The sequence below is a fragment of the Delphinus delphis genome, chromosome 19 (assembly GCF_949987515.2).
Source record: "Delphinus delphis chromosome 19, mDelDel1.2, whole genome shotgun sequence".
Classification (NCBI taxonomy): Eukaryota; Metazoa; Chordata; class Mammalia; order Artiodactyla; family Delphinidae; genus Delphinus; species Delphinus delphis.
In genome coordinates this window covers 3,441,102-3,513,190 of record NC_082701.1, presented here as the reverse complement: position 1 = coordinate 3,513,190, position 72,089 = coordinate 3,441,102, and positions in this window count along the sequence as shown.

The following is a 72,089-nucleotide window of genomic DNA, read 5'->3' as shown; positions in this document are numbered from 1 at the left end:
GATCCCACATGCTGCGGAGCAACTAAGCCCGTGCGCCACAACTACTGAGCCTGCGCTCTAGAGCCCGTGAGCCACAGCTACTGAAGCCCGCGCGCCTAGAGCCGGTGCTCGGCAATAAGAGAAGCCACCGTGATGAGAAGTCGGCGCACCACAACGAAGAGTAGCCCCCGCTCGCCGCATCTAGAGAAAGCTCGCCCGCAGCGACAAAGACCCATCGCAGCCAAAAATAAATAAATAAATAATTTTTTTAAAGATGGCTACTTGATATAGTAGAAACAGCATTAAACCAGAAGTAGATCGTGAAATTCCTTAAAGACTTTGAAGTGCTAGACAAGTGCAGTCTGATCTTTAGAATAACCTTGGGATGTAAGTGGGGCGCTGTCGTATCGTTGCCATTTTTCAGATCAGGAGGCAAAGACTCAAAGAATTTAAGAGAGTTGTAAATTAAGTCTTCAAGCCTCAAACTCAGGTCTTCAGATTTGAAAGTCTATCCATTTTCTATCCCTCCACACTGACCCTGTACATTTCTACATTCAATGAGGAAATGAAAAAAGGAATGTAGCATATGTCTTTTACATAGAAAATGGTCAGCAATGTTAGATGAAACTGATATTGTTACTGTAGGAAAAACCTCAGAAAGAAGCAAGATACGTGTGAAGGATTGATCAGTTTTAGTTCATTTATTACTTAATGAGGGATCTTAATCAAATATGTCTTTTGTCAGACATTCTTGATAAAAATCATCGAAAATGCATTAGTCTATTTTATTAAAATGTACAATATGATATGCATAATATTTATTTTATTATATTTATTAGTTATGATATAATTTCATTTTTAAATTTTCAGAGTAGGATAGACCATTATGGAAAAGTATGAGATGGTTTTATGAAGCTATTCTGACCCAGAGTTCTTCCTGAAATAAGCCATTTTGATTTAAGAAAATCAGCAAATACCCTGCAGGTACTTTGTAGTCAATGAGATTTGGGGAGATTAAATTTTACCTTAATAGGAATATACTGAGAACTTATTTTGTGCCCGGCCCTATGTAGGCAACAGAAGCTGTATAACGAAAGTAATACTTGAGGAAGTAGAATGTGGAGCAAGGAGAATATGTATGGGAGGAAGAGATAAGGAGAATTCATTACGAGGCCTTGTGTAACACGGGTTTGATAATATGATCATAATTAACATTTTATTGACGACGGAATTTTTTTTATGGACAGCACAGAGTTGAGTCACATTTAAAACTCGTTCTGACAATTTCTGTCTTTAATTGGTGTATTTAGATATTTATATTCAATGCAATTGTTGATATCCTCAGAATTAGGTCTACCATTTAAATTTTTGCTTGTTTGTTTTTTCCCTGTTTCCTTATCTCCTCTTGTTTGCTTTTTCTTATCTTCTACTAGCTTATTTGAACCATCCCCTTGTTTTGTATTCCTTTTTAATGCAGCTATTGAGATTTTGATTATGCCTTTTTGTAGAGTTATTTTAGTGATTATTCTTGGGAATTACAATATACATCCTTAACTTTTGTCAGTCTACTTATAATCAAAATATTGCCACTTCACATTGAAAATAGAAACTTTACTCTTTTCTTCACTAAGTTCTTTTTATCCTCCACCCTTTGTGCTACAGTTGTCATATATTAACCCTCCCTATACTTGAAAAACCCCATCAGGTAGTGTTACAATTTTGCTTTCAACTGGTTTAAAGAATTCAAGAAGATAAAACTCGTTCATTATTTCTACCTAAATATTTGCTATTTCCTTTGCTCTTCCTTGGTTCTCCATGTTTCAAATTTCTGTCTGGTATCATTTCCCTTCTGTCTAAAAAATTTAATTTAGCAATTATTGTATTTCAGATCTGTTGGCAAAAAAATCTATTCGTTAACCTTCACCTGAGAATGTCTTTGTTTTGCCTTCACTATTGAAGAATATTTTTACTAAATATGGATTCCTGGTTGACAATTATTTTCTTTCAGCATTTAAAAAATGTGATGCTATTTCTTTTTGATCTTTACGGTATCTGATGAGAAATCTGCAAGAATGTAATCATTATTCCCTATTGACAATGCATTGTTTCGCTCTAGATTCTTTCAGTATTTTGTTTTAGCCTTTAGTTTTCAGCAGCTGGATTATGATGGCTCTGGGTATAAGTTTCTTTAAATTTATTCTTTCGGAGAGTCACTCAGTTTCTTGAAGCCGCAAACATTCTTTTGCCAAATTGGGGAGTTTTCAGCTATTATATCTTCAAATCATATGTTGATAAGAAAAAAAACCAAATACCGTAGATGTATTAGAAGTAGAATTCTCATTTGGCTTAAAAGAACCCCAGATTTCATTCTAAACCTATAACAACCTGGTTACAAAGTAGCACCGTGTTCCGGAGAGTCTGAAGATTTAGGAGTCAGACACCTCATTTAGTTGTATGTCCTTGGTCATGTTATTTCAGTTCTCTGGGATTTATCTTACTCATTTGTAAATCCAGGGTGTTGGATTCGAACAGAATTCCCTAGTCTTTGGCTAATGGATTCCGAGTGGATTTATGTGTGGATTTCTATTAGTGAACTGCTGATATTACTGGGTATGTGAGTGTCTGTGACTATCAGTGGTTGATAACCACTAAAATGACTAAGCACCTTAACATCCATTACTATGTAAGTCTAAGATGAAAAATAGATTATTTCACAAAGTCATCCAAAAACAAGAATTAGGGCAGAATATTATTGATAAAACTGCACCTAAGGAATAAGATTGTAGGAAAAGAACAAGCCAAGAGGGATGCAAAAAGGAAAAATATCATGTGAAGGTTGTAAAATATCTTCTTCTGAGAATTTGTTTTGGTTTATTTAAGATGGTTTTGCAGAAAGATCCTGCAAAGCATGGTTTAGTTTATAAGTGACTCAGCCACAGACAAGAGAATCTTTCCACAGATACCTAATTTTTTTATTTTTGCTAATGAGTGAAGAGTAAGTAAAACTGTTGAAATGATCACATCTGCTAAATATTCTAGGTGCAAGCACAGAAAATAAGAGTGAATGTAATTGTGGGAGTTGTCAAGCAATCCACAGGAAGAGGACAACTAGATCAATGGCCCAAGAAGGGAACAGATGTGTCAGGTTTGAGAGAGAAGGAAGGTCATGTGACTGGTCATGGTAGGCAGTGTGAAAATTCATATAAAATGGGGTCAGAGACAGATGAATGGATAAAGAAGATGTGGTACATATGCACAGTGGAATACTACTCAGCCATGAAAAAGAATGAATTAATGTCATTTGCAGCCACATGGATGCAACTAGAGATTATCATACTAAGTGAAATAAGTCAGAAAGAGAAAGACAAATACTGTATGATATCGCTTATATGTGGCACAAATGAACATAGATCTACGAAACAGAAACAGACTCACGGACATAGAGAACAGACTTGTGGTTGCCAAGGGGGAGGGGGTTGGGGAGGGAATGGAGTGGGAGTTTGGAATTAGCAGATGCAAACTATTACATATAGGATGGATAAACAACAAGGTCCTACTATGTAGCACAGGGAACTGTATATTCTATATCCTGAGATAAGCCATAATGGAAAAGAATATGAAAAAGGATGTACATATGTGTATAACTGAGTCACTTTGCTGTACAGCAGAGATTAACACAACATTGTAATTCAACTATATGTCAATAAAAAAATAAAATTAAAATAAATGGGGTCAGAGATGTAGGCAGGAACTGGGTCAGGTAGGACTTTGTAAATTCAAGATTTTATTCCAATTCTCACTGGGGAACATCTGGACTATTTGAAGGCAAAAATTGAAATGATAAGATGTTGAAAAGCTCATGCTGACACTGTCGGAATACAAGTGGATTATATTTCTATTTTTATTCAATTTTCATTAATTGAGTACCTACTTTATGTCAGACATTGTGTTAGGGGCTTGCAATACAAAGATGAAGTAACAGTCTCAGAACCGAAGGGGCAAAGCAGATATATGATCACATAACTACAATTTAGGATGATAAGGACTTTTTAAAGCATGTAAATAATTACCCCCCCAAATAAATCCCTTCTTCAGTGATTTGCGTGCGTGTCACCCATATCCCTAACATGAGAATCTCCTTTACTTTAACAAATACTCCACGCCAGAACCTTGGTTGGGATTTGGTCGGGGCTGGGGGGGGAGATTAAAAAAAAGGAGAAATGAAGGTCTCACATTCATTCACTCTTTTTTCTTCCCTCTGAAGTGTAAGCATGGAAGTTTAAGAATTCATTACTCTTTGCTGGAATAGTTGCATCAATAGTAGCAAGAGAAGCAGAAGTAGTAATAGTGACCGTAATAACATGGATCTCTTGTTCATTTGTATTGTACTGTGTAGTCCGTACAATGTTTTAGACGTATCTTTTATTTGTTACCCTTCTTGTTCTCAATACCTCGTGGTGGAATAATAAAAACTGACATTTTACCTTCTCTATTTCACTGCTGAAAAAACAAACAGTAAAAGGAGTTATGTCAGGGACTTCCAACCTTTTTAAATGACAACCCAAGGTAAGAATTGTCTTTTGCTTTTAACATGGTAAGCGCATTTATAACTACATATTGTATAGTACATCCAAAATAAAATTGCATGACACAAGACTTAACCTTATTATATACAAAGCACTCTCCTATTCTGTATGTATTCTATATTAACAATATTCTATTCCATTTTTTTAAATGCTGATCACAACCAAGTAAATTGACGGGTTGCACCCTACAGTTTGAAAAACGTTTAAGTGTTTGCTCAAAATCACACAGCTGATAAACTGAGGGTTTGGTGTTTAAACTCAGGTCTCTGCGCTCAGTTTAATGTTCTTTCCACATAACTAACATCTCTGGTCCTTCTTTTGGTCCGTTTCAATCCAACCCACTAACTTAAACTTCAGTAAGAGTCTTCAGTAAGAGAACTGGGTTTTGAAGTGGAATGGACCCCGTATTCTTCCCTGGTGTCCATACATCCCCAGCAGGTGTGTGAATGAGGTTCCTGGTGTCAGTGACCCTCCCTCATGAATTTCATGCCTTCTCTCAAATCTCCCTCATACCTACCCTATGCTTTACGTAAAACATGCTTTTGCCATTCCCCGAAGACACCAAACATGTCCTGACCTTGGACACATTATTTGTAATGTTCCTATTGCTGGAAATATCCCATCATGACAAACCATCAATCACCCTTAGACTAGTAATTATCTACCTCTTAGTCTTCTCTGTGAAGTGGAAATTACTTAGGTTTGAAGTTAGAATTAACATGAGTTTCAGAACATGAAATTACACTGGGACAATGGTATCAGGTAAGTGTGACTACCTAAACAAAGTAATTAAATGAGTTTTAGTTGATCAGAGTTGGAAAAAAAAAAAAAAAAGGTAGTTTTGTCTTTAAATGCCTGGTTGTTCCAGAATGTGAAAAATAATAGTGAGTCGGGCATCCCTGGTGGCGCAGTGGTTGGGAGTCCGCCTGCCGATGCAGGGGACGCGGGTTCGTGCCCTGGTCTGGGAGGATCCCACATGCTGCGGAGCGGCTGGGCCCGTGAGCCATGACCGCTGAGCCTGCGCGTCCGGAGCCTGTGCTCCGCGACGGGAGAGGCCACAGCGGTGAGAGGCCCGCGTACTGCAAAAAAAAAAATAATAATAATAATAATAATAATAATAATAATAGTGAGAGACGAAGCATGAATGGATATGGGAAGTTGTAAAAGGTTTGCAGAAAAGGGATTTTTCTTTACTTTGGTTTATAATACCTTCAAATACATGAGCCTGAAAAGAAGTAATAAAATGTGTTAAAATTTTGCCAAAATTGTCTCAAGTTAATTGGTTTATTTAAAAGGAAAAAAAACCACTGGTGAATCATTTACTGCCAAGTATTATATTAAAGCAAAATTCGAACTGACTCAGTTAAGATGATAAATTATTCTTAGAGCTCTTACAAGGGGTTGTAATAAGTTGTTTTAAAATTGTCTGTGTAATCTGTCCAGGTAGCAAAGTTTCCATATCTTATCATAGAATTGTCTGTGGTTTGTGTTCACTTTATCATACCTTTGATTATAAAAAAAAGAAAAAAGAAAAACCTTACTTGTGATAAAGTTCCTTACAATCGTGTTTCCTTACTATGTTAATTTTAAAATAGTTTAATATCACTTTATTTGGATGAAATAGGTACCCAATGATTGTTTCTCAGGCATCCATCAGCCTATTGTAATCAAGTGTCAAAATCTTCTGTGTTACCACATTTAATTTTGTCTTCCCAAGATCAAGCCTTAAAACTGGGGGATAAAATCAGGACACACTAAAACTACAGGATTTCTTAGAGGGCCCCTGGCAACTCACAGCGATCGAGTCTTTCATCGTATAAAAAGAGAGATGCTAGAAGTAATTTGATGGTTTCGTATGTGCCATGCTTCTTAATTAGCTCAACTTTATTATAAAATCTGCATGGGAAAAACTGTCGGATCAGAAAGAATGTTCAGCCTTTTCTAGATTAAGTCAGTGTAGGTAAAATGTGACTATTATGGGTCGTTTTTTTTCAGATATTGTACACTTTACGGAAAGCCCTAGAGATTTCGCAATGCTTTCTCTGTTCATAATATATTCTTATCCTCAAGGGAAATAGTGATTTCTCTCTATGAAATGGTTTGTACGAAATTCCAATAGACTTTTACTCCCACCCTTATAGTTTTGGTTACTATAATAAGTTAACCACAGACTGTCATTCTTATTATTCAACGTGTCTCCATTTTCCTGTGACACTTACCTACAAAGCAAGCTATTGCAAGCTGATGGTGTTTCTACTACAAGCTACAGGCTGGAACTTGCGTCTTTAACACAGAAGAGTCTCTGAGTCCTGTGAAAAAATTATGTGAACTTTTGATCCGTCCAAGAACAGGCTCTGGGTACAGGATTCTGAGCTAACATTGCTTAGACGATTTCAGACTGCTTGAGTGAGCTGAGTCGGGGTTTCCAGGACTCTTTTGAGCCCAGAGGCAGACATACTTCATGAAAGCAGACCACTCACCCTCAACACCCAGCAGAACGTGAATATATTATATAGAACATAATGAACTACTACTATGGTTACTTGTTTTAACAAAATAAAGCTAGCACTGTTTTGTTACTGTTCGGGGATACAGGAAGAGCTCTCTCCTCCGACTAAGTATCAATTTAGTAGGCTATGCACTTGAAAACTAAAATGAAACATTTTAAAGTGGTGTTAACATCTTCCTGTCTCTCAGAATTCAGAAACAATTACTTCTCCTGAGCAGGATAAGACTCGGTCCCCCTTTGTGCCAGGACGCAATTAGACAAATGAATTCTGCAGGACGCAATTAGACAAATGAATTCTGCAACCAAGATCTGCACGGGAGTGTCATGTTTGAGAATGACTCTCATTTAATCGGGAATGACAAGCCCAGTAGTAAGGAATAAGGATTGAATTTATGCGTGGAACCAATGCCTATAACATGCTTCCAAAGAACTTGAACCTGGGCTTGGCTCACAGGTAGTATTGGAGCCACTTCCTGGAAGATCAGGGACTTTACAAGAATTTGTAAACTTCAAGATGAGAGAAATTCACCCAAATTCATAAATACTGTGAGTGAAATCTGGTGGAGGCTATGCCTTGGACTTGGCTTTCTAGCCTCAGGGCAGAAAAGTAAACGAGAGAGGCTTTTTTAAAGTCCAGTTGAGATTCCTTGTGACATTTCCAAACAGAAGTCAATTCTTTCGCAATACTGTTTACTCAGTGCTATAAGGTTCTAGTTTTTCCAGAGTAAATTCAAGGAGGATTATATGATTAGTGTACACTGTTGCCACAGGTCAAATGTCACAAGACCAACCTTTCTTGATCAGAAGAACAGGCTTTGAAAATTGTTTATGATCACAGGAGCTAAGTGGGCAATGGCGGGATGCTACAAAAATAATCCCAATAATCGAAAAGAATCCAAAACTTCAAAATAGGGAGAAGAGATTACTGGGAGTTCTTTGAGCAAAGAGCTGGCCTTAAATTTCTGTTGTCTTCCTATTTTACAGTTTTACAAGGGGCAGAGGGGTAGATTTTTGTCCAGCAAAGATGGAAATGGTTTCTGACCAGTGAAACAGTAACACCAAAGGTATATTGCCCTGTGTAGTATTAGCCAATTTTGTATCTGATTCAGCAATTTTAATTTTCTTTTCTTAAATTTTATATATTTCTATATAGGCACAGGCACATGTGTGTCTGTGCTTTAAATTGGTCATAACATCCTGTTTATGTTATCCATTAGTTAATCATGAATAAATTCATTAATAATGAGTTGATGTTAAGTAAAATCTTTGATATGTGTTTGTATTTGGTCCTTGTTTGGTGAATGAGGAATGATTGCCTATCTACAGGATTAGCTCACTTTTTTTATACATGAGCTTGACTTTTTGTTGCCTATAGAATAAAAGCTTTATGACATTGATGAGGGGGTGAAGATAGTGTCGATTACTAATCACAGGAAACAAGCGCATACTAATTCAAATTCAATACAAAGTGAAGATTTTTGTTTGTTTGTTTTTTAAAGAGAGTGGGTGTGTTGATTGACACGTTGGTTGACCAGGTTGAAAGAGCTAGTGAAGATCTGAAGACAAGAGTGAGAGAAGAAAATTGTTGTAGACATGTATAGAAGTAAGATAGGGTAAAAAGCTTTGGGATAAGATTTGAATGGGAGACTGAAATTGCATGGAAAAGGTATGCAGGAAAACTGATGTATAATATGCAAAAGGAATCATGAAGGGTGGTAATACTGAGAAAATGAAATTGCGGCAATCGGTTTGATGGTAGATTTTCTCCTGTAGCCCAAATACCACTCAAGTTGAAAAATAATAAAATGAAGCGTTGTTTCTTTGCACTGATAAACTGGAAAATTTTATAGGACCTCATGGGGCCAGAGGTCACACTGAATTTAAAGATCAGATGTAGTGAGAATGAGAGAATGCAAAGTTGAAGAGCTAGGAACTGAAATGTTAGTGTTGGATACCTTAGTATGGCAAATCTCGAGGTCATGCACAGGAGTGAGAAAGTTGCTGAAAGAGTAAAGTTAAAATTCTAAGTTATAAGGAAATGCAAGACAGCCATGTTGGATATGACATTTACATTGATACAGACATCATCTACTAAAGTTGGGTGGCGATTATAAGTCATCAGTGATATAAAAATATATATATATATAAAGCGAGTGACTTTATATATATATATATATATATATATATAAGCGAGTGACTTTAAAAAATATATATATATATATATATAAAGCGAGTGACTTTATTAGTAAAGAAATTGATAAATATTCATAAGGGGTGGAGAGAAGTACAGATGAATAATTCAACCTATAAAAGAAAAGAGGGTTTTTTGTTTCGCTTTTGTTTGTTTGTTTCCAAAAATACCTAAGAATAGATTGAGAGTTGCAGAATAAGAGAAAACTTACCCTAACTTTGGTCCATGTCTGTCACATGTTGCATGAATGTTTAAAAACCAAGCACTGGGGCTTCCCTGGTGGCGCAGTGGTTGAGAGTCCGCCTGCCGATGCAGGGGACGCAGGTTCGTGCCCCGGTCCGGGAGGATCCCACATGCCGCGGAGCGGCTGGGCCCGTGAGCCATGGCCGCTGAGCCTGCGCAGCCGGAGCCTGTGCTCCGCAAAGGGAGAGGCCACAACAGTGAGAGGCCCGCGTACTGCAAAAAAAAAAAAAAAAAAAAAAAACAAAACCAAGCACTGGATGGGACCCAATAAAAACCGGGGTTCACAAGAGACACCCAGGATTTAATTAGATTTGAAAAGAGCATGGAGCAGCTTGTGAAGGAGTAGATATTATGAAGTAGTTTCTTTATAATGAAACAAGGGCTTTAGAGTTTAGGTGGTCCTACAAATTACACGGTTTAAATCTTTCTCTTCACTTGCCAGCCAGTGACAATTATTTTACCCCTGAGCCTTGTTTATCTATTCAAGAAAAAAAGGGATGATAATAACCTTCACTCCATGTTGAATGCTTAGCCAGTTCTTGACATGTAATTAGTCCTTCGGAATTGTTAGGTGGTATTTATATTCTGCAGAAGAGATCGGTAGTGGGCCAAGTAACCAGTGAGAAATGCAGAGCCAAGTTGGGGAAAGAACATAAAAGGGAATTGGTGGACGAAGTGTTCTGCATTGTGGGATGGAGGGATACTTTAAGAAACAGATAACATGGGCCAGAATTGAGCAATGCCAGGGAGAATGTGGTCAAATGGGAGGTTGGAAGAAATATTTTGGAGACAGAAGCAATAGGACCCAGTAAATAGTTGCAGGTAGTTATGGGAGAGAGAGGGGATGAAGGAAGATATCCAGGCTGTGAGCCTTTGTGATTAGAATGGTGATTCCATTGACAAAAGTAAGAAATTTAAGAAGTTCAATCTGGGAAAGGGGTATGGAGATCCAGGGATTCCTTTTGTTTAAAATAGAGTGACCTGGTGGATGTGGAGAACAAACGTATGGTTACCAGGGGGGAAGGGTGGGGGAGGGATAAATTGGGAGATTGGGATTGACATATACACACTACTATACATAAAACAGATAACTATGGGCTTCCCTGGTGGCGCAGTGGTTGAGCGTCCGCCTGCCGATGCGGGGGGCGCGGGTTCGTGCCCCGGTCCAGGAGGACCCCACATGCCGGGAGCGGCTGGGCCTGTGAGCCATGGCCACTGAGCCTGCGCGTCCGGAGCCTGTGCTCCGCAGTGGGAGAGGCCACAACGGTGAGGGGCTGCGTACCGCAAAAAAAATATATTCCTGGTCCTGAACTAGACCTGCTGGTTTGGATGCTCTGGTGAAAAGCCCCTGAAATGTTATTTTTAACAAGCAGCCTAGGTGATTCTGAAGTGAACCAACCACCTGTCTAGGAAAATAATGGAAGTCATTAACTGGAGTAAATTGTCAAGACAGAGGGAGGGAGAAAGTAGGGGTGGGGATGGGGGTTAAGGGCCAAGATAAGGAACTTGGAGAAAACCTTCATTTATGCAATGAAAGGAGAAAAATATGCTAAAGACAATGTAAAAAAATATAAAAGAAAGCAATAAGGAAAGTGGAAGACAAAACACGAGAACATTTCAAGCACTTGTGGGTGGTCCACAGTGCCAAATATTTTACAGCAGTGCTTCTTAAACTTTAATGCACAAACGAATCACAAGAATTATCTTGTTAAACTATAGATTCTAATGCAGTAGGTCTGAAAGGAGACCAGAGCTTCTGCACTTCTATCAGGCACCCAGGTGGTGCTGATGCCAAAGATACACAGACCACACTTTAAGTAGCAGGACTTTAGAGAAATTGATACAGCTTAATAAAGAATGAGCCATTGGATTCTTTAACTAGGATGTCAATGGTGACTTTTAACAGAGAGGTTTTTAAGATGGTAAAGAAGAAAGCCAGCTGGCATGGATTTAAGGAGTGTGTGGGTAATAATGAAACAGAGGCATTTATTTTGGACTACATTTGAAAATTGAGGCTACAGAGAAGAGAAGCAAAAAGCAGACAAGGATAGCAGGGTTCTGAACTGGAAAATTATTTAATTTAAAGAACACGGTGGGCTGAGATAAAGTAGGACTTGCTGATAAAAAGTAAATAAAATATATGGGCTTCCCTGGTGGCACAGTGGTTGAGAGTCCGCCTGCCGATGCAGGGGACACGGGTTCGTGCCCCGGTCCGGGAAGATCCCACATGCCGTGGAGCGGCTGGGCCCGTGAGCCATGGCCGCCGAGCCTGCGCGTCCGGAGCCTGTGCTCCGCAATGGGAGAGGCCACAGCAGTGAGAGGCCCGCGTACCGAAAAAAAAAAAAAAAGTAAATAAAATATATTATACACTTACCATCTACTGCTTAGGAAGATATAGGTCCAAAATTACTTTCCTTAACGAACTAAAAAGTCAATCGATAGCACTGCCCCCGTATTAGGAAGACCTTAAAATATTTAACTATCTGTATCTTATTCCCATCTTACATATCATTGTTTTCCAGTATTTTATTTCCACACTGCTTTCTTATTAAATTGGTTGCTATTGTTTTTGTTGTTTTATGTGAACACTTGTCTAGATTTACCCACATGTTTACCCATATTATTTCTCACTATGCCTTCTTTTTTTTTTTTCCTCAAGCAAAGAAAGCATAACAATACCAAATTTATTTCACACAGAATCATTGCAACGTTCACCATACCTTCCTGATAATTAAATTCTTACCATGCGGGTGCAGTAAGTGTTGTTCTTCCTGAGTGGTCTTGCTACTCAAAATGTAATTGGATCAACAGCATGGGTGTCACTTGGGAGCTTAGTAGAAATGGAGACCCTCAGGACCCAGATGTAATGAAGCAGAATCTCTACAAGGTCCCTAGGTGACTTACAGACACATTAAAGCTTGAGAAGTTCTAAATGGGACCTGCAATGCTACATTTCTGGCACCTTCCAGGTAATGCTCACGCTGCTGTTTCTGGTCCAAGACATACACTTTGCAGCAAAGTTTGAGGTTCATTTAGTATCATTTACTGGTAATAATCATAGGTTTTGATGTTTGAAAACGTCTTTATTTTTGCTCATCTTGGAGTTATTGTTGAGGATGACATGAAATTTGACATCGAGATTTATTTTTTCTTTCATTTGAGAGATAATCCTCTGTTTTCTCATTTTAATTGTTTCTTTTGGAGAAATTTTCTACTCGTATCATTTTCCTTCCTCTATAGGTAACCTGTTTTTTTCTCTCTCGATGTTTTAAAAATGTTCTCTTTGTCTTTCTGTAGTTTCTTTACTAATGATTTAATTGTAAAATTCTTTTTTCTTTGAAATACTGCTTCGAGTCTACTGTGATTCCAGAATCTAAGGGTTTGAGTCTTTAAAAATGTTAGAGTGTTCTTAGCTATTTTCTCTGTGAATATTACCTACCCCACGTTTTCCCTATTCATTCCTCTGGAATGTTTTTAAAAACATTTGGTGGACCTTCTCCATTTTTCTTAACCTCTCTTTTTTATTTTATAGATTTTTGCTTGTCTGTATTGCATTCTGTATAATTTCTTGAGCTCTACCATCCAATTCATGAATTCTCTCTACAGCTGTGCTTTCTTTATCTTCTGTTTAACATCTACATTGAGTTTCATTCCAATGACTATATGACCATATTTTCCACTGATATATCTCTTCCTAGTTTTCTTTCAATACCATAATATTTTGTTTCATATGTTTGGCTCCATCGTTTCTCTACTAAATCAATCCAAATGCATTATGTTTGCATCCAAAAATTCCTCTATCAAATATTTCTGGAAGTCTACTATGTTCTTTGTGCAGGATATTGCTTATGGTGGCTTGTTTCTCGAGTAGTACTTCTCAGACTTCAACACATACTTGAATCATCTGTGCCTCTTGTAAAATTACATGTTTCAATTCACTCAGTCTAGGGCAAGGCTTGAGGTTCTTCATTCCTAACAAGCTCCCAGGGATTCTGATGCTGTTGGGCCACATGCCAGTCTCTGAGTAGCAAGTCCTAGGGTATTTTATTATTTTCCATTATTCACTTATGTTTGAGGGGGATTTATGTGGAGGAATTTTAGGTGAACTGGATTGAAAATCCCTCTGGAAATTGTTTTAATTTCTGTCGGGAACAGTAAGCTGGGACTATTTCATGTGTATGCATGTGTGCATGCTGAGTTCTTTCACTTGTGCTTTTCAGGATCTTTCAAGTGGTGTGACTTCGTATGCCAAATGTGCTTTAGGGCTAGATTGTTATGAGCTCTCAGAGGAGAGTTTTTCTCCCTCCCTTCCCCTCTAATCCAGAGCCAGAATAAGAAAGCCAACATTCTGTGTCATATCTCTTTGCTGGTGGGTGGACATTTTCTATTTTACTCCATCATTAAAGGTGTAATCCTTCAAAAATCTTGATTTTATGTGATGGTGTCAGGTCCAACTTCCCACCTAGTATGAGCCAAAGACTTTCTCTTCTCTTCCAGCTTATTCATTAAACTCAAGTCCTCACGACAGCCAAGCGGTAAGTGACAGCTCACTCTATGGTTCCAGCCTTCTCTTCATTTTTTAACCTCTTGGCGTGTTTCTTATACTTTATCTGGTATTTCTAGATGTTTCACATTGGAGTATATTTCAAGTTATCTAGTATACAGTGTTATTGGAGTATAAATCTGCTAAACATTTAGGAGGATTTCTAAACAAGATGGTTAGAGGGTTTTTTTTTTTTAATACCTAATGTTAATAGTTAAAATCCTAAGAATCTGGAAGGTCTGAATTCTAAAAGACTTCCAAACAGGTGGAATTTTACTTTATTGAGAATTTTGTCAATTAACTCCACCATTATTACCCTGAATTTTTCCCTTTTTTACCATATGTGTTGGTGTCGTATAGACACAGCCTGAATCATCATGAGGGTTAGAAATGGGGTTTGAATCTATAAAAAGCTTAAAAAAATAAGATGTGATGCCATGGAGACCGATGGTTTTTTTCTCTCTCTCCTGGGGAAAGATTCAGAACCAAAGTTTTAAGCACATGTAATTTCAGATGACTAAACCCAAGTACAGGTACGTCAACTGGGGGCATTTGCAAATGTGTCTGGCTCTGATAACTAAGACACTGTTGAAGAGATTATTCCACCAGTGCTTTATTCCCGTTTCTTGACAACGAACTGGCTAAGAACATAGTAATGTAGACACTTTATCTCTCAGATTCTTTAATTCTTTACCTGGTTCCATAAAAAATAAAATAAAACACAATCTAAGCAGCCAAGTGCCCCTCCCCCCCAAACTTGAACTATTTGGGGCAATCATGAGTGTATAATATGCTGATACCCAAGGACCATAGAGAAGAGAGAATAGTGGACCCAAGTGGCTTAGAGTCTTGGGAGAATAAAAAGGCTCCAGAACTCCATCCCTCAGGTTGCTTCCAGAATATCTAGTGTTCTGCTCCAAAGAGGCTTTAGAACCCAAGGATGATGCAAGCAATCCTGGGTAAGAAAACAGCATAGAGAAGTATAGGAAGCTACTCTCTAGTAGGGAAAAATAATGGGAGGAGAGCCAAACTATGAGTGATAATCTTAATTGTAGCAAGCAGTAATATAGAGTCAAGGAATTGTGTATTCCAGGGATGAGCAGGTGGGAAACGAGATAATATAGAGAAGTCGTCCAATATGCAGGCTCTGGAGACAGTGGAACTAGCGCCAAATTCCACCTTTACCACTTACTAATGTAGGATCTTGCACCATTTATTTAACTTTGCAAAGCCTCAGTTTCCTCATCTATAAAAGCAAAGTACCAAACCTCACAAGGTTGTTGAAACCATCACGTTGAACCATAACGTAAAGTGCTTAGCATAGTAGCTGGCATCTGCTGTGTGCCCCCAAATAGTCAAGATGATGAAGATGATGATAATGGTGGTGGCGTTAGATTTAGCTAATAGGGTCTGGACCAGAAGGCTGAGGATCCAATAAAGCCTGTTCGTTTGATTGTTCATTCATCCACTTAATGATGCATCAGACATTCTGTACACACCAGATATCATTCTAGGTATCTGGAATTCCAGGCTGGAATGTTAAGCAGGGAACAAAGACTAATGCACAGACTGACCAAAGCTAAGAACATACTACAGGGCTTCCCTGGTGGCGCAGTGGTTGAGAGTCCGCCTGCCAGTGCAGGGGACACGGGTTCGTGCCCCGGTCCGGGAGGATCCCACGTGCCGCAGAGTGGCTGGGCCCGTGAGCCATGGCCGCTGAGCCTGCGCGTCTGGAGCCTGTGCTCCGCAACGGGAGAGGCCACAACAGTGAGAGGCCCGTGTACCGCAAAAAAAGAAAAAAAAAAGAACATACTACAAATGAGAGGTTCCATAAACAACCACAGCTCATCACTGGCATAACCTACGTAATCCACCAACAATAAGACCACTTCTGGATGATACCAGGTGTTAAGACTGAATCCACTGATGTGTCTCCTCACCTGTCACTGCTGACTTGGCTGGTTATGAAGACAAAGCTGGCAGTGATGGTAGCCATATATGGCAATAAGAAGTATTACTGAAATGTGATAGACTATAGTTAATTCTGAATCACTCACTCTTCTGCCAGGAGCTTGACTCTTCCTAAGGGTTATTCTGGTTCAATAGAAGGTGCTCCAAAATGCCTTGGAGTCTGATGCTTATGTCTGAGTGTTGATTTGGCCACACCCTAGTTGTAGAAACCTTAGCATATGAATTCTCCTTTCTCATCTTCAGTTTCTTTTTTTTTAATGACATATAATTGGTTTATAATGTTTTGTTAGTTTCTGGTGTAGAGCGAAGTGACTCAGATATCTATATCTATATAGATATTCTTTCTCAGATTCTTTTCCATTATAGCTTATTACAAGATATTGAAAATAGTTCCCTGTGCTAAACAGTAGGACCTCATGGTTTATCTGTTTTATATATGGTAGTTTTTATGTGCTAATCATAAACTCCTAATTTATTCCTCCCCTGCCTTTCCCCTTTGGTAACCATGTTATGATGGTAACATTGTTTCCTATGTCTGTGAGACTGTTTCTGCTTTGTAAACAAGTTCATTTAAATCATTTTTTAGATTCCACATATAAGTGATATCATATGATATTTGTCTTTCTCTGTCTGACTTACTTCACTTAGTTTCATAATCTCTAGGTCCATCCATGTTGCTGCAAATGGCATGATTTCATTCTTTTTTATGGCTGAGTAGTATTCCATTGTAGAAATATACCACATCTTCATTATCCATTCATCTGTCAATGGGCATTTAGGTTGCTTCCATGTCTTGGCTATTGTAAATAGTGCTACTATGAACATTGGGGTACATACATTTTTTCAACTTAGACTTTTCTCCAGATGTATGCCCAGGAGTGGGATTGCAGGATCATATGGTGGCTCTGTTTTTAGTTTTTTAAGGAACCTCCATGCTGTTCTCCACAGTGGCTACACCAATTTACATCCTCACCAACAGTGTAGGAGGGTTCCCTTTTCTCCATACCCTCTCCAGCATTTATTATCTGTAGACATTTTTTTTTTTTTTTTGTGGTACGCGGCCTCTCACTGCTGTGGCCTCTCCTGTTGCGGAGCACAGGCTCTGGACGTGCAGGCTCAGTGGCCATGGCTCACGGGCCCGGCCGCTCCGCAGCATGTGGGATCTTCCCGGACCGGGGCATGAACCCGTGTCCTCTGCATCGGCAGGCGGACTCTCAACCACTGCGCCACCAGGGAAGCCCTAGACTTTTTGATGATGGCCATTCTGACTGGTGTGACGTGATACCTCATTGTAGTTTTGATTTGCATTTCTCTAATAAGTAGTGATGTTGAGCATCTTTTCATGTACCTATTGGCCATCTGGATGTCTTCTTTGGAGAAATGTCTATTTAGGTCTTCTGCTCATTTTTTGATTGGGTCATTTCCTCATCATATTCAGGATTGTAAAATTAACTAGCTAATGGGAAAGTACACCATATAGTAGATAACAGTCGATGTGCTGAGCATTTCCAGAGCCTCTCTCTGCCATGTTTCGCCCAAACAATATGGACACACTGCATCAAAGGTCTCCCTTGCTTCTGAGGTTGGTTGAATTTGACTAACAGGAAGCACTGGGTGGCTGGGAGGAGAGTGATATCAGAGTATGTATCTCCTCCTACACCCCACATGACCTGTATTCATTTAACAAAGTTCATAACTACCATCAGAGGTCCTCTCGCCATATTTTGCTCTCTAACTACTGGTAGTTGCTACCTCCCCACATCCCTAAGGTAGCAGTCAGTAAGTCAGTTGGCTCATCGTATTTTCTGGTTTTTCCAGTTTTGGGTTTGTTTCTTTTTTAACTCATTCCAATTGTATCCAGAACACAAAGAGTTCCCTGCTGAGCAATGTTTGACCACGAGGCCATTGCAGCCATGCACTAAGTGCTCGCCTGCATTGGTTCATCCATTTTTCGAGGCAAGGTAACTTCTAAGAATGGGAAGCATTGGGGTTTAAAATGTATTATCTGTTGTTGAATGTATTTCAGGAAAACATTCTGTGGCCACCGAAGGTTCAACATATTGGACCTAGAATAGAAGATCGCCTTTTCTGCACTAGTGGAAAACTAAAAGCGTAAGGTGAAAAGATTAACCAGTTTCCTATGATGACAAGTTTTCATTTTTCAAGATCTGCTTTATGGAGTATTTCTTCAAGCATCGAATTCAAAACTCTTTGCCACCCAAAAAAAAAAAATTTTTTTTTCTGATATTTTTGTCAAAGATTCCAAGCCCTTAGCCTTTGTCTTTGCACTATTCCACAAATACACATTTTCATATCTTTTATTTAATTTGGTTTGGTTTGCAATATCATGGTTGCATGGCAAAGTGATTTGTAATTTCGGAGTCTTGAGTTTTAACATTGTTATTCCTACCAATGAACCCTCTATCCTGGGGGATATCATTTACCTTCTCTGTCTTTTAACATATTCATAACTAAAATGGGAATATCGCTCTCTTCCTTTTTCAAAGAATTACTATCAGATAACCTAAGCTATCTTGTCGGTAAGTATTTTAAATAGAATAACTGCACAGTTTTCAAATAGTCTTGAATAAGCCTATGATGTTGAAATAAAATCCAATTAGAGACACAGGTCACTTACAATAGGGATTATTGAGATTAGCATAATATCAGGAGAAAATAATGAGAAACACACATGTTCAGGTACATTAACGCCCATGGTTTTTTAAAAAAATTTTTGTTTTTTTTTTTTATTTTTTGGCTGCATTGGGTCTTCGTTGCTGCGGGCGGGCTTTCTCTAGTTGCGGCGAGGGGGGGCTACTCTTTATTGTAGTGCACAGCCTTCTCATTGCCATGGCTTCTCTTGTTGAGGAGCACAGGCTCTAGGCACAAGGGCTTCAGTAGTCATGGCACGCGAGCTCAGTAGTTGTGGCTTGCGGGCTCTAGAGCGCAGGCTCAGTAGTTGTGGCATGTGGGCTCAGTAGTTGTGGCTCGTGGGCTGTAGAGCACAGGCTCAGTAGTTGTAGCGCATGGGCTTAGTTGCTCCGGGGCATGTGGGATCTTCCCAGACCAGGGCTCGAACCCGTGTCCCCTGACTTGGCAGGCGGCTTCTTAACCACTGAGCCACCAGGGAAGCCCCAACGCCCGTGTTTTAATGATAGATATTTATGTGAGGCTACAAAACTGGACTAATGGATCCAAGTTCATACTGGTTTTCACCATCAAGAGTATGATTTCATGCAACAAGAGGAACACCATGTCCAAGGGGCTGGAAAAATACGTCTTTGTGTCAAAGTCCTAGATAACACATCAAAAATCTTAAGGACATTGTTCCTCTATTTGGAAATCCTTCCTGTCAAGTGATGCTGTCAGGCCACTTTCGCATGCTCAGCTGAGTCGGTGGTTTCACAGTGATCCGTGGCCCAGGCAGACAGCACATGAAATGTCTCCCATTCAGTGAGGGCTCCCAAGTCCTCTATAAAAATCTCTTGGTTTCTCAGCTCATGATCTTCTATTAAGAGATGAGAGTCATGCTATAGGCAAGATAGAATTTTGAACTGATAGTCACATGAGATGGTACATGCAAAGGCCTTCACATCACACCTGGGACAAAGTTATTATGATAATAATAATAACTAATTTTCTCATGTAAGTGCATCCTTTTCATTAAATACTGGGAAATAAAACTCATGGAAAGTATCATTTTTAATAGGACTAATATGATCCTCCCACTAGTATAATCCCTGTAATTATCCTTTAAAATCACTTAGATCAACCATGACTGTTTATGGTTTATTCCTCCGCAGAGAAGGAACACACCTTTAATACTGTTGTAGTCTTATCTTTACACATTTTAAAACTCACATATTCAGCTTAGCTTCTCCAATGATAAACACAAGTCAGAAACACAAAGAGAATAAGTAGACAAAACACAGGAAGACGAAAACAAAAAAAGTCTGAAGAACAGGTAGACCTGGACCTAATGGGAGAAGATAAAATGAAACCAGATGGAGATTTTATACCTTTGTTTTTGTTTCACTGAGTGGAGCAGACAGATAATCAAAAACATTTCCTCACTGTTACTTTTCTAATCTCCTCTGTCACCTTCCACCAAAATATTAGGCCAGACAGAGGCTCTCTGTGTTCCTCATCTTCTGTCATCTTCTGCTTTAGAGAAACGTATGTTTTTATGACCAAGCTCTGACATGATCACTGAAAGAAGCTGAGTAAATATTTTTAAGATAAGCCTGGAGATCTTACTGTCTCTAAATCATCAACGGACAAAAAGAGAGAGAGACAGGGAGAGGCAGTTTCCTATTCAAACATGCTGCTTAAGAGCTAATGGGAGTATTATTATGATTGATGGACCAGAGTCTTTGTCTTCAGGAACACTTAATGGGGTAGGAACCGACCAATATTTACATTGGAGGTGAAGCCACGTTTTACTTCATCTGGGGTCAAATATTACCGAATGTGAAATACATTCTTCACGCTGACACTGCCTTCCTTTCAGCCCAAACTGGGTGTCTGAGAATCCCCCCAAATCTCCATTTGTAATACTCCCAAGCTTCAAAGTTCAGTGACTAAGGAGAAGGATGGGGCTGCTTCAATTCTAGGGTGGGTGACTAATAAACTATAGGTGAGAAAAGCGTATAGTTCAAGTGCTGGAAAACTATAAATGCTGTACATGGGAGCAAGTACACAAGGCCTATTAAAGTAAAATGGTCTCCACATAGATCAAAACAGTGGGTCAAAGATGAAGACTTAGAGAAATAATAGCATAATAATTGCAATGCGGTTCTGTCATTAATGATTATGGCTGGAAAAAAAAAAAAGGATGTTATGTATACAACCCTTCCAGCTGATAAACGGAAGACGATTTTCGTATCCTAGTTGATATTCCAACATTGAGCACAGAGAAATTTCAGGTCAGTGCATTCTTTTTCTTTCTGGTTTGTGACACTTGCATTTAAGTGAAGAGAACCAGGCAAATGTTTGAGATTAAACAGAAGGAGCATTCTAATGAGAGCTTGGAAGGCTTCTCGAGGCCAAATCCATGCTTTCCGTTTGATAACCAATTGCCTTAAGTAAAAGAGAATGGAGGCCAGCTCGGGACCAATGATGCTATCAGGTTCACTCCAGGATTGAAGATTGGCACCAAAGTCTTGCCTGTGTTCCTCCCTGCTTCAAATTCCTCCACTCCCATTTGTCTTTAAATCTACTCCAATCAGGGTTTTGCCTTCACCACTCTGTCAAAACTGCTTTCATCATAACCATCACTGACCTGCTTCATAAACCACAGCCAATTATTCATTTGATAAAGTTAACCATTCCCTTCTCCTGTGCTTCCAGAACATTATATTCACCTAGATTTCCTCCTGTCTTTCTGGGATTTTCCAGTGTCTTTGCTTGTTCTTCTCATCTCCCCCACCTCTAGATATAGGTGTGCTCAAGGGTCCCTTTGGGGGACTTCTTTTCCTTTCAGTCTACACTCACTCTCTCAGAAAAACTGACAATGCAGAAATTTATATCTCAGCCAAGATTTCTCCCCAGAAATCTAGACTCATACTTCCAGCTGCTTAAATGAAGTCTACTCTGGCACAGAGAGTAGAAATCTCAAACCAAGTCTGTCCCTTGTTGAACTTCCGATCTGCTCTCCAAAATCTTTCCTCCCTCAAATAATGACAAACTCCCTTGACTTTATTCTGCAGTGTCTAACCAGCTATGCAATCTACCCAGTGGTTTTTCATTCCAATATATTTTGCACTTCTAAAATTTCTGTTTCTTTTTTTATGTAATTTCCATTTTGCTGTTGAAAGTCTAATTTTTTTCCTTTATTGTTTTCATATTTACTTTTAAATCCTTTAGCATGTTTATAATTGTTCTTTTAAAGCCTTTGTTTTCTAATTCCGTTATCTAATTTCTGAAGATATTTATATTTATTGATTTTTCTCTTGGTCAGGGCCACATTGCCCTGCTTCTTTGCAGGTGTCGTTATTTTTATTATGATGTCTTCCTTGCTGTGATTTTCTTACTGTTTATTCTGTCTGATGCTTATCGAACTCCTTGGATTCATTTATATTTTTCAGCAAATTTGGAAAAAAGTTTACCACGAATGTATACTGGACATATAGATACTAAGTTCTTGAGTATTTGGATTTTGTTTCCTCGTTATTGAGTTTTGTTCTGGAAGGAGTTAACTTACTTTCATATCATTTTGATAATTTTAAGGTGTGTCTTTGGGCTTGCCTGGGAGTGTGTCTTGCTATGCCCTTCTAATGTGTGGACTCAAATCTACTGAATGTCCATGATGTTCAACAAAATCTCTTGACTCTAGTTGGTAGGAAATTAAAGGTTTCACAGCCCTGTTCAAGCTCTAATCATTGCTTACCTCAGCTCCACAGAAACTTTTCCTTGCTCAGTAGTTGTTCTTAGCCCAGGCTCCTGGAGCATCAGCTCACACGTGTACAACTTAGGATTCTTCAAATACTCAGTAGGATCCTAGGCAGATTTCAGGAGCTCCTTCCTGGCACAGTTCTTTCCCACTACTTCTCTGCCCTACAAATTCCCGCTGTGCATCAGGAGCCCTGCACTCCATCTCTCTCTGCAACTTAGCCAGACCCCTGTTTTCTGATGCAGCGTCTCCTTCCTGCACTGCGGTGCAGAAAAATGTCTCTAGACCGAAAGCTGGAGCACCCAAGGCTCTCACCTCATCCACCTCCTTCTCTCAGGCATCACAGAACTGCACCACATGACCCAACATCTAGAAACAGCCATTTCGTATATTTTGCCAGGTTTTATGGTTGTTTCTAGTGGGAGGATTAATGCAGTGCAGTCACTCCATCATGGCCAGAAGCTGGACTCTCTCCTTTGTTTTTTCATTCTCAGTTTCTGTTGTCAGTTTTATAATTCTACCTTCTTCTTAAAAGTTCTTCAGGGTGTTACCTTTGGCCTTCTCATTTGATTCGTTCTCTAGGATGACCTCATCTGCTCTGTGGCTTCAATTATGAATATGCTAAGGACACCTTACATCTACATCTTCTTGCCAGGTTTCTCTTTCCTATGATTCTGAATATGATAGTCAATTGTCTATTGGACCTTACCAATCAGTATCTTCAAGTCAATGTCCAAAACTGAATTCATCATCTCTCTCCACAATGGCCTTTCTTCCTGTTTTCCTTATTGCAATGATCAGAGTTACACCATCCACTGGACATGCAAACCAGAAATCGGGTTTATCCCAGCCTCCTACTTCTTTCTGAGTCCTTACATCTAGTCAGTTAACAAGCCCCACGCATTCTACTTCTTGAATATTTCTCAAAACCACATCCTTGTTTCCTTAAAAAACTAAAAATAGAACTACCATATGACCCAGCAATCTCACTCCTGGGCATATACCCAGAGAAAGCCATAATTCGAAAACATACATGCACCCCAATGTTCACTGCAGCACTATTTACAATAGCCAAGACATGAAAGCAACCTAAATGTCCATCAACAGAGGAATGGGTAAAGAAGATGTGGTACATATATGCGAAGGAATATTACTCAGCCATAAAAAAGAACAAAATAATGCCATTTGCAGCAACATGGATGAACCTAGAAATTGTCATACTGAGTGAAGTAAGTCAGACACAGAAAGACAAATGTCATATATCACTTATATGTGGAATCTAAAAAGAAGGGTACAAATGAATTTATTTACAAAACAGAAGTAGAGTCACAGATGTAGAAAACAAACTTATGGTTACCAGGGGATAAGTGGGAGGAGGGATAAATTGGGAGATTGGGATTGACATATACACACTACACTATATAAAATAGATAAGTAATAAGGACCTACGGTATAGCACAGGGAGCTCTTCTCAATACTCTGTAATGGCTTGTGTGGGAAAAGAATCTAAAAAAAAGTGGATATATGTATATGTATAATGGAATCACTTTGCTGTATACCTGAAACTAACACAACATTGGAAATCAACTCTACTCCAATAAAAATTCAACCCCCCCACCATCTTTCTCTCTATCCTCAGTACACTATGCAGATACTCCTAATTTCTCCCATACAGCACTGCAGAATTCTCCTAAGAACTCTTATAGAGCATTTACTATATGCCAGGCACTATATTACTGTATAGGTAAGTACTATTATTATTACAGATGAAAAAAAAAAAACTGGATCAAAGAGAGAATTTCTTCAAGGGTTGCACTGTTATTACTCGGAAGAGCTAGAATTTAGATCTAGGATTTAGATTCTATCCTCCAGAATCTTTGGTCTTAACCACGAGTCTATACTGCTTCTCAAACCGACTTTTTTACCTCTGTATCACAAATCTATAAGAAACTGACACTGACTTTTATTAAGTGTGGATTTGATCATTCCTGTCCTCTACTTAAAATCTTTCAGTATATTTTCATCTTCAAGGTAAAATCTAAACAGTAAATTCTCTGTGTACTCTATTCATCCAAGAACAAGAAAGTCCTCCCTTCCTATCCATTTTTCTTTGATATAGTTAAGCTCTTTTCATTATAAAATCACTGCTTACGTGTCCACTTTTGGGGAAATATTTCTTCACACCTTTTCTCTTACCCATGTCTAGGTTTCAAACTCAGGCTTCGTGTTCCCTTAAGAGGTAAGTTTATTGATACCTTACTATTTATCTCACTATTTCAATCATCTGCTAGATCCTGAGCTGTCTCTTCTGCATTCTGTTCCCAATGTTAGCACATTGGGAACAGTATTTGACGCATTCTAAGTGTCCATTAAATACTTGAATGAATGACTGAATGAATACAAAAATGTGTAAACCCAGGTGCATTCATCCTAACTCAAACCTCTATGAAGGCTTGATGTTACCACTAATTGAAGTGCTAGAAACAGTGAATAGAGATTCCTTTCCATGAGAACAATGAATCACCCTCAGATGAATTGCTTTTAGATTTCAAAATGCCAGCCTCTTGACCTTCGGGGTATTTGAATGGCATTATATCATTAATTCTTCACAGAGAAGCATTTGTAGTGACAGAATACTTAAGAGTAAACAATTAGGTTTTCTAGTAGCAAATCATCTTTAAAAATGAAGGAGGAGATGCCAAATGGTCATGGTGATTTCTCCTCATATACAGAAAGGTTTGGGAAGCAACCACGAAAGTATTTCTAGTAACAGGTACATTGTCCATCTATATCTGTCTAAAAAATGCTAAAACCCTGGTGTACAATTCTAAGTCATGGTCTGAAATCCAGCCTTAGATAAAATTTAAATCTGTATGGTTTATACAACTTACTTTTTCCCCCGCCCCTACTTTTTCCTGCTTCTTTACCACTTTGACCCTGGAAGTATAGTATTTCCGTCTGTGTCCATATCCACGTCATCTAGAAAAGCTCAGGAATTCATCTGGCCAAAGAATTTGTAAATTTAAAGTTTTTAATTTTTTTAAAAAAAGTGTTTCTCTAGGAGATGAAATAGGATTCAGGTCTGTAACTTCTATTTAGACATAATGTTCCTACAAGGGAAATTCAGCCAGTGGGGGGAAAAAAAATAAATGTCCTCTGCTTACCTCTCCTCACACATTACTTTGTTTGTTTTGAACGTGAGAGAATAACTATATGTGCTAGGAAATTGCCCTGATGAATCCTTTTTTATTTTCACAGTGATATCCATCCCCAACAATTTCTTACCGTTTATAACAGTGTGTTATTGATACTAATCTTGGGATCTCCAGGCTGTGACACCCACTGTCTAGGGAAGGTAATTGGATTTGGTTTCTGAAATCCTGCAGTTCAGTGCGACGTAGTGACAGAGCTGGTCTCTCCTGAAGATCGTGGTGATCTCTGCTCTACCTCCACTCACTAGACATACAGGAGTCTTTGCTAACATCTTGTCTCATGTCCTCTTCTATGCATTGGCTTTTGCTCTTGCCCATGGTTTGCGGACGTGTTGAAATATAAAATCAGAGAGAGCAAAGGTCAACACTCACGAGAGAGGCTTCAAACAATTATTTCTGTGAAAAAAAAAAAGAAAAAATGTTGGGCTGGTAGCAAATCAAGACAAATGGCTCTAAGTTCAATCAGCATCCGACACAGCATCCGTCTCTTTCTTTCTTTCTTTTTTTCCCCCCAAACAAAGCTTCTTTTTTTTCAGTTTATTTATTTATTTTTGGCAGCATTGGGTCTACATTGCTGCGCGCGGGCTTTCTCTAGCTGCAGTGAGCGGGGGCTCCTCTTCATTGGGGTGTGCGGGCTTCTCATTGCAGTGGCTTCTCTTGTTGTGGAACACGGGCTCAGTAGTTGTGGCACGCGGGCTCAGTAGTTGTGGCACATGGGCTTAGTTTCTCCGTGGCATGTGGGATCTTCCGGGACCAGGGCTCGAACCCGTGTCCCCCGCATTGGCAGGCGGATTCTTAACCACTGTGCCACCAGGGAAGCCCAGCATCCATCTCTTTCTACATTTCTTAATGAAAGTCAAGTGGGAGATACAAAGTCATATTGCCGTGATTTCTCGTATAAGCTCGATGGAATCCAACCTTCCTGATAAGTCGTATCTTCTCTCTGTCTCTGGTGCTCACTCTGTCTCCTGTACACACGCGCACACATGCACACACACACTAGGCACTGTCTCCTTCTCTTTCCCGCCACGGTATGCAGAGTTTCAGTGTTGGGCAGTGTGCTGGACTTTTGTACGTTTCCCTCCTCTCTTAAGCATGTGTGTGATAATGAGATGATCACAGATATGAAACTTTAAATAATCATCACAAACCTTGTCCAGCACTGTAGAACCAAGAGTGACCCTTCACTATCCCTCTGTGTTATGGTTCCATAAACACAACTCGTATTGATTGTAAAGATGTTATCGCTGCCTTTGGAGTAAAAACATGTTATGGCCTTTTGGGTTTATAGAGAGAACCTAAGGAGTCAATACAAGTGTGTGAAAATATGCTCTTGTTTCGGACACTGGGCAGGTAGTTATTCCACAAGATGAGTAGGTATGTCTCCTGTGATAGTTTGAGTATACTGATTATCTCAGAGAATATACTTACTAGCTTTAATAAAGAGACAGTGGTTATAGCAAAGGAATTTCACCCTTTATTGCCCTACTAAAGGGCTTCTCCTGGCACAGTGGAAGCTGGCTTCATCCGTAGCAAATTGCTCAGGACTGTCTCTTATCTGTTCCAAAGAGAAAGAACTGGCTCTTACCTACTTCCCTTTTTTTTTTTCAGTGCATTCACATTTTATTTTCAGAGCTACTGTGAGCAATTCGGAGCTACTTTTGGTCAGCAATTCTAAAACCAAACAAATGCAAATTCCATAATTTATATGTACAATATTATAATGAATGGTGTGTGTGTATTTGTCAAATGCGGGAGTTTTTGCGCAGGATCAGATATGCCCCACGTATATATATACATGTTTGGGGCTGAAATTCAGAAGACAAGAGTTCTAGTGGTGGCCCTGTTACTTTATTTGTGTGATTCTGAGAAAATTCCTTAAATTTCATTTAATGTAATGTCTTTTCTGTAAAGTGAAGGGGTTGGACTCCTACTCCCCTTCCAGTTCCCAAGTTCTTCTCTACACAGCCCTTCAGAGTTTGTCAAAAGTTGTGATATGTTTATGGCACAGGTAAGGCCTGTATCATATAATCTAAACATAGACTGTCTTAAGTCATACTCAGTTATGTTGTATTAAATCCTTAAAAGCCAAGTTTATCTAGATTCACCTTCCTCTTTCTATTTGAACCCGTAATCATAGGATTCTAATGCTGTGGAGTCAACTTACTCCCAGCCCTCATTTTGGTCACAAGGTGTAATGTAATCCTCTCAAACTGTGGAGCACTAAAAATCACACGAAGCCTGAAAAATGCCAAAACAAACATGTTTTTAACAGATTCAGGGAAAGCAGAAAGAAAGTGGTGCTTTCCCCAGGAAACCGTCCGCACTCTCCGAAGCCAGTTACAGCAGCTTTGTTCGGGCCTGGCCTTCTGACGATCAAATGGAACCACTTGGCTCGAAGGAGAATTCTGAAGTCGCTGGAGAAGAGGCTGGGAGGAAGTTCTCCTTGCTGAGGTGGAGGCTACAGCAGTGCCGAGATTTCAATCATTTTCCCCTTCAGTCTCTTAAGGGATGTTTCCTAGTCCACGGGGCTGATTTATAGTCTGTTGTTTTAACAACCACACCTCTCCTCCCAAGGGTCAAGTGCCTGGTTGGAAGAGAACACCGACACAATTTATTTTATTCCGTGGTTCACTCCTGAGTCAAGCTGGTGAATGAGCTAGAAGTGGTTCGGTGCCTAAAGATCTGTGAGTGTTTATATATGGGATGTTATTCACACAGTGGACAGACTTCAGCCAGAAGGTCATTTTGCATATGTCTGTGTGGGTGTAGAGCATGTCACTTTCGTCTAGATATTTGCAGTACAGAATTTTGAAAGAATTTATTTGGAAAATTATGGTGTAAGAAGACACACTTGAAAAGAAGCCTAAAGATAAAATATAATCATTAAAAATAGTCAACAGTGAAACCCTAGTTCTGCACGTGCCTTATTATTTTTTTTTTTAAATAAATTTATTTATTTATTTTTGGCTGTGTTGGGTCTTCGTTGCTGCGCACAGGCTTTCTCTAGTTGCGGCGAGTGGGGGCTACTCTTTGTTGCGGTGCGAGGGCTTCTCACTGTGGTGGCTTCTCTTGTTGCAGGGCACGGGCTCTAGGTGGGCTTCGGTAGTTGTGGTTCGCAGGCTCTAGAGCGCAGGCTCAGTAGTTGTGGTGCGCGGGTTTAGTTGCTCCACGGCATGTGGGATCTTCCCGGACCAGGGCTCGAACCCGTGTCCCCTGCACTGGCAGGCAGATTCTTAACCACTGTGCTACCAGGGAAGTCCCTGCACGTGCCTTATTTATTCCATGGGTAATTCAGAGCACATTTATAAATGCTCCTTTGCCTTTTGTCAGTTTCCCTGGTCACGGGAGACCACTTCTCCCTTGTCTGCCTTTCCCACCCAGCCGCCCCTATCCCAATACACAGCTGGTACATGCTTAGTGAATGAAATTCATTTTAACATTAACATAAGTTGGAAGGGAAATCGAGTATCCAAAAATGTCTGCTTTGCAGGCATAAACAACTTTTGAATTGTCTTCTGTTCATCATTTTCTCCATCAACGTTCCTCTCCACTTATACAGGTAAATAAAAATCAGTGTAGATAAGGGTGTGTGTCTGTGCCAGTGTGCGCGTGAAGATGGATTACACTGTTCAGGAGTTCAGTACTGGAAAAGTACACATTTAATACTAAGCATTTAAAACCATATATGAAGAAAGGACAGGGGAAATCACTCCTCCAAGGCAATTTTTCCTCTTTTCCCAACTGTTCCACATAAAAGCTGCCCCAGGGCTTCCCTGGTGGCGCAGTGGTTGAGAGTCCACCTGCAGATGCAGGGGACACCGGTTTGTGCCCCGGTCCGGGAAGATCCCACATGCCGCGGAGCGGCTGGGCCCGTGAGCCATGGCCGCTGAGCCTGCGTGTCCGGAGCCTGTGCTCCGCAACGGGAGAGGCCACAACAGTGAGAGGCCCGCGTACCGCAAAAAAAAAAAAAAAAAAAGGTGCCCCAAAGATACTGTTGAATAAATGATTGAATGGGTGAATGATTATCCAAATGAATGATTGAATGAATGAATTCTGTAGCAGCTGATGACTGTGTACCATCCAGAGTATGCCTACCTACAAGACTTTTGCTACAGAAACTAATACCCAGAAGTGAGATCCGTGAGACAAGTTTGTAGGCAACTTGATTTGTTCTTGCTGCTTAGGATATGGAAACGAAGCAAAGGAAACCAACCTATTTCTTATAATTAATTTTTATTGGAGTATAGTTGCTTTCCAATATTGCGTTAGTTTCTACTACACAGCAAAGTGAATCAGCTATACGTATACATATATCCCCTCTGTTCTGGAAGGAAACAAACCTATTAAGTTTCCTCCCATTAACTGAAGGGAGGAAGGTGATGAATTGTGAAGCTTTCTTCGAACACATGCAAAAATCTGATAGAAGTGGGAAATTGAAGAACACAGACTTACGCTAAAGACAATATACTTATTTCAATAGAGTTAAGTAACACTGCAAATCTAATTAAACCCCCAGCGCATGGAGCCTTAGGTTAAGAGACAAAGGTGCGTGTGCACACCAGACTCACCCGGAGTTTGTGTTTCCTCTGATTCTTCCATATCCCTATCAAGGCATCACTCAGCCCTGAGTTGAGCAACTGAACCACCTGAGAGCCTGCAGTGTCTAATCTTATAATTCGAGAACACTGATGGTGAAATTCTCAGAAAATATGTATTGACACTCTGATTGAGACATGATTTTGAGCTCAGCAGCCTGTGGTTCTGCTTTTGTTTTGTTTCGTTTTGTTTTCTTCTGCCTACTCCTCCGCAGTGTCAGCTATATAAATCAATACGCGTTGTACTTGCCAAATGGGAAGTTATCAAGAAAGAAGCTGGCCTTCCCGTTTGTTGCAGATTGCCCCATTCAGGATCAGCTAGCCCAGGCAGGATTTGTCCTGACTGGCTTTCAGAATTACCAGTATCCCTTTCCCGCCTGCATCCCTTAGTATTTCCACTACCAGGAAGGAAATAACCACACTCTTTGCAAAAGATTAAGATGCTCATTTTACTATGTAAAATATGTCTCAATGTCACAATCATTGTTGAAATAGAAGTATAAAATGAGAAGAATCATTTCCTCTTTGTTTCATGAGTTGAACTTTTGATGTTCTTGGCCAAGGAGGGGGAAGGGTTTGCAGAAAAAGAAAACGCCTTTCAAGGTAGGATATATATATATATATATATATATATATATATATATATATATATATATATATACAATTGATATTACTCAGCCATAAAAAAGAATGAAATAATGCCATTTGCCATTTGAGGCAACATGGATGGACCTAGAGATTATCATACTAAGTGAAGTAAACCAGACAGAGAAAGACAAATATATGATATCGCTTATATGTGGAATCTAAAAAAGAAATGATACAAATGAACTCATATACAAAAGAGAAATAGACCCACAGGCATAGAAAACAAACTTATGGTCACCAAAGGGGAAAGGGGGGCAGGGATAAATTAGGAGTTTGGGATTAACATATACACACTGCTATATCTAAAATAGATAACCAACAAGGACCCACTGCATAGCACAGGGAACCATAGTCAATATTGTGTCATAGCCTATAATGGAAAAGAATCTGAAAAAGAATATATATATATAGGTATATAGTTTCATATACCTATATATATATATATATATATATATATATATATATATATATATATATATAAAACTGAGTCACCTTGCTGTACACCCAAAACTAACACAACATGGTAAATCAACTATACTTCAATAACAAAATACAAAGGATATAAAAAACAAAACATAAAATAAGCAAAAAGAAGAAAACTGCTTTTAGTAGAGGTTACTGGAGGCAGGCTTGTTTTACTTCAATTCTGTTTATTTTACTTTTCTCTCTTTTCAATTCTGGGAAGGAAATAAGCAATTGTTGTCTTAAAGATTAAATGTCATGATGTTTTAATGCCATTGGTTTCTGATAAATAACTTGTTGCTGAGGACGGAGGTTGCTGGAAGACTCTCTCAGAATCAATTCCATATAAGCCCAGAACTGGTTGAGCAGAGCCCCAGCCTTGATGTGGGTTGGATCATTTTTTTGTCTGAGGCTAAACTGCCTTCTTAGTTCCTTAAAAAAAAAAAAAGTACTGATTTAAGGAGACTGATGCTGTGTCATCACTCCTCAAGTGCTTAAAATAAATAGTTAAAATTCAGGCAGTGTGGCGAGGGGTACCTGTGCTGACATTGTATAAAAGAAGAAGCTGGATATAGCTTGTGTATTTGTATGAAAAGGGGACCAAGGGTGCTCCAAAATTGAACCCAACTGAATTGCCCATAGCCCTGTTTGGATAACTAAATAATAGATGATTTCTGTTATTGCTTTTGTCACATACTTTATATTCCTAATACGTAGAGTATGTTTTGGAAGCTCCCTTTGGATGCAGGCAATAAAGAGCTCTTTATCTTGTTGCTCATTTTCAGATGCTACAATTTCAGGGAGAGGAAGAATGGTATGTCCATGCATGGTGTATATGATGTATAAGACAGTATGGAAGATGAACTTCAAAATCACTCAAGGGAAATGAGCCTATTTTTCCACATTGATCCGTGTATAATCACAGCTGACCTCCTCAAGTAATGCCATGATCAAGTGCTAATTTTGTAGTGAAATATGATGCCACCAACCTCAATGGCAGAATGGCCACAAAAAATAAACTAATCCCTGATTAAAGACTAACGTTAGGAGACAAATTCTTACCATCCAGCCTGGTCTAACTTTACCCAGTGGGGCTTTTGTAGAGGGATATAGGTGATTAAACTTTAAGCAGTTTGGAACTTTATACGAAAATAAGCAAAGACTGAGTGAAAGCATGTTAATGGCTCAAAATAAATTTTCTTCACATTTGAAAAAAACAAAGCACTATCTATAAACCTGCCTTAAGTGGCAGAGTTTTATGTGAGGAGGTGAATAATATAATTCCAGATCTTACATATTTATTCCTTGGCTTAAAAACATAGGCATAAAAATCATTCATTATAATAAGCATATTAATGAAATATATATTAAATAATTAAATAATTATAGTTGCTTGATCAGATAGTCAGAAGAACAGACTGTTTCCTTTTCTTCCTGGAAAATTATGTGCCTTTATTCTTTGTGATTTTAAGAAATTGGAAAAAAAATGTCAGATTCAGTGTGAGGCAGGTAGATGTACTCCAGTTGCATTTGGATTAGTTATCATTGGCTGCTACTGGTTTAAAAAGTCCGGCCTTCAAAACCACTAGCAAGAGAGCAGCTCGTGTAATCTAATTTAGATTTAGGGAAAAGTAGGAAACCAGTGGGTTTCAGAAATACAGGAGTCTAATGATTTTACCAAGGCTGAGCTTAAATTATATAAGATTGTCATCAGAGTCAATGCTAACAGAAATTCGAAAACCACTAGTCTAGTCCCATGAAATTTTTCTATGGTTGATTAAATGAGACCCAATTAGCAATTGAGGTTGTGTGTCATAGTTACAAATATATCTTGACTTGGCTTTATACATTGTATTGAATACTTGAGTTCTTGCTACGTTGTTCAGGTACATGAGTTCAGAAACGGCCAGAAGAGAGAGAGACAGAGAGAGGGAGAAAGAAACACACAATGGCCCCGCACACCGAGAACATTCACAGAGGGCGTGTGATAACCCACGCTGGCTTAGGAAAGTGTTGATAAACGTGTGCCCTGTTTGGTGAACCACAGAAGAGAACAAACAATAACACTGTGTTATGTAAACTACAGTGACTTCAACAAGCAAGTCTGGACAATTCAGGGGCAGGGTCCTCAGATTTTGGGTCTTATTGAATAACTGTGATTGGCACTCAAGGATTCAGCGGGAACACTGCTACACGTTGTTGTGTGATACAAATGAACTTGTCTACAAAACAGAAACAGACTCACAGACGCAGAAAATAAACTAACAGTTATCAAAGGGGGAAGGAGCGGGGGAGGGATAAAGTAGGAGTTTGGGATTAACATATACACACTATTATATATAAAATAGATAAGCAACAAGGACCTACTGTAGAGCACAGGGCACTATAGTCAATCTCTTGTGATAACCTATAATGGAAAAGGATCTGAAAAAGAATATGCGTGTGTGTGTGTGTGTGTGTGTGTGTGTGTGTGTGTGTGTGTGTGTATAGAATTGAATCACTTTGTTGTACATCTGAAACTAATGCAATATTGTAAATCAACTATACTTCAATTAAAAAAAAAGAGTTACCGTGGATTGAATGAGATGCGTAAAGCTCTGAGCACTGTGCACTCAACGTGTAGCTATTATGATTCTTGCTCCCAAGATTCCTGGGATGGAATGTGGCTTGTTTAAAAAAAAAAAGAAGTGAGAGGAAAGGTCTAGTCCTGGGGAATGGAAAAAAATGAAATTTTAGTTCCTTATGACTCACTGACCACCAGGGAGCCATTTACAACTTATCTGTATGTTAGCAATGAGAAGTATGTCTGTCCTCTCCCCCCAGCAAATGGCTGTTAGGATAAGCTGATGCGAAAGGAAAAACCCTGTCCCTCTGGGTAGAGAGTTTTTACTCTATTTAAGATAAATCTGAGTAAGCACATCTGTTTAACAGTTTACTTTACCGTTTAAATGCCAGCTGTAAACACAAACACGTAGCCCCACATAAAAGTGTTTATGTGTGGGCATCACCCTCATCATTTTTAACGTCATTCATGCAATGAGTTAGGGGTTATCAGTACTGTCATTTACTTGCGAACCCAGGGGAAATCTGACTGACTTAGCTTAAGTTTATTTGGTGTTGTTATTCATCCTTCATTTATTTATTTACTTTTTGACTCTGCTTGGTTAAAAAATGTGAGTGATTACAACCAAGAAAAGTCCATGAGTTTGCGGGAATAGGTATAGCATTGGAATTATTTGCAAAGTGAGTACTGAGGGGACCAGCTGATTTAAAAAGGAGAGGCAGGCTTTTGAGCTGTCTCAAGGCCTGCATTTGCAATAACAAGGCCTGCATTTGCATAACAAGCCCTGAGTTTTACACTCCCCTGGGTTTTTGTGGAAAGGGGGTACTGAAGTAATTTCTTATCCTGCACTCCCTTTCCCACCCCCAACTCTAAGCACTGTAAAATGAAGCATGCGTTGTACAGATGATTGTGTCTTCCTGAGATTCCTGTTCTGAAGACAAGTGCCTCAGTCAAAGGCCTTTAGGGGAAATAGAAAGACTGAGATCAACAATGCAATTTTCTGTGAAACTTGAATATTCTTTGTGAATTGACGTCTTTTCAGGCCCAAAGCCTTTCTATATCATCCATATAATTTTATTAGGAAAAAGAAGAGCTGGAGAAGATTTTCTCAGGAAATATCAAGACATCAGTATGAAAGGAAAGAGTCTAAACCAGAACATATTCATGTAGGGATGCGGTGCATCACACCTACAGAGCATCTCCCCAGATACGATGAAACTCTTATTTGGGATGAAGATGAGTCCGCGCTGGTTTGGCAGTGGCCTCTATGCAGGAATCCATGCTAAATTCAATAAATCCTTCACAAAATAATTACAGAAGACCCAGGCGATTTGACTTGCTGTTATCAATTTGGAACTTTGATCTCTATTTTTATGAAATGCTGTTCCATAACATATTACCACAGTTATCCTTTCTACTCAAGCTGAGGGTTAAATATTTTCTAAAGGATATTTTAAAGGCAAGTAGAAAATCTATGATGGGAAATTACAAAGGTAGACACCTCTGTCATAGGAACTCGTGAACGGCACTGCCCTTAGATTTGGGTGAGATCAGCCAGCCCCGTGCCAAGGTCATACTTTAGAAGATGCCGTTCTGTCCCTGGTCTGTATGTATCCCTCTCCATGGAGCAAGGAGTAAGGAAGAGGACAGGCTCCCTAGTAACTATGCTTCCCTTCTAGACTATATTCCGAGTATCCAGAACCATGGAATTTCCTGCCCAAGATAGGTTTGGCCTGCTTCCAGACCAGTCCTCATGAGGTCATCCCCCAGACGTATAATCCTAGGTCCAAGGAGCAGAAGATGTTGGGGAGTGTGGAAGGATCTTAGACCTCCTAGGTGGGTATCTACATACATACCTGGAAGCCCCTCCATGGCTCAGGTCAGAAGCAGGAGTAGTTAGAGATGGGGGTACAGGCTTTGGACCAGGTCCTGGGGACTGGTGTTTTCTCACTCTCAAATGCCAGTGAGAAACTCCAAAGATTCTGAAAATTCTAAATTCAAAGTCAGCTCTCCAAGTCATAAAGCAGCTGTATTGGTCAAGAGAGTAGAATACAAAATGTCTTATTGAATGGTTTTTTAGCGCAGTTTATGATTTAAATAGTTAGACATATGGTACATGGCTCTTGATTTTAACTCTTACCCTGGATCCCACAAATGTCAGGAAACTGCCTTCTTCTTATCTGTATTTGTCTTTGATCCAAGGGAGTTGCTGGTGCATTCAGAGGGATGCTAGACCAACCTGAAGGCTTAGAGGGGCTGGAATCGGCCAAATGCCCACATTTCACGAACACTAGTGGTCCCTCTCTGTATCTCCCAAATAAAATACAAGAGAAAGGATAGCTTGGCTTCTAGGTACTGGGGCAGCCATATTGTCTAGTCCTGTGTCTCCAACTCGGTGTCTATAGATAATAAGAATATCTATTGATGGTAGGGATACAAAACAGATTTACATATTCCCAATGGTATTTTTTCATCTCATTCCTGAAAACCAGAGATTGATTTTGTGTTAGTATAGTCTTCTCTAATCTAGCGCCAAAATTCACGAGCGCCAGCGTCTATCGCAGGTGGCTGAAAATGTCTTAAAGAATTTGGGGGATGTTTTCCCCGATTTTGAACATCATTTGTAAACATTTCAAAGTGCTCTTTATCTTTGAGGTTATTCATTAACATTCCTTTCTCCTATAAGAGTCCTGAAATCCGCATGTGCGATGATAATTATTCTCGATGTCACCTTATGAAATGAAGCAATGGAGTCCAGAGACATAACAGTACTGATGGATGGTTTCTCCACTGAGCACTACCCCTCATCTTCCTGTTTGCTCTGGCAGAGAACGATTTAACGGGCCAGCTCAATTCCCTGGGAGTGATTTTAGTTTGCAAGGGAAAGGAGTAGCCCGTGAACTTGCCTGCACGTCTATTAATATGTTCAAAACACAGGCTCTCCATCCTTGCTTTGTATCGCGTTGTCAGTGCACAGTACACTCCAGACTGATGTCGTGCATGAGACACGTGACCTGCCCCGCTTTTGCGCAGCCCCTTAGAACAGTCAGCGTTCATTTTGCAGCGTAAAGAACAGAATCGATACCAGCACTGGAAACAGTCCCGTCACGTTGCTTGCGCTGGATTGAGCAGATAATCTGGTTGTTGATAAAATCACGACTCATGCGTGTCCTGCCTCATCTAACTCCAAGATTCAATGACAGAGTGATGTAAGTAACTTGCCAGCAACAGAAATAATTACGCGAACACCTCAGGTTCATTTCTTGCCTCGTGGAACGAAATGTGAATCGTGTGCTTGTTGATTTGTCAGAAGTGGGATTATTCTCTTCTCCCTTGCCAAAGTTAAGAGAAGTTCTTATCTCGAGTCTTCTGTTTGCCCCCCAAAGACAGCTGAGTTTGGATAAATACAGGTTCTGCCAAAATTCAGTCCCGTCTGTGAGATGAGTTGGAAAATTCTTAGGAGTCTTATTAAGGAGCATGATTGAAATACCTCAGGGCTTTTAAAAAAACATAAGCAGAGTATAGATTAATGTATTCTACTCCTTTTCTGTCTCAATGAGACTAACTTTCAGCTCTATAAGGAAAGTATGTGCTTGTCTTCTGTGTCTGAAACTTTGTAAATATTTCAATAAATCATTTAATTTTCAGCCAAGTCAGTAGAAGCTGATCGTCTATACCAGGTGTTGGCAAACATTTTCCTTAAAGGGTCAGAGAGTGTTTTAGGTTTAGGGGGCCTCATATGTTCTCTGTCACAACGATTCTACTCTGTAACAGTAGCTCAAAAGCAGCCACGGATGGTATGTAAACAAATAAATATGGCAGTGTTTCCATAAAATGTTATTTACAAAAACAGGCTGTTTGGCCGGCAGACCATAGTTTACAGATCCGTGATCTATACATACATAAAATTGGAAGGATAAATACTTCGGGGTCCTTGGCAATCTCACCCTCATAAATTTGATCAAAAGTTTTTTAGAATAGTATCCTGAGATACAGATCATCGTCAACAATGGCCACTTAAGAAAATTTCTCTTAAGGAAACAAACATGTTTTCCAATGGATTACATCTGAAATACATAGTCCATAAGGATATTCTTGGATAGTCTTTTTTTCTAGCAAATGTTCATTCTAATGAATGTGTACCCAATTCTAGGCTCTGTGCTAAGAACTTTCCAAGCTTTGTGATAAAGCCAAACAGAATACTGTGGAGTGGGTTTACTAGTGAAGGGTATACCCTGACAGCAGGAGGTGAGTGCCCCACTGAACATCTGTGCTTGGTTTGACTCTTTTATCTCTTTCCAAAAGAACTCCACCTGAAAATGGACAAAGTCTGGTGCAAATAAAACGCCCTGTTTTATTACATCACTGTATCTATCTATTTCATAACATAGTGCAAAGGAGAAGTTAAAGACAAAGTGAAATTTCCAGTCCAGATATTTACTGTCATAAAAAGAATCTTTTACTCAACTATTCATCCAAAAAGATGGAAGGAAGGAAGGAAGGAGGGAAGGGGGGTGTCGGGGGTGAGGAAGGAAGGAGGAAGAAGGAAGGAAGAAAGGAAGGAATGAAGGAAGGAAGGAAGGAAGGAAGGGACGGAGGGAGGGTGGGGGAGGGAGGGGGAGGGGGAAGGAAGGAAGAAAGATGAAAAACCTATCAGCAAAATCTATCTTGTTGTAAATTTATTTCTTTCCTGGGTGTGTTTTTGGACATAAAAGTGTGTTTGGGGAGATAAAGAGGGTTTAGATAAGTAGCTCTTCATCCATAAACCATTTTTTTTAAAGTTGTATTACAAAAGAAAAAGTATCGGTGTAGTGGACTAGAGTTATTTGCAAACAAATGCCACAGTGGAACAACCTTTTCATATATGATATTAGTATCATCAGTGCCATGTGATTCATGGTAATGGGGTTATTACATGGAGCAACACAGGAGTGATACTGGTGTAAAGAAGATATTTTATTTAAAAAAAAACCACTGTGCAGTTCTGAGGTTAGAACACACTGTTCAAAAATATTGAGAAAGTAACTGAGCATATGTTATTCAAGGGTTTAATACATCAGAAGAACACTGCTAATTGCTGAAAGGTGAACTTAACTGAATAGGTAGAACAACTATAAAAATTTCCCTGTGAATCATATGTTTATTTAGAACAATTGTCATTTGAAATGACTTGTGATCTCCAGGATTGAAGAGATCTGTGTGTCATTCCAAACTACATCTATTTGCTGAAGAAACACAAAGAGCTTTTCATATAGAAATTTGTTTTATCCCTGTTGGACTTGAAAGGGAGAACATCAATAGGAAATTCCATTTCCTTTCTTAGATACCTTCGAACGAATGGGCTTCTTCAGCTTTGGATAAAATAGCTTTGCTAAAGAAATTCTAGTTTGAGAATAATTGGAGGTCAAAGAACATTTGAGTGCTGTGTGCTTAAGAAATGGAGAAGCTCTGCAGTTTCAAAGGAAGTTTGATAATGAAGAAGGTTGGACAGGTAACAAGTTGGCAATGGCATTGGCTTCAAAGCAAGATCGTGAATCTGGGTGAATTATGCTGTCACTTCTGGAGCAAAACTTAAATCCGTGTAATTCAGAACAAGGGCGCTTATCACATTAAAAATGTTTTCGAATTATTTCTTATGTCTCTCAGGCTTTTTACATATAACTACATATCTTCCAAGTAAATATCTTCTAATATGAGAGAGAGATCCGTCTTTACCCAAAGGAATATTTTGATCTAACTCACCATGTCAAATCTCAACATGTCTTATAAATCTGAGAACTGTATCTCAGTTTAGGTTCTAACTTTAAAAAAAAAATCAGTCCTTTATGTATATTGGGAACTCAGCTGTCATTCTTCATAATTTATAGATTTTAATATATCCTCTAAAGTAAACTTGAACCTTACACAGGTAAAATATTTACTATGTTATTAGTCATTTACCATAATTAATGAATGAATTTATTTATGTCCTGTCAAGTCAATAGGAAAGTTTGGGAGCTGAGTAAGCTATTTTACCCTTTTGCAATTATTGAAATAACGTTGCACTTTAAGTGTCTTCTTCATTGCGGAAATTTAGATGTGCTGAGAGAGAGAGAGAGAGAGAGAGTGCAGTGGCCAGGCCAAAGCTCTTTATTTTTTTCCTCAAATGGACTCTGAAATATCCACAAATACTCCTGTTCCTTTTCTCATCTGAACTTTAAAGATTGACCTTGCAGAGGTGGAGAATCAAAGACACCATCAGGAATCAAGGAAGAACGCGGAGGGTGTCTGGGTGATATACACACGCTTAAAAGGAACATCTTACAATAGGATGAAATAAAAGAGCTTTCTTACAGGCATTTCTATTTTAAAATAATGCCTCACAGCACCATATGATGAAAGATCTTCAGAGCACATCATGTTAGTCATAATGGAAACTGCTTTAATTGAATGGCATGGAAAAAGGCCTGGGGGCTGCCAGGGAAGAGCCAGGGTAATCACATGCTATCAGAATGGCCTCACTGTCAACTTATCTAAAATCGAGGGCTCCCAGCCCACTTTAACTCTCATGAACTACCTTTGGAAACACATTCAGGAATTAGCATAAATCATCTTATGGAAATAAAAATGTGCCACCCATAAAAATAATCAAAGGGGCTTCTTATCATGTTTCTTTTAATAGTCAGCTCCTTGGGAGGGCAGGGGGGATTGAAAACAAATCCATGCAAAAGAAACACATACAAATTTATCTTGGAGAAGAGATGCTATTGTAAAATAGTTCCAATAGACTGGTGAGATTTTTCAGAATTTTAAATTGGCAGTTGTCTGAGATTCAGGAGTTTAAATACTTTTCTTTTTTTTTTTTTTTTTACTTTCAATGATTAATTCGAATTATTCTTGGCCTATTTCTGCAGGTTCTGAGAACCTGTTTAGAAAGAACTTTGTCCTAACAATTGTGAGGAGCTACACATTCAAGCAATGATTTCCACTCGGAAATTTTATGCTCCAGTAAAAAAAAAAAAAGAAGTATAGGAAATATACCATTTAATACACACACACACACACACACACACACACACACACACACACAGAGCCACATCCATACACACCCTAGAACATAGATAAAAGAAAATACAGAGCATTCCAATAGATATTTTTGAAGAGAAGTATATTATGCGTGTTGAGAAGCTACTAGATCCTTGGGAAACTTGACATTACATAGCATTTGTTACATTTATTATTTTAATAATGAAATGTCGCCACTTAGCGACTCATGTCGCCAGCAAACTCTTCTGAGAGCCCTATACGTTGGGTCGTGAGGACGTTTAAGCAGAGGCTTCGTCCCACAGAGCTGCTTCCCACCTCTGGCCCTCCGACTTCCTTATTTCAAATGAACAGAATGGAGGCGCATCAAAGATGGGCAGCTTACTCTACGTCATCACTATGACAAGAAAGACTTGTAAAGCGGCAGCTCGGAAGACAAGCAAAGGTTCCCTGTATCAAGTCTGCAACAATGAGGGCATCTTCCAAAGTCGACCAATTTTTTTTTAAGTTCTTTTGTTTTAGATTAATTTTATATTGGAGTAGAGTTGGAGTAGAGTAGAATTATACATATATATTTATGTATATTATGTATAATATAGTAGATTTATGTATATAAAGGTACATATGTATATAATATGTATGTATATGTATGTATATAATATGTATATATTATATATGTATATATAATATGTGTATATATGTGTAATATGCATGCATGTATATGTAATATATGTAATATGTATGTATGTATATGTATATAATATATGTATAATATATTGGAGTAGAGTAGGATTTTATGTTGTGTTAGTTTCTGCTGTACAGCAAAGTGATTCAATTATACACATACATATATCTGTCCTTTTCCAGATTCTTTTCCCATATAGGTCATTACAGAGTATTGAGTAGAGTTCCCTGTGCTATACCGTAGGTCCTTATTAGTTACCTATTCTATATATAGTAGTGCGTGTATGTTAATCCCAATCTCGCAATTTACACCTCCCTCCCTTCTCCCTTGGTAACTGTAAGTTTGTTTTCTACATCTGTGCAAAGTCTACTGATTTTTAAGCTGTGCTCCATGTACCAGGAGTGGGAAGCAGGCTCTGGAACGAGTGTGTGTGTGTGTGTGTGTGTGTGTGTGTGTGTGTATGGGGAGGGAGGATTCATGATAATTATGAAGACATTTGAAGAAGGCTTCTAAAGTTACCAACCCAGAAATTGTGACCTTTGTGCTTTATTGGTCATAAAATATGAAACCAATGAAGTCTAACCCAACAATTCAACATCTGTTTGAATCCCACTGCATTCTTATTATCACAATGGCTTTCAGCATTTGCTGAAGAGATTACTAAATATTTATACAGATGATTCAAAGGCTAATTCAGTAATAGATGATTCACTACCGTTCAGCATAGCAAAGTACTTATGAGTTTAGTCTCTAGAGTGAGATACTCCCCTGTAATGCAGTTTCTCTCTACATTCAAGCTGATCACATGTGAGACATGGACTAACTTTTAATATCACGATTTCCCTATCTGTAAAGTGGGAATAACAAAAATAGCTAGTTCATGACATTATTGTAAGGATTAAATGTGATAATGCATGTAATGTACTTGACAAAGATCAATACAGGTTAACCATTATTTTTTATGTTGTTTATAATACCAACATGATCATCCTTATTATCATTCAATGCAAACAACCAGTTTTATTCATATCTGACTGCAAATAAATCTCCTTATATTGAGATTTGGTTCCTTGAGTTTTCTTTCATTAATTCTAATTTAGCCCCTCATGGCAGGCAGAAAAAAGGAAAGAAAGAAAAGAAAGAAAGAAAGAAAAAGAAAGAAAGAAAGAAAGAAAGAAAGAAGGAAGGAAGGAAGGAAGGAGAAGGAAGGAAGAGAGAGAGAGAAAGGAAGCTAATTTTTACATGGTTAAATACAGTTATTATTCAGTTGTCCCTAGTACAGCTTTTCTGTTTCGGCTCTGCTGCCAGCCAACCTTCAAACTTACATGCAGCAGGAGGGAGAAGGGAAGGCAGGGAGGGAGAAAGAGACAGAGAAGGGGAGACAGGAAGGGAGGGGTTGGGGGAGGGGAAAAGAGACCTATTCTATTATTCTGTTATCCTGGCTATATGCCCATATTCTTCAAATATTTTTAATTGGTATGATCTCTTCACTGTTCTGATCACTGTCTTCTGATGGTGCTACAATTTTTCTGCATCTCTTTAAGGGAAAGTTACCCTTTATAGAAACAATATTTCCAGGTGTTCTGAAGTGTTTAAAAATTAATTATAGAAGGTGGCAAGGGCCTAAAAGAGTAAATCATTGTAAACCCTAGTAAATCCATTGTAAACCCTAGTCATTGTTATCCTACCCATAGAAGTGGGTTTTTCCATCTATTTGTGTGTGTGAGTTTAATTCAAATTATTAAAATTATTTGCCATGAAAGTTTAATAAGAACTTATGCTAGCATTTTGTTTTCTGTTTGTTTGTTTGAGGGGAGGTTAGTGTTAGAGGTTAGCGCTCTCAAGATGGAAAGGCCTTGAAATGCATATGCAAATAAACAAATGGGTAGTGAGGATGAATCACGAGAATAAGTTGATTGACAGATTTGTGAATGTGTTTAAATTAAAGATGGATAGCAAAGTTCCTGTGTCATTTATTGGTTCAGTTCAGTGGTCAAGAACATTCCAAGAATGAAGTGGAGGAAGTTTAGAGAAACTTTTATTTTTGTTACTTAAGGTAACAATTTTTTTTCCATGTCAAATGTTGTTTTAATTTATTACAATACGGAACATTTGAGAGATAGGAAATAGGCAGTATTAATCTATCAGATTCCCATGTACAAGAGAAATTATATGATGTAACACTTCCTGAGTTCTTTTGTACTCAATAATTATTGCTCAGTTAAAAAGCAAAGTTTAAAATGGTATTTATAATATAATCTAATTTTGTTTAAAATTGTTATCAATAATAATATGATAAGTATGTATGTGTATGTATTAAAAATGAGAGGAGTATACCAAACTATTAGTTACAGTTGTCTTTGAAAAGGTACGTATAGAAGCCTTTTTAATCTGCTTTCTGTAATGTTTGAAGAGTATGTAGTGAATGTATTGCTTTTGAAATGATTACTTTTCTAATTAGAAGAAAAATACAAAGCTAAAACATGACATGCATGATCAGTCTATTTGTAGAGCGATGATTCTTCTTTTCACCTAACGAATTATTCATCAAAGGAATAGTAGCCTAAAGGCTGAAATATATCATTACCTATACCTACGGTCCAAACATGTTACATAACCATTAGGCGATATATACTCACTGCAGGTAGCTGACCATGAAGCGGTACCATTCCATCAGAAAAAAGAAAACCTCAGAAGGTCGTGGGTTACGTGTAGCCTACACATTTCGGAACTTGTTCAACCCTCTCAAAGCCAACTTGTCCAGGAAAGAAAAAGTCATGCTCAAGCCGTGGACTTTCAACTGCTGAGCTCTGTTCCAGGAAATATCCCGGGACAACCATAAGATGTAAGAACACCTAGTCTCCGAGCAACTCGGGCTCCAGTTAGCGTGTAGCTTCGTAAAGCGTAATGAGACCCGGCCATCTCCTCCCCTCGGGGAGACACTAGGTCCAGGTGGGAGCATGCTGTTCTGGGCTTTGCACTGTGTGAGTGAAGAGATCGCATGTGAGTCTGAGCGGCTGCCTGAATCAAGCACCGCAGTTCAAAGGAAACGTCTAGCTACTCCCCTCCATGGCTACATGGCTTCATGAACAACAAGGAGACTGATCCCCTACTAATGGCTTTGAAACGATTCCATCTGCCTGAAATCCTGCTGACACACGTGCCCTGTAGACAAGCATTCATCTGAAAGACACGGCATAGCCCTGGAGTTGGCAAGATCATCGACTCAGGAGCTGGACGGTCTAGGTTCAAATTCTGGCCTGTGTGTGACCTTGAGGAAGTTACTTAAACTCTGTGCATCTAAGTTTTCTCACCTGGTAAGTGGGAATAGTAATAGTACCTATGTCATCTGTTGCTAGGAAGATTCAATGAGTTAATATTTGTAAACACAAGAAAGCCTGGAACATAATAAGAATGGTATAGTGTTTGTTAAATTAAAAATTACCTATCATAACTGTTTCAGGGATAGCTCTGGACCCTGAGAATTGGATTCGTTCCTCAGTTTTGAAGAAGTGCTAGCTTAAAAATTCAGATAAATTTCTATAGGGGGACAAATAAGGGAACAATGAATTCTACTCAAGGAAAAAAGGAAAATCATTTCCGCAGAGATAGCACTGGGATTCCCGGCACGAGTGAGAGACTGTCTGATCTAGAAAAGTAAAGGTGGGGCTTTCCAGTCAGAACAATAAACATATACTAACACATACAAACAACATATACATGCAGAGACCTGTGAAAATATCCACTAGGCATAAAAAAAACATAGAAAGCTTTGGAGCATAGGCAGAATGAAAGAGACTGAAGCTGTTGATTTGATGATCCCTTCAGTGATAACTGTGGAAATTCATTCTGTGAGCAGTCATCGAAGGCATTCTTAAGTAGAAGGCAGAAGCAGATTTGTGTTAAAGAAAAATAAACCTGGCAGCACAGGAAGGAAAATGGATTAGTTGGCGTGGGATGGGAGGTGGGAAAAACATGGCGGAAGTTGTTCAGGTGAGCTGTGAAAGTCTCTCCTAAGACAGAGACAGTGGGAGTGAATGAAGGGAAAAGTTTCTTGAGATAATCTGGGGTGAAATTAATGACATGGCATGACCGATGGATGTTGAAATAGAGGGAAGAATCAAGGATAATACGCAATTTTCTGGTTTGGGCAGTTTGGAAAGGGAAGTTTCTACGAGGGAGCAGGATAGGAGGAGGATGGAGGGAGGCAAGAACTGACTTCACTTCAGATGTGGATCTGGAGTTGTCTAGACAGTCTTATCTAGTTGTTGAAAAGGAAGGTAGAAAGGTCATTTTAAACTCAAGGAAAAGGTCAAATTAGGAAACACAGATTCAGGAGTCACCGCACATAGGGTTGACAGAAACCTTAAGGATGAATGAAATTAACCAGGGGAAATGGATAGAATGATAAGAGAGATGCAAGAACTTTGAGGAAAAATAACATTTAAGGAGACGGGCAAAAGAAGTGGCTAAAGAAAATGAAAAGAAAAGCTAGAGGTTGGCAGGAGAATCAGAATAAAGAAGGTTCCCGTTTGTTTATTTTTATTCACTCAATTCATTCATCCATCCCATAAATATTTATTGAGCACCTGTTATGTTCCAAGTCATGGGACTCCATGGAGGGGAGATACCACGTCAGGGAAACAGACCAACTTCTTACTATCATGGGGCTTTAAATCTATTGCAGAAGATGATTTAAGACCATCACCAAAAAAAAAAAGAAAAAAAAGTCATGTGAGTACATGTGTATTTGCAAATTAAAATGTTTTCCTATGAAGGAACAATACCAGTCCTATGGAAACACAGGTTGGGGATCAGAGGAGGTTTCCTGAGGAAGTGGAGATTGGATTGAGATGTGACTAGTAGTCAACCAGGTCAGGTTGCTGGGGTGATGCTACGTGCCGGACAGGGTGGACAGTGTATGTGAACCTCTAGACTCTTTCTTACGACTGCAAAGATACGACAGAAAATGGGAAATAAGTATGGGATGTCCTTTACTTCTCATGCCCCCCTCCAGTTTCTGGGTTGTATGTAACTAGAGGTCTATATTGTAGTACATGACAGTACAGTCGATGCTAAGAAAAGGAAAATTCCTAATCAGATGGGTCATTACAAAGGACAGTGTCTAGGTTGTGTGCAGGTTATCCCCTCACCTCACAGAGTCAGTTCTGAAGGAAAGTCCTTGAAATCAGTATTCTTCGTTATAAAGCCCAGCACTGGAATCCTGCGTCTCTGGTTACTAACAGCCAAAGGGTAGCAGCCTTGCTTGGGGCAGCAACAGAGGCACTTATACGGAGAGGACACCAGGGTTCAGACTCCTGCCCAGTGTGGTGGCGGGAGATCACTGCCTCTGCCTGACAGCTTTGTCACACGGGTCTTCAGGAAGAGACAGCCATAGACTTTGCAAGCCGGGAGCACTTTGCACTCACGTGATGGTCAGGAGAAGCTTTCCAATAGATGTGCCCTTATGTGCCTCTTAAAATCAAGGTTCTTTTTCCATATCCCAAAGATTCTTTGTTTTGCAAGAGAAATGAATAAGCAAACTGCTCTTTGAAGTAGAATAAGTAGAAGTCCGAAATAGAGAATTAGAAAAATAAAATTAAGCAACCTGCTTTTTCAAGTGGAATAAATAAAAGTCTGGAGTACAGAATTAGAAAAATAAAATTACAGATGACATACAACATACATACGACAAAATTCCCGCTCCACAAACTCTAGCCCGGTAATCACTGCAAGCCCTCTATGGATTTTAGGCTCATCTTATCAATACCAGCCTTTGGAAAAAGTCTAAGGAGTCTTGTTTTGAAGAAGAATTCAAAGACTACAGAACAACAAACACTAAAGATCAAAAGTAACACAAATGAATACTATCTCAGTAAATGAAATGCTGAGTATGTAATTAACCCTGGCAGAGGTTGGCTAAATTCATCTCTACAAACCACCTCAATCCTTTTCTACAGACGCTCAGATTTTCTATTAAAGTAGCAATTTGCCTTCAAGGTCACGTTCATACTTTGAGGTACCACTCTTAAAAAACTGTTACCGTACAGTTGATCCAGGTGAATGGAAGCTAAAATTTTTGTGGTAAGCACGCTGTAGTTAGAACTAAAAATATTAATGTTCTACACATGAAACTTAGGTAATGTTATAAGTCAATGTTATCTCAATTAAAAATAAATTTTAAATAAAAGGCTGACTGTAGATTAACTAACACCCTTTTCACCAGACAAAAAACACGTTTCACTCAGTAGCTGCAGCTCTTTTCAAAATTTGTTCCATGTTTATAACTTCCCCTGGCTTTGCTCTATTACACTGTGCTATGTTTTTCTTCCTTGTTACAAGCCATATATTACTATGGGCTCTTGTTGGTTGACTAGCAGCCCCCACCTCTGACAAATAATTTGGTATGCTGATTACGAAATTAAGGGCTTCCGACAGAAAGTAGATGTTAATTGCATTTCACTGATGACATTCTAAGCCTTTGTATCCTTCTAATAATGTTAACTTGTTAGTTGTTACAAAGTACTGCAAATCCATAAAATTTCCATGCTGAACATAAAACGATTCATAGCTCCGTCACCCAGAGATGAGTACCGTAAACATTTTGGTATGGTTTTGAAAGAATTTCCTACGCACGCGCGCACACACACACACACACACGCACACACACACTGTGTTTGATCCTGTAATTATAGCACTAACTCAGATCTGTGTTCTCTTTTTGCTTATTTGAAAAACTGTGAGGACATTTGAATTGTGTTTATACACCAAACTCTAGAGTCTAAGACTAGTGAAATCCTCTAAATATAGTTGTTTTGTAAGAGGCAATGAAGAGAGCTAGACTAGGTACTGAATTGTAGCTCTGCCCTAGAAATCTTCTTGGAAGCCAGGCCCCATGGTTTTAAATAGTAAGAGGTCAAAGTACTAGATAAACTGCCGATACTGATGTTATCTAAGGAAGAGCCATGACTTGGAAGACGGGGTATGAGTGCTGTATCTACACAGCCCCATGTTGCAAAGTGAAAAATTCCTTGTTTTTTGTCTTAGCTGTGAAGACACAGTGTTTTCATTGTATGGGATTTATTACAAAAATCTAATTCAGTCAATCCAGTTTTCAATGTGTAGATGTGCTAACGTCTTATTCTATTAACTATTGAAGAACTTATTTAAAACACCGTCAGGATTTTAGTCCTTAGAACTTGAGATGCCCAGAGGATATAAAACATAAAAGTCAATTAGAATGCAAACATCACATGCCTGAGTAGGACAGCATTTTATGGAAATCAAGAGGAAAGTAAGAGACTTTTAGAATGCACAGTACTGATATGCTGGTCATTTGAATCCACAGGACCTGCATCTGGTTTGGGTTGAGTAAGACAGTTGAATGTGATGATTCTGTTTCAGAGTGAAAAACTCTTGACTCTAGAAAACAGCACTTTCTCTTTCTTTTATGTTCACATATTTACAGGTCACATAGGATGTCAACACGTTAATTTTTCATCTCAATAAATAGACGTTTGTGCTCAGAGTTCAAGGAGGGTCTGTTTGCTACCAAATTAGATACCATAATAATCACGATGACTTCTGTAGTTTATCAGTTACAGTATTTAAAATAGGGTACGTACGGCCAAAGGGAAAGAGTTGACACTGTAAAGTATATGTGTTTACACAAACAGATAGTATCCTTATTTGCCATCTCAGAAGTAAGTCATGGGAGTCACACTGTGGGGCCCAGAACACCAGCAGCATCCTGACAGGTGTGACTAGGATGGCGCATGACGGTGCAGGTTAGAGGCGTCCTCTGTTACCCTTTGGTGGATATCCCAAGCTCTGCTGCAACTTCTTAGCATAGCTTCATTAAGCGCAACAAAAAGCATGCACAGGGTTTCTCCCGCAGGAGACCCCTCCTTGGAAAATTCTGAATTAGAAACCGTTGCCTTTGTGCAACTGGGTTAGAAATTTCACAAGGAGTTTTGTTTTCATAAACCTTCTTGTTTTTAGGAAGAGGAGAGCTGGACTTTCTTGCTACATTTTGGCACTTCCAGGCCGAGAGAGAATCCGGAAGTGGAAGTGAATGTGAAAGCCAGGGTAAGATAGAAAGAGCGCGACGAAGAAAATAGAACTTCTGGTCATTGACATAACTTCTTCCAGGGGACTAGGTGGATGCTTGAGAAAATTCTGATTTTATGTGATCTCAGGAACTCAATATCTGCCTTAAAAGGTGAGTATTAAAATACTGTGATACCCATCAAATATCAACACCAAGAGTGACTGTAATGCAAACTGTGGACCTCGAGGGATTACAATGTGTCAATGTAGGTTCATCCCACCCTGACGGGGGATGTTTATAAAGGGGGAGGCTTTGCATGTGTGGGAAAGTTCTGTACCTACCTACCTCTCAATTTTGCTGTGAACTTAAAACTGCTCTAAAATAAATAAAGTTAAAAAAAAAAACCCAACAACGATGTTTCTAATGGAGAATTTGACTCTGATGAAGATATGCTCATATTAGATTGAAAGAAAATTCCTCTTCCAAGAAATAAAGCACTTATAAGGTAGATACAGCTAGAACTGCATGCAAACATTTTTTTTTTTTTTTCCAGTACGTGGGCCTCTCACTGTTGTGGCCTCTCCCGTTGCGGAGCACAGGCTCCGGACGTGCAGGCCCAGCGGCCACAGCTCACGGGCCCAGCCGCTCCGCGGCATGCGGGATCTTCCCCAACTGGGGCACAAACCCGCGTCCCCTGCATCGGCAGGCGGACTCTCAACCACTGCGCCACCAGGGAAGCCCCGACATGCAAGCATTTTTACTTGCATCGTTCACGAATAAAATAATGCTATGAAGATGCATGTTAAAATACATACAAGCTAAGGACACTCTTGACTATTGGAGCCTGCCGTCAAATTGGGCAACACACGAGCTACTCAACTGTTGCAACAGTTATTCTGACAACAAGCAAGAGTTTGATCCACATTAAAATTTCTCTCTTCCCCCTCCGAATTTATAATGAAAACTCCGAGGAAAGTACTTTCATAAAACTCTGCTCTTTTTTCTTTGATGTTGCAACTTTTGGCTGGCAAGAATCAGGAAATGGCCCTGACACTGCCGGGGAGAGAGAATACATCCATAATAACCAAACCCAAGAAAGCCATTTAAAAAGGCCTAAAAGTCCTTCACCTGGACAATACAGCTCTTAAGTAATATGTTCTCCAAACGGAGTTTTCACCAGTGTGTTGCCATCTTCCATTTTCTTAGGATATAATTTCCTTCAGGTCTGCATGAAGTTAGGGGAGACAAGTTGCCGCCAAAAATAAGAGTTTGTGTTTCTATAGCATCTGTTTTGGACAGTGTATATAAATAAGAAGAGGCCCCACGCCGGTACAGGACAAAGGAAAATACGTATCTTGTTCTGAAAATGCAACTACATGAAAAAAAAATGTGGGGATGGAGCCCAATATAAACACAATGTCAGAACAAAACAGAACCACCTACAAAAATCTTTCCTGAAAAAGCACCCATTCCTGAAGATGATGCATTGCACGAGGGCTCACACACAGATTTACTAGCTACCCAGAGTGGTCTTCTCACAAAGGCCTCTTTAAGGGAGAACCTTTAAACCTTGAGGTTAAAAGAAAAAAAACAAACAGCAAGTTATGATTCTCAGATATCTGTTGCCATTCTAAATATTTAACAGAAGTTGGGTGTGGTGGGGACATGCAATTTGATCCCCAAGAGTTGCATCTTGGGTCCAATGGATTGGAGAGTGATCTGAGAATCAACATTCAGGGACAGAGGAATGAATCCCTAAGCAGCTCCACTGTTAAGAAGCGCATCAATCAGTCATTCTATGCCTTTACTTATGTTAACACTGGGACAGGCTGGGACTTGGGACCTGGGACCTGGGACCCTCTGCTGCAGGGCTTGCACCTGGACACATGTCTCCTTGAACAACAAAACACAAAGAAACTATGAGGGACTAAAAGTAACTGCGTGCATGTGCAGTTCGGGCAAATGATGGACAACAAGATACAAAAAGGCCAAAAAGACCAACTGCGACTTCTGAAGAGCCGGGAGCGACAGCAGGGTGCTGTGCAGGCCCCCTGCACTCGACACCATCAAAGGGGTGGGCAGAACGCCTGAGCCACCACTCCCGCCCGACCCCCGGACACACCCCTTCCCTCACCCCATATTAGGAACCAGTTCGCCCCCCCTCGGGGGAACCTGTTACTTGTTCTCACTCCCCCACCTGCTGCAGCAGGGGCCCCAATAAAGCCTTGCCTGAATTTCTTGTCTGGTCTCTAATCAACTTCTATTTATTAAAGAAGGCCAAGAACCCTGGTCGGTATCGACATCTTGAGATGGAATTCATTTTTGTTCTTCATACGTATATATAATTTATTTATTATACAGACGTATATGTACGTTCACATGCGTGTGTGTGTATCGCAGTATTTTTAATGCATGTGACTGCAAATTGGATGGGATACTTTTTCAACTGCAGGCTCCCCAGCACATTGCAGGAGTCGAGCATCCCTAGATCCCTGACGTTAAATATTAGACTTATCCTCCAGTCACAGTGAAATCCCAAAATACCCACACATATCCCCAAACACACCCTGGAGAGCGCTACTGCCCTGGTTGGGAATTACTTCGTGAACAGGCTGACAGGCGAGACAGGGATTATTCCCTCTTGAGGTTCCGGCAACCAGAGGCCAGCTTTGCTGAGTTCAGCACCGCACCCCAGCCAGGGGCTTTTTCCAGGGAGCCCCATCCACCATCAAGACAGAGCTTGGCAGGGAGACTTCTTCCAACTTCCCCACTTAGACTGTTTGCTTTCACCAGTGCCTGACGCCGATCTACCCTCTTTGATTTGCTGACATTGATAAGTGAAAGGAAGTAAATGCAGGAAGTCAGAGGAAAAAAATCAACTTTGGATTTTGTTCAAACTGTAAAGAACAAACATATACGATACCTTCAGTCTACATAGATGACCCTTCATTTTCTGGTATTTCTTTTTAAGTTTAATGAATTATTTCAAACATTTTAGAAGTGTTAGAGTTTACTTTCTCTACCTTACTGTGTTCAAATACTCTAATGTGGTTTAAAAAAGAAGTGGTTCCAAAGTACTTTGGGAAAGATAGACACAGAAAATATTAAACGAGGGTCCTGTCTAAAATGGGGAAATCAGATGCTTACAATGTATCAGACACTGCCGTAGATGTTTTGTAAATTCCTTTCGTTTATATCCTCACACCATGCGTGGTAGATACTGTTACCACCATTTTATACATGAGAAAACTGAGCCAAAGAAAGTTTAAGAAACTCTGAAAAGTACTAATAAGACATATCTCACTTTTAGAATGCATGAGTTTAAAAGTTAACGTGTTTTTTTGTTTGTTTGTTTGTTTGTTTTTGCGGTACGCGGGCCTCTCACTGTTGTGGCCTCTCCCATTGCAGAGCACAGGCTCCGGACGCGCGGGCCCAGCCACTCCGTGGCATGTGGGATCCTCCCGGACCGGGCACGAATCCGTGTCCCCTGCATCGGCAGGCGGACTCCCAGCCACTGCGCCACCAGGGAAGCCCAAAAGTTAACGTGTTTCTAACTTTGACAACAATACAAATATTTTGACACCAATTAAAATGTAAATACATGTTCTTCACCTTCATCCTCATGGAATCCAAAGATAGCCCCTTTGTTGAAACTAAATGTATTTCCGTTATTTTCAATGATTTGCTCAAAGAAGTGTGAAAGAGAAATGATATCTGTTGATCATCCCAGGACTTTTCAGGAGACCTAGACTATTCCTGTGTGCCCTGAGAGTTAAAGATAGAACACAATGTACCCTTCTGGCCCAGGTGTAGATACACCCAGAATGTCACATGGCCTTGAGATGTTTGGTAGAAAACCAAAAAAGAAACAAAGGCTTCATCTATATGTGGCAAGGGTGTAACCCTGGAAACAAGGGTGTAACCCTGGAAACAAGGATGGGTAGGCACCTGCCACCTGCTTGCTACTCACTGCCCTTCTCCTTCCTTCCCTCCTTTCTTCTTTCCTTCTTTCCATCTCCCAGGGAATATTTACTAAGTGCCTAATAAATGCCAGGCTTTGAGCTCGTGTCCATCTGCCCCATCTCTCAGAGGCTTCTTACTCAGAACATTTTCTCACCTAATCTGTCCGCCCTCTGCTTTAGGAATACGTCCTTAGTTTTTTCTATTCTTCTTGTTCTGGCCCGACTATTAGGAATGCTCTGTCCCATGATCATTTTCGTTGTTGTCCTTTTTTTTTTTTTTTGCCACGATTCTGGTTTGGAGAGCAACAGTTACAGAGCACGGTGCTGTTTTCCTTCCCACCTCCAGCTTGCCTCCCTCAAGACATTTCTCTAGTTGGAATGTTAAATCTTGGAAGATGGTGGTGACTTATTACATCTACCCTCTGCCCATCTCCCTGATGCCCTGTGGCTGGAACTGGGACCCTATGGAATTAGATGGTGGTGTGATTTTTTTCCTCGGCCAGCTCATGCGCCTACATTTTGGTTTTCCAAGAAAAATGGTCTTTGGTTGGACCTTTGATTTTTTTCACTTTTAAGGAAAAAAATCAGCCACATGGCTTAAGACCTGAAGATCTAGTTTCTCTTCACGGCCTTCTTCAGAATGATCCAACTTTCACTGTGCTTGGAAGACATTCATCAGGGTTCCAGCTGACTGCGTCCTCATGCCATTGAAGAAAAGATTTCTTCTCTCTTTTCTTTGCTTTTTCTTTGTTAATTTTGTTGTTTTGGCTGTATTTTGTGGAGGACTGCCAAATAAAAGGGCTTTTACTCAGTCGTCTTCCTTAGAGGTCCTGACCTAGGCAGATTAAATGGAATTTGTCAAGACACTTAAATGTCATGCAAGGGAACCGTTACTCAGCCTGCTTATACACAGGGAAATAAACTCAGATTTTTTCCCCCAGTAATTTCTAGATTCATACAGGTAGCTTATGAATTACTTTGAAGTTCTCAGCGTAAATTGTTTACTAATTATGGATCCTAAGTGACACTAAAGGAAGGTTTCGCAGGAACCTGAGGTCACTTCATTTAATCTGTAGACTTCAATCTCTTTTCCGTTCATGGAGGAAAGAATAGGTGAGAACATGAGTGGAGCTTTTTCATCTCAGATTGTCAGAGGGAAGAGCAGAGCAGAGGAAGCCGGGAAAGACACAGTTGAAAATGATACAGGGCTACCTAGAGCTGATGTCAGTGTGTGTCTGTATGTGTGAATGCATAAAACGTGTGTGAAAAGTTGGGAAGCCTAAGTGGTAATTCCCGGGAGCAGTCAGACTAAAGTGATTTTCAAGTACTGACGGGCATCGGTTCCCAACTCAGCCCTGGTGGCCATCTTTGACAAAGTCTGAACAGAAGCCTTCTCTGGGTCAGAAAGACCACTGGAAACACTAGCCATAAATCTAAGATATTATTAACGGCATACTTTTTTTTTTTTTGGCTGTGTTGGGTCTTCGTGTCTGTGCGAGGGCTTTCTCTAGTTGCGGCGAGCGGGGGCCACTCTTCATCGCGGTGCGCGGGCCTCTCACTGTTGCGGCCTCTCTTGTTGCGGAGCACAGGCTCCAGATGCGCAGGCTCAGTAGTTGTGGCCCACAGGCCCAGTTGCTCCGCGGCATGTGGGATCTTCCCAGACCGGGGCTCGAACCCGTGTCCCCTGCATTGGCAGGCAGATTCTCAACCACTGCACCACCAGGGAAGCCCTAATGGCATACTTTTAATTGTATCTCTGTAAAATCATATCACTGCTGCTGAATTTTAGAGGCTGAAGGTGACATTTTCTTTTTTTTTTAATTTTTATTGGAGTGGAGTTGATTTACAATGTTGTGTTAGTTTCAGGTGTACAGCAAAGTGAATCGGTTATACATAGAAACACATCCACTCTTTTTTAGATTCTTTTCCATGTAGGTTATTGCGGAGTATTGAGTAGAGCTCCCTGTGCTCCACTCCCCATTTATCCCTCACCCCCTCCTCCCCCGTAACCATAAGTTTGTTTTCTACATCTGTGAGTCTATTTCTGTTTTGTAAATAAGCCCCTTTGTATCATTTTTTTTAGATTCCACATATAAGTGATGTCATATGGTGTTTGTCTTTCTCTGTCTGACTTACTTCACTCAGTATGATCATCTCTAGGTCCATCCATGTTGCTGCAAATGGCATTATTTTGTTCTTTTTTTATTATAGCTGAGGGACATTTTCTAAAAGATGTTCCAGGTTAGGAAAACCAGAGGGAAGAAAGATTAAGACTGACTAGGTCTTACCTGGAAGAAAGGAGAATCTCTAAAGGTGTGTTCTCCTTTTAAGGCCCTTAAGGAATTAGTTTGTTACCTGTAACTTTCTGGAAGCCCCTTCCAGAGCCTCAGGGAGCAGCTTATCTGCCTCTAAGTCCAAACGATTCAATAAAACATTCATTCAGCCATCTTAATCCCCTTATACACGGAGTGTCGATCCTTTCCATAGGTTTTCAAGAAACCATATTTTTCAGGGTTGGTTGGTTTGTTTGTTTTGTCATCCCACTCTTTAGTCCTTATCTTCTTCAAACACAAAATTTTCAAATTTCACCTTCAAATGGGCCAGGGAAGCAGGACAAGTTCTAGAGAATTATGAGGTTGATGAAGTTTTTCTTTGTCTCTCTTACTTTTAAGCCACCCACCAGGATACCTTCTGCTGCAAAAGTATTTGCTGAGGATTACCAGAAACCTCTGGGAATATGAAGAATGCAGGTCGTACAGAAAAGTGGAAGCAGCAAGGAAGGGAATGATGGCCTGGTAGCCAGGCCAAAATATCCAGGAGACAGATTCTCCATCGATGAGGACGTGTTGTAGCCTAGTAAGATGGAAGTTTCTCAGGGTCCTGAGTCAGTGAAGGGTTGATGTATCCATTGGAAAAATCATCCACACCAAGCATGGCACTGACCAGTTTGTCTGCCTGGAAACTGTTTCTTTCGTGGCATGTGGAAGCTGGTAGATACGAAGGAGATACCTTCTCCTATCCTTCCCCCTCCTGTGAAGGGCTTTCCATAACGTTAATCTTTCAACAGGTCTCACAGTGGATCACCCTGGCGTATGTTCATCTTCTTGGGTGAGTTTGACTTTTGGACACGGAGACAAGTACCTTCAAGACCTTAGGCACCGAATCCAGCCCAGTCAACAAGATTCATGGAACACCTGTGCTCCTGCAACTGGGATAGCACTTTGACAAATCAACTAACAGAAAGGTCATGAGACATCGGTAGAATTTTCGTAACTAATCACAGTTCAGTTTCCTTAGATCATGCTTCCTCTTTGTGGCACAAACTCAAGTTGCGTGGTGAAAGCATGGTTGGAATACACAGTGTATGTGGATTCCAGAACTGCATGATTCTCTGGAGCTGGAAGCACGAGGAAAGCCTGAGATGGAAGAAAATGTGCCTTGCATATAAGTCAGAAGGAATTAAACTGTCCATGCAGCCCTCTAACGAACCTGTCAAGATGCCAATTTCTGGCTGTCGTGTGCATCAGCGGTGCTCACTGATAGATCCCTGGCCTCCTCTGCTTCCATTCCTGCCATCAGAGAAGGGGCAGCAGCTTTGTCCACTGCAAACTAAGACTGTATAACAAGGCTAACAGAGCACCGTGGGTCAAGTTGCAGCAGGAGTGCTGGCAAATACATGGGAATGAGTCAACGCAGGATTAGAACAAAGAATGTAATTCATGGAACCATCTCAAATGTACATGTTGGGATGTGCTGAATCGTCCGGCTGGAGTGGCTATGTCGCAGCATGTGAAGGTGATTTACATAATTGTGAACTGGTGCCCACAGAACCAATGTGACTTGGAAATTTACAACCCTGAAATCACGGAAGATGTACACAGAGGCAGACACAACCTGCAGTACACAAAACCCATGACAGCCCTTGACTACTGTTAAATATTTAGTGAACTCCAATAGGACACAGCTAGGATGGGACTGGTGGCTCCTTGAACTACTGAAGGGCCAAGCCTGGGCCCCCTCCCACCTAAGAATGAAAAGGTTACATTGTTGCAAGTGAGTGTGGTAACCTGGATTCAGCTCAACTGGAAGAGTTTAGGAATGTGAACAGAAGCGTTACTCTGAATCTATCTGCCTTCTGATGTGTCTACCTATAAATACCCTTCCCACCCTCAAAATCAATGTGTATTCTTTAACCTTCCAATCAGCCCTCTCTCCTGACTCCAGTTTCTTTTTTTTTTCTTTTTAGAATTTTTTTTTTTTGACGTGGACCATGTTTAAAATCTGGATTGAATTTGTTACAATATTGCTTCTGTTTTACGTTTTGGTTTTTTGGTTGCGAGGCATGTGGGATCTTCACTCCCTGACCAGGGATCGAACCCACGTCTCCTGCATCGGAAGGCGAAGTCTCAGTCACTGGACCACCAGGGAAGTCTTCTGATTCCTCTGTTTCTTAATTCAGCCATGCCGAGACCAGCTTTGATGCTTCCAGCCACCTTCTCCTCCACCGTGATTTAAACAGTTGTCAAGTCACGTACATCCCTTTTCTGAATCATCTCTGGAGACAATCCCTTCCTTTCCATTCTCAAGTCCAAGTACTTATGGCCTCTCACCTGAACTATTGAGCCATAGGCGCTTAATTAGCCTACAAAGCTCCATCTTCATCTCCTATCCCTCCAGTCACCTGTGCGCATTGGGCCCGTCATCTTCCTAAAAAGCCCATCATTTTAGCTTCTTAAAGAGCGACATCATTCCCTTATTCACAAGACTTCAGTGGTTGCTCACAACCTTCTATTTCAAGAAAAATCATTTAAAGTTCGTAAGCTACGTTCCAATCATATTCCTCGTTAATGTCACAGAGTAGCTACCCCCTAGACGAGGGCTTCTCATTGACATATTGGACTGAACACTTGCTCTTCACGGGGCCTGTCCTGTGCACTGTAGAATGTTTAGCAGCATATCTGTCTAGATGCTGATAGCACCCAGCCCCACAACTGCAGCAACCAAAAAGGCCTCTAGACATTGTCAAAAGTTCTGGGGTAGCAAAATTCCTGCCCTAGACAAGATGGGTGTCTTAAGGTTCTTAAGATATGCCTTAGGTCTCCCATGTTTATATGTGGGTTTGCAGTGGATGCTCTGCTTGCAATGTCCTGCCTGCCACCTTTATCCCTTCAAACCATACCCATCATTTCAGGTTTATCTCCAAAGCTCCCCGGTACCATCGTCCTCTCTGTTTTAACCAGCCTTCCTGAATAGAAATATTTTCCTTTGCCTTTGGATCCCCACAGCACTTGCTGTATTTCCTAAACCATTTACCTTATCTTGACCATCTTCCTTCAACCTGACTGCTAAAAAAGTTCACAGAAGCAAACTTGGGGCCCATTATACAAACATATAAATATTAACGGCATGCCTTATATACGCTACTCTCTATTCTGTTTTAATTTTACTTCCCTTCTATTTCGCCTCTAGCAAATCTATTGTATCTTTTTGTATGAATTTTTTACTGGTGTCTAAATACTAAAAGAAAAAAGTCTTCATGTAATTATCTCAAACTCACTGATGAATACAATAACGCGATGCTCTCCTTTATCAAATGTGATAGGAAATGAACCACAGCCTCTTTACAGAGAGAAAAAACAAACAAACCAGAGCGAGCCGGACCCTCAGAACCATCTGCACCTTCCTCTTCCTTTTTACTTGAGGAGCCTGGAATCTGGGAGGAGAAAATGGCCTTCCCGAGGTGGTAGACCCAGCCTGTTACAGTCAAGGTAAGTGTCCAGGCTCCAGTTCAGAACTATTGTACTAGACCATTTGTTCCTCACATGGGTTCCACGGGTCAGTGTCTTGTGCACCACTTGGGAACTTATTAGTAATGCAAATCTGGGGCCCCTCAAGCCTGCTACTTAGACATTCTGGGGTGAGGGCCTTCTCTCTATGCTTGTCTCGTGCAGGAAATCTCAAGCCCCAGTGCATCAGAATGACTCAGAGGACCCGCTTGCATTCAGAGTGGCCCTTTACCACGGGCAGTGCTGGGTGAGAGGTAAGCGGACACGGATTCGCAAGAGCAGACTGGGGAAGGCGGCTGTGCTCAGTATCAAGTGAACAACCTGACCTACTTCCTGGAATTTACAACTTAATGCAGATTCCTTTGTTGACGTAGTAAAAATCTTTACTCCACTTGAATCACCGTAGTGTCTGTTTCATCTTAATTTAGGAGCATAATGAGTTTGCATCACATTTAAAATAAAAACCCACTAAAATTCATTCAGCTCGGATTTTTATCATGTACTGTAGGGTGCAGAAATGCTAAGCATAGGCGTATCTGTCTTAGCGGAAAAAAAATAGATGAAAATGCAAACAAGTTCTAGGCATTTTCAGAATGATTTGTTTAAATACAGTGCTTAAACATACAATGACATCCACTAAAATTAAGAAATAGAACATACATACAAAAGCCAATAGAAGAAGAAACAAAGACAAATACATTAATATATTAATGGATGGAGAAGAAAGAGAAGGGGCAAAGGAAAATAGAAAACGTGATTATTCATAATATAATAGTCATAGATGTTCTCCTCAAATTTGTTATAAAAATCAGACATGTAAAAATAATCAGACATAAAAAGATAGAGAATAAAGGGTGAAAAATAAAGATATACTGGGTAAATACCAAAACAAAACAAAACCAAACCCTAAAACAGCATTACCACATTAATGTCTGACAAAAAATAAATAATTCAAGGCAAAAAGATAATTATTTTGTTTGATAAAGTTACAATTTGCCGATAAGATTTAACAACCATTACCGTGAGCAATATATCAGTATATCATAGTGATATATCACATAACAATATATCTTATATCAATATATTAATATATCATAACTTAATATATCTTTGAAATATACAGGAAGCAAGTGCCCGTAAAGACAAGTAGAAATGGACTATTCCACCATTACGGTAGAGATTTAAACAGACTTAGTTCAGTAGTCAAGAGATTAAACAGATAAAAAATATTTAAGGGTATTGAATATTTGAATTATATAATGATAACATATAGACTTATATGTTATCATTATATGTTATATAAACATATAGACTTTGTACCTAATAAAGGGCAAATATACTTTTATTTCAGTCATGGCATATTCCCAAGAAAATGGCCATTATGTTGTAAAGAAAATAATATATTATGTTTTCTGACCACAGTTCAATAAAATTATATATTAAAAACAAAAGGAATGAGATAGGCTCCTTACACACACACACATACGAAAGCACACACAAAAAAACAAATATCCAGCTGGACATTTTTAAAGACTCTTTTTGATAACCTTTGGGTTATTACAAAGTACTCAGACACTTTTAATAAATAAATAAACATGAGAATGCGGCAGGTCCAAAAACTTACGGATTTTGGCAAAAGTGATACTCAGATGATATTTTATAGACTAATCATTATTATAAAACAAAGAAAACAAGAATAGGAAAAATGAACAACAAGTTCAGCTCAAAAATCTTAATAAGACCTGAAAAAGAGGTATATTTTCATGGTAAAAAATATGAAAACTATAAATAGATTATAAAGAAAAAAACGAGAATCACCAACAATCCCATCATTATTATTATTTCCTTTCCTGTAACCATAACACATATAGTAAATAATAAATAATTCAGGTCAAATGCCTCAAATTATTTGATGTTTGTACAGTTTCTGGGTTGAACTTCCCCTTTCATCTTACCAATGTCAAAAGCAAGACTCCTTAAAAATGAGGCCCCTGGGCATCATCGTGAGTGCATTTAGTTTCATGCGCGTGTGTGTATGTGTTAGGGTAGGGTGATGGGCAAAAGGAACCTCCTCATAATTCTTTGTCAGGAATTTGGCTTTCTTTTTAAGAAAAATTTGTCGAAAAGAAAATAGATGGTTCATTTTAGCACATTTTCCAGAAAGCTTTCGGTGACTTGAAAATTTGGTAAAGATTGGACCTGCAAAATGAAGTGATGAAGATGGTGAAGAAAACAAATATACATATATCTGCAAGGAAGTGATAGCGAAGGAATCCTTCAGAGTCCAAGGAGGGGAAATCAGTTTGGGCTCCAAGGTTAACAGAGGAGGTTTTCTTACACAACCAACTCTGATAGAAATATTACCAAACTTCTCTCAAAGAGCAACGCTGCTTTTGTTTGGCTAGAAGGTCCAGGAAGAGCCAACCTTTTGCACTTGGAAAGTCGTTGTGTGTTGGGGCAATAAAGTCATTTTGTTCAGCTGAAGGCATCTGGGGCACCTAATGCATTTCTTGTTCAGGCATTGACCCGACTAGGAGGTGTGCCAGGAGACTACACACTTCTCCCGGAATAAATGAGAATAAGGAACGACCAGTGTGTCCAAACAAGCTGTGAAATCCTATCCCTCTTGCGTCCTGAAAAGAGTCCAGTGCCCCAAGATAGAGGAAATCGATTCTGTAATCTGATAGGTTTGGCATTTTGCCAAGAATAACAACTTCCCTTCACGTAGCAGCAGGCTCCAGGTGCATAAGTGCCACCTTACAAACTCCAGTGCAAAAAAAATGAAAACCACCTTGGCATTTAATGCATATAATATAAGATGACAGGTAATGGGATGGATTTTCTCAGCAAGAGTGGAAAAGAGTCTGCTTGCATTTCTCGCACAGACACTGTACTGGAGGTCTTCTGCTTTGATTGCCAAAGTCAGAGCACAAATATAGAAATATAAAATTAGATTACTGTAATTGTTGTTCTCATTTCCTTCATGCTACTGTAAGCTCTTTGTAAGCTCAATACCCATCATAGTTCTAGGTGCTTGATGCTTGGTGAACGTTTCCCAAATGCGACAAGCTCCCTTCTTTCTGGGTGCACTTAAATGTCTTGAATTTGGAGCCAAAACTATCTATATGAGACAATGAAAAGCTGCTACTACAAGTATAAAACTAATAGATGTATAGTACTTTATAATTTATGAAGCACTTTTACAAAAACTCTCTCCCTTTAAATCTCACAAAATTCTGTTTTTATTCTTATTTTCCAGTGAGCAAACTAAGGCTCAAAAGTCTTAAGTCCTTAGAAAGGCAACTTTTTGCAGCCGTTTCTCTGCAGAAGATGACTCAGGCTGCAAATCATATTTCACTAAGTGGGGTTAAATGCATCTTACACAGAAATAAAAAGAAACGGGAGAAATCAAATCTGTTACACAAAACTTATAGGTGGTTCCTTAAAGAATTTCTTAGAATGGCAAGTTTCTTTAAGGAAAATAAATACGTGAACAATATATATATATATGTTAACATACATGTGAAGTTCCTCAAACACAGCTTTAAGTATCTGCATGGCTCTGGGTTCAGATGCATTGTTTCTGGGGGTTTTTGCTGCTGATGTTGTTGATTTGTTTTCGTTTTTGTTTTCTCCACGTCAACCTACAAGAACTCAACTCCTCTGTGCCACTGATATGGACGGAGTAATAACCTCCTCTGAGTGGTTGTTCCGTACATCTAGTTACAAAGGTCTGGAAATACTAGATTCATTAAAGTAAAAATTTCCAAGCTTAGGTAGGTATTCAAGGAAATTCTTCAGTTCCTTTTTTTCTTTCTTTCTCTTTTCTTTTTTTTTTTTTTTGCAAGCATGTAGCTGGTTTTCATATGCATTGAAACAATACAGCTAGTCTAGTTTTACAAATGGCACTATCTGGACCAGCACATTTTTTTTTTTTTTTACATAAAATAGGATCGTATTCTAGCTCACCAGACACACCTTGTACCTTTGCATTTTCCTTTGTAAGTAAATCCTATATTGCACAGAGCTTCATGCAAATCACTAGCAGGAAATAGCAACCTAAGCCCTTTTTATTTTATTTTATCTTTTATTTATTTATTTTTTTGCGGTACGCGGGCCTCTCACTGTTGTGGCCTCTCCCATTGCGGAGCACAGGCTCCGGACGCGCAGGCTCAGCGGCCATGGCTCACGGGCCCAGCCGCTCCGCGGCATGTGGGATCTTCCCGGACCGGGGCACGAACCCGTGTCCCCTGCATTGGCAGGCGGACTCTCAACCACTGCGCCACCAGGGAAGCCCCCTAAGCCCTTTTTAAATCATGCCAATGTGCAGGTTCAGGACTGCCTTATTTCACTTAAGGATGGTGGGAAGAAGAGGTCACGTTTTCTTCTAGCCAACGTAATTCATCAGTCCATTAGAAGGTGTAAACTTCTAATGGGGGCAGACTCTTTACATCCTGACCCCTTTCTCCCAGGTGAGTATTGCAATAGGACCACTGCTGAGGTCTTTGCATCTCCGTCCCCCATCTCTCTGTTGTGAAACAGCTTGTTTATTGCAAGTAGCAACAGGATTTAAAAAAAAATTTTTTTTGTTGCCCTTCACTAATTGCTGTTTTGGCATTCTCCTATCCACTTCTTTTTATTATCCTAGAAAATGATCATACACCTATAGAATGTTTAAGACCGGTGAACGCCTGAAGGCAGAGCAATTTCAGTTGGTGCCAGTGAGCTTATTAGATGGTCCAATATGAGCAGACCCTGGAAGTGGACCTTGTTTTAGGAGACTCTACATTCATAGAACACGTATAAGCCAGGACAAGGTAGAATTTCCCAAGCAAGGCTCACTGCCTTATCTTGGTAAATCTGTGCCTCGCTTCAATTAAACCTTACAGGAAGACTCCTGCTGGAAAAGTTCAAATGTTTCAGAATAGAAGGGAGAAGAGAGCTGTACACCAAGGCAAAAGTACATACTGTATTTATCATCCAACACAGCTCTTTATATAATTACATCCTGGTGCACGTTTTATTTTTGGTTCTTGAATAAAGTCACTCAGATTAAATTAAGGAGTATGCAGGAGAAGGTGCTTCGATGCTTCTTTCTGTTTCCATGGCAACCCTGGGGCATCTTCTTCAGCTGCCTCATTGACTGGATGTGCCCAAGTGATGCAGGCTGTAACTTTCAGCGGAGCCTGCAAAGGAAGGGAGGAGGCCTCTGACCACCAAGAGCTCATGGCAGGACTGAAGAAAACCTCGGCACGGAGGATCCACTTTCCTTAGTTTTGTTTTTTTTTTAATAAATTTATTTTCTATTTTTATTTTTTGGCTGTGCTGGGTCTTTGTTGCTGCGTGCGGGCTTTCTCTGGTTGCAGCGAGCGGGGGCTACTCTTCGTTGCGGTGCACGGGCTTCTCATGGCGGTGGCTTCTCTTGTTGCGGAGCACGGGCTCTAGGAGCGCGGGCTTCAGTAGTTGTGGCTCGCAGTCTCAGTAGTTGTGGCTCGTGGGCTCTAGAACGCAGGCTCAGTAGTTGTGGAGCATGGGCTCTAGAGCGCAGGCCCAGTAGTTGTGGCGCACAGGCTTCGTTGCTCCGCGGCATGTGGAATCTTCCCGGACCAGAGCTCAAACCCGTGTCCCCTGCCTTGGCAGGCAGATTCTTAACCACTGTGCCACCAGGGAAGCCTCTCTCCTTAGTTTTTGTATGAATGGTTGTCATCTGAGGGTGCTTTGCCAAGTGTTGTCAGGGATGTGTCCACACTTGCCTTTGAAATGTCTCTATTGGTACATAATCTGTTTTCATGGGTCTAAGTGCCCAATGCAGCTGTTCATATATTTTAAAGGAAACTCCTAGATGCTATTTAGTGAAACATGCTCTCTTTGTCTGCAGGATCAAATAAAACGTTGCTTAACTGGGACTTTAAACATACAAGTGTTTTAGCAAAAATTTGAAAAACAAAAGCCAAATAGAACGACACAGTGTGAGATTTGATTCATTTGTTCGTCATACAGCAGGGAACCCAGATACTTGCCCAAAGGCGAGGATAATTTCACAGACCTAATCTAAGCAGTGTCTGGGGTCAGAGCGGTCATTTAGCAGGAAGAAGTAAAGGAACAGCATCTTAGGGGACAAAGTTTTTACGAAACTACCTCAAATGATTCCCAATAAGGTGTTGCAGAAATATTTGAATCCATGGTCACAACCCTGGAAAAATATTTAATCAAGTGAAGATCTCTGTGCAGTGCCTAATAAGTATTCAACAACTGGTACTTATAATTATACAGAGACATTTTGTATATAAAACTCAGTTTTAAGACAAAATGAATATATAGTGGTACCACCCTTTTTCCAAACTGTGTCCTATTGAAGACAAAATCCATACAGAAAGTTTTGAGTAACCAGCACCATATAATAATTCCTCAATAAATTTTTGGTCAAATTGAACAGAATTTTCTAGAAGCCAAACCCATTAACAGAGTCAACCATTCAGAATGTAATTTCACACTTGAAATAAAAAAGATCTCTGAAAGTTAGTACCATCACCACAAAAACTCTATGCTCAAGCCAGGTCTTTTGTGTCTCACCTGTACCTTTCCGGCTATTATTAGTCATATAGTCTTTATAATGGATTATCTGATTTCCTCAAAACAGCAAAGAGAAGCAAAAACCTAAATGGGGTCTTCCCTGGTGGCGCAGTGGTTGGGAGTCTGCCTGACGATGCAGGGGACACGGGTTCGTGCCCCGGTCCGGGAGGATCCCACATGCCGCGGAGCGGCTGGGCCCGTGAGCCATGGCCGCTGAGCCTGTGCGTCCGGAGCCTGTGCTCCGCAACGGGAGAGGCCGCAACAGTGAGAGGCCCGCGTACGGGAAAAAAAAAAAAGAAAAGAACCTAAATGGTGCTAAGGACAAAATAGTAGCTGATTGTTTAATGGACAGACTTCAAAGCACACCCCACCAGGAAGAGATGTACCTAGTAGCTTGAACCACATAAAGAAACGTTAAATAATACACACTATTTTTTGAATGAGGCAGAGAATTGTATAATATTTTAGCAAACCATTCCTCCAAAACAATGAATGCCCTCGAGGCAACAAACTTCAGTTATTCCAAGAGAACCACTTATGTGTAATTATCCATCATTATTATTCTTACTATTTAGTAACACGTGTGCTGAGTCTGGCTCACCTTTTGTCTCTTCACTTTCCCAACACTTGTACTCCTCTAGCCTCCAAAGCAGATGACTGACTTTTCCAGTTCTAGGACTGCCCATCTTGCATCCTGGGGAAACCCTGTGTCCCAAACAGACCAGGACAGCTGGTCAACCTATTCCAGAGCCAGGTACTATGATAGTTTTATTCACCCATGCCTTGTAGGTATCACCTTATAATTATATAAAAATGTTTAAGTCATTATAACAAACCTCATATAGTGGCTCAAATCATCAGGTCACTAGGCTCCTTTGCTCACTCAAAATGCATAAAGCTAGGTTTCTCTTTTTATTTCGTTTCTTTTAATTGGGGAAAGCAAATCTGATTGATGTAGTCAGTGTTTCGAGCTTTAATATGGAAATTTCTAGAGAGAAACATGTTTTCTTCTTTGTGAGTATTAGCTAGAGGTTGTTGCTTAAAGAGGCTGGAGTTGGGAGGCCTTGCTTGGCTTTCACTGAAAAGGCCTAAGCAGAAAACCTCTGAAATTCTACCCTCACCCTTTCTCTTTGTACAATTTAATTTTCTTTTTTTTAAAGTAGAGGTGGGACTCATAGAGCGCTCAACCTGTTGCCTGGAGTTACCATCCTGTATCTTGTTTAATGGGACCGATTACCAAGCGGATCATGTTACACCTTTGGCAGCCTACAGCTGGAGGAAAGCAGAAGTGTGGGATGTGGTGGGGTGCCTGCCGTTTGGTTAGTAACAGAGCTCTGTGGTTTCACCTCGGGACAGACCTCAGCGATTCCTAGTTAACTGAAATTAATCTGAAGTTTGAAATTTACCTAAATCCCACCACTGATGCTTATTCGTAATTAATCTACCTTTGTGAGTTGTCCTCTCTCCTCAGGAACCAAAGGAGCAATTGTAGAGCAGGTTATGAAGGAGGTGGGTGCCATGTCTAGTCTCCTATGTGGAGAAAAAGAATGCATTTTCATCACCAAGGAGAATAAAAACTGAGAAGCAGAGAGGCCTGAAACGAAATGATGAAACTTTTCCCAAGAATGCCTCCAAATGGAAAGCGTAGTATAATGATAAAAAGCTCAGCCCAGTGCTAAACGGCCTCCATTTATTTTAATTGAAATATAGGTGATTTACAATATTGTGTTAATTTCTGCTGTTACACACATATATACATTCTTTCTCATATTCTTTTCCATTATGGTTTATCCCAGGAGCGTGAATACAGTTCCCTGTGCTTATACAGTAGGACCGTGTTGTTTATCCCTTCTACATATAGTAATAGTTTGCATCTGCTCACCCCAAACTCCCAATCCATCCCTCCCCCACCTCCCCACTTGGCAACCACAAGTCTGTTCTCTATGTCTGTGAGTCTGTGTTTCATAGTTAAGTTCATTTGTGTCATATTTTAGATTCCACATATAAACGATATCATATGGTATTTGTCTTTCTCTGTCTGACTTACTTCACTCAGTGTGATAATCTCTAGATCCATCCATGTTGCTGCAAACTAAATGGCCTCAGTTTAAGGCTCAGCTCTAGTACTTACTAGCTGTGTGTGCTTACACAAGACACTCAACCTCTCTGGGCCTCAGTGACCTCATTTCCTTTTTTTTTTTTTTTTTTTTTTTTGGCCACACTGCATGGCTTGTGGGATCTTAGTTTCCCAACCAGGGATCAAACCCGGGCCCTCTGCAGTGGTAGCACAGAGTCCTAACCCCTAGACTGCCAGGGAAGTCCCCTCGTTTCTTAAATAGGGATAATAATCGTGCAGAAGCCACAGGGTTGCTCTTAAGATTAAATTATTCAATACTCATAAAGAATGTAGAACCATCCTCAAAACATAGTAAGGGCTTTGTTAAAAGAAAAATATTTGTTAAAGGAAAAACATTAAGGAGCAACCCATATTTCAGGATGGGGATTTTCCTCAGTGTTTCCAATGGTGGAAAACAGTTAAGCTATTTGAAATTTGCCGGAGGAATTGACATTTTCTCTGAGACCACAGATCCTTGGTACCCTGAAACGCTCTATAGCTTCGTGGATTAAACTAAATTTAGAAGCACATAAAACCTGAATTTGAATACCCGCTCGATGATTTATTAGCTTTCAAATCCAGCCTCAGTTTCTTCCTGTATAACAGAGGTCAATAAATTACAGACCATGTGCCAAATCTGGCCCTCCAGCCGTTTGTATACGTAAAGTTTTATTGACAGACAGCCGCACCATTTGCTGTTGTATTCTCCGTGGTTGATTTTGTAGTACCAGGGCAGAGCTGCATAGTTCTGACAAAGACTGTTCCACAAAGCCAGAAATATTTACTATCTGGCCTTTTAGGGAACATATTTGCCAACTCTGATCTATTACACGAGAATATAATAACCTGATTTGGTTTTGGGGGAATGAAATAATAGAAAGCCAGAACCCTACCCAGTTAGGCTCAATAACGAGTAACTTCCGTTGTTAACACAGAGACTCAAAATCTAAACCTTACACGTTTTGCTAGTTTTGTTTGTTTCTCGGTCTTTTCTCTCTAGGCCATTCTGTCCAGAAACAAAATACAAGCTTGACTTCCTCTTACTTGGATTAGAGTAATCTGCCCCTCACCTGTTTCGGTGATCGGTTCTATTTATCCAAACTATCAGCGTTTATGCCCTCTTGTTTGGGAACCTTTGCTTTCTATCTCAGGGATGCTACGGTGACCATACAGGGAGCCCAAAGATTCTTGCACTGCTTTGTTTTCAATTTTTAATTTTTTATTTAGAAATAATAAAATAAGACATAATATATAAAAATATGTACAATCCATGGTTTGTGCAGTACATTAGGAAGACTTTAGATACAAAAAGACAGCAAACGGGAAAATAATAACTCTCACGATTGTCAAAGGCCGGGATGGTTCAATTCACCGCAGCCCCAGAGCTGAAACCCAACATAACTAGAAAAGGGATTCTAGTTGGGAGTGAGTGACTATGCAACACTTTTTTTTTTCTTTTTTTTTTAACCTTAACATTATTGGACACAGAGTGAAAAAACACTCACTCTGTTTCTCAGAACAAGCTTTTTACCTTTACTGAGTGGCTTACCATCAAATATGAACCAACATTTTTTTGTAAGAGTGACGTGATTTAGGGGACAGAACTCATTGAATAAACATCAAGGTTTGAGGTGGGAGTTGACAGGGAAGAAAGGAAGTGAAGGGAAGAAATAATGCATTGATAGAATTGAAAAAAAAAAAGATAAAACAAACTTTCACCAGGAATTTGGAAATGGTTTCAGAGTTATGGGTGACATCCTTAAAATGTCTGATTCAAGTATACTCTTAGAGGGATAGAAAACTATTCCTTTCTCAATAATCAAAATAGAATTCACTTTGTCTACCTTTTCTTTAAAAATAGGATAACCAGGAATCTAGTCCCCCTCCCAAAAATATAATGCCCATCCAGATATGGGCAAAAATTCTTTAAAAGGGAATAATTCCTAAGTAAATTCAGTGGGGGTTTGCTTGTCACGGAGAAGCCAACACAGATCCCGGAACAGACCCCAGATATTCACAGTGAGTCTCTTCAACCTGCATTCTAATGACATGTGTGCACTAATTAAGGAAACCCAGTCAATGACAAATGTTTTGAAGGTAAAATGCAGCAAAAACAAAAACAAAAACCGTTGTGCATCACCTGTGTCTTGGCTCTTGACAAAAAGAAAAAAAAAATTGTCACTGTGAAAATACTAATAACTAGAAAAAGCTTTCAAATCAACAGTCCATGCTGAAATAAATAACAGAAGAACATAGCAATACGAACCTTATAAGGCTGGTAAATATTTGCTAAAACCATGCTAACCGGTAGCATATAGGTACCAGCTCTCAGAAATGGCTGCACTGAAATTATACTTTCTATGGCAACTTTTTTCCCTTTACAGACTTCTATTTACATTTGGCTTTAAATATGAAAATATCTGATAAACTTTATAAAATGTACACTTTAAAAACATAGCTTCTGCAAAATTTTCTTGAAAAAAAAAAACAAACCTGTGCACCAGAAATTTTAGATTTTTTTTTTCTCTTTTTCAGAAAGAAGTTGCAAGAGTTCCCTCCCTCATTCTTGCCCCCTACCCACCCCCTTTCAAATATCTCAAGTCTTTTTAAGTGGCAGAGCTGTGTGATGGGAAGGTGCCTTTTCTGTGGTCACCCCCATTCTCCACTGAATCATCATTTAATTTACAGACCACTGAATACTCTTTGGTTTGATTATTTTCCTTTGCAAAAATATCGAAATAGCAGCAGCTGAAACCGTCAGCATCCTGTCAATGGCCGAACATTTGCCGTTTACAGAAGAATGTAAATTCTGTATCCACGCAATCCCTCCACCTCTCTAAACAACTTCCCTAATCTGCCTTTAAGTTTGGACTTAAAATAACATCCACTTGCTTGATATCTCTAACTTGGTTTCAGTGAAAAGAACTCCACAGTGTTCAAACCCATCGACTCTGAAGGCTGAGAACAGCAGAGACTGTCCAATTATTGCAGGCACTGCATTCAGATATGGCTGTTCGAGAACCATAGACCATCACAGACAACAGTTTACAAAATACAGGATTCTAGAACAAGCTGTTTTTTAATGGCATACAGGGATAGAATACCGTAAGAGAGTTGATTTTGAGACGCCAATTAAAAAGAAAAGTCAGCAACCCCAGAATTCACAAATAAGGAACTTTAAACCAAAAGAGAGTTCCATTATGTTGAGCTAGAGCGGAAAACAAGACAAAACAAAATGTTTCTAGCAAGTCAGGCAGCCAGGCGGGAGAGGCTTCTGGAAAACAATGTGCCCTGAGCAGCCTGCTCTAGGGCTCCGCGGGCGAAGGGGTCAGCTCGGATTCAATCGTGAGCGTGCATCCGTCAGGGGGAAAGGACCCTTTTAGATCATTATCTCCTTTACTTGTGAGTCTCTTAGAATTTTTATGGCTCTTGTTGACCCTACATTACTGAGACATTTTCAATTCCTACTCTGTACCATTAGAAAAAAAAAAAAAAAAAGGCAATGTTCCCCTCCCTCCTGAATACTTGAGCTGATGAGCTACGTCAAAACGGCTCTTCGGCATCTTCCCACCTTCCCACTTGGGCATTCCCAGCCCCCTCGGATGCTGTAGGACTCAGTCCAGACAGCCCGATCGTAAGAGCCAGCCTAGAGGCCAGGCGTGGCATCTTTTGGAAGAGGCAGTGAAGCTGGAGATGTACCAGCTGTCAGGGCAAGGAATTCAGCCACAGGGGTATAAACCTATTGATCTTTCAAGCTGGATGGCTCAGCGTCAAGGATGCCAACTCATTTCAACCTAGGTCTTGTCTTCTGGAATCAATTTTGGAATGTGCAAAACATGGAAAAACCCAGAAAAAAAATCGAAGGGCACATCACCGTCTCTCAACGTCGTATGCGTTCACCTGGCTAGCACCACCTCGAAGGAAAGAAAAGATGTTTATATCGTGTGCGTGTGAATTTTTCTTCCCCTGTCTTCTTCCTCCTATAACGTGAAAGTTAC